The sequence below is a fragment of the Castor canadensis genome, chromosome 15 (genome assembly GCF_047511655.1).
Source record: "Castor canadensis chromosome 15, mCasCan1.hap1v2, whole genome shotgun sequence".
Classification (NCBI taxonomy): domain Eukaryota; kingdom Metazoa; phylum Chordata; class Mammalia; order Rodentia; family Castoridae; genus Castor; species Castor canadensis.
Genome location: NC_133400.1, coordinates 46,862,754 through 46,934,842, shown reverse-complemented (window position 1 = coordinate 46,934,842; position 72,089 = coordinate 46,862,754). Strand labels below are relative to the sequence as shown.

Genomic DNA, 72,089 nt, shown 5'->3' with positions numbered 1-72,089 from the left:
ATTAATCCAAACTCACAGGTTCCTATTTTCATGAAGCTCTCAACTCTGAGGACAAAACAGAAAGATGAAATACAAAGAATATGTGGAAGGCTTGGGAATCTGAATGTCAGACTGCAATGGGGGTGTTAGAAAATATGATCCAATTACCTTACAAATGGCTGCTAAGGTGCCAGTTGGCTGTTGCAGGAGACCTGAAAACTAACTTATCTCTTAGCTTAATTAAATTAACTTATAATTCTGTCAGTAAACAACATTAATACAAATATGAATGGGTAAAAACTCCTATATATCAACTTTGACAGATGAAATTGAACACAGCAGTGTCTTCCGTAAACTTTCAATAAAGCAATGGATTAAATTATTGGTTTTTAATCTTCTGAACGTTGTTTCACATAGGGATTACTTTTTAATATGTCAGTAAACCTGGAATTAAATAGAAAATCACTGACTTTTTATGAAAACTACACCCCTAAAATATTCACGTAAGTCCTTAATATAGTAAAGATCCACTGAACACTCAGAGAGATGGTAGAAGAAAATGAACACATAGCACACTGAGTCATTTTTGACTCACACTTCTTCCAAGCATTTCTGGACTGCAGAGGTTCTACTATAGATGATGTATCACCATCACGTGGTACAAGTGATGGGATATTCAATCCTGATCTAATCCAGCTTGAACACTGTTCACTCAGAAGTCACTTCTACCTATCCCAGAGTTCTCAGAAGAATCCTGTGGCATGAGATTCTACAGAGGCAATGAAGCAGCTATATAGGCTCAAAAGGAGTCCTGTAAAGATGTTTTTGAAATTCTTTTATCATCCTCATTGGAAATATCTATACCTTCTCAAAACAGGCAGTGAACTACAAGAAAATTACCTCTACTGAAAACTGCCTCACAAAGTCTATTAGGCAACAGAGGGGCAAATGATAATTCCAGGTTAAAATTAGAAGTTAAAAAATTCAAGTTTTAAAGTAGTATTATGACCTGTCCATGTGGCTCAAGGTCTTATTTGGGCATCTGTATCAAGGGAACCTATAAAGTAATATAAAATAATGCTGAGCAAAAGTATAAGAAACGCTTTGTAAAAGGTCAGGGAGAGGTGATAAGAAGGACCAGAATCAAAAAAATAAAAATAAAAATAATAAAATGAACTCAATCCAAAAATCCCCGTTCAGTAAATGCTACCTAAGTTATGGTACTTACAATAGTGATAAACCAAGAACTCTGTAGCAGAAAAGTTCCCAGGACTTTTATCCAAAGCTGAATTAATAAAGGGAAGGCATAAAAGCCACCAAGATTAAGCAACTCTGGAAATGGCTCACAGGTTTTTGCAGGTATCTGCTTTTCCGTGCTAACTCTCTGAATTCTTCCCATGACCTTTGTGCATCAACTGATTCAAACTATTTTACAGCAGGAACTCTCAACATACTTGTCTTCCAGGTATGTCTTCAGATATGACTAATAAGCAAATGGCTTATTTAATGCCTGCTAAGGAAGCATACACTAACTGCCTGACTCAGATCCACTCCTAGGCACACAAGGAGTTGAAAACCAAAATGGGAATCCTTAGATTTGCTCATATAAAGGAGGTAAGCCCCTGGATTGGTACTTATTTATATTTCTAGGTAGTGCCACTGAAAGTACTGTGTCTCCACCAAGTCACATTGCCAAATTTGAGGAAGCAGAGCTCTTTCAAGATCCAAAAATGCACTGACAGTGATGTTTTAAACAGAAAAATAACATGCAACTTTATTTCTGCCATCATGTTAGGCATAGTTTAGTGGATGACAGACATGAAAATAAGGCATTTTGATAGAGTAGAAAGAAGAATTATATGGGAACAGTAATAGGAAAAAAGGCAGTAACTTGGAAAAAATTAGGAATACTTTCACAGTGAAATTGATTTCAGATTTATTATCAAAAAGCATATGAATATACACAAAATCAAGGTAGAGGGAAAAGAACAGCACATTCTATAGAAATATATAATTCACAAGGTTTTAAGTAAATGTGTGGGGGTGTGTTTTGAGGTGTCAGGAAGGAAGAAGAGACAAAAAAGGAAACCTGCTAATTTATTTCTAAGGGAAAGTACAATGGCTAAAGCCTGGGTGCTGTGTGGCACCAAATGCTCAACTGTGGTTTCTGCACAGCAGCTGTGTGAATACCAGCTGAACCAGAGAATACACCATAACCCTCACCCTCCCCAACATCCAATTTAATCAGTTATTTCTGAGCATGAAGGAAGTCAGTGTTCCTTATTCAAACATCATACCACTTATTATTATACAGACATTTCAAAAGGAGACTCACAAAAACACATCCTAGCAACTGTCTTCTTAGAAAGTCAGAGTGCACATTATTTCCATCTTCCTCTTTGCACATGAGGCTAGTGCTGCCCATTCTTCTAAATATGTTGGGATAATAAAGTACAGTTTTCTTTTGAGAAAACATATTGGGTAAATCTAATATTCAGTACATAAGAATTATAAGGGAGGGACAAAAACAGAAAACAAAATACAAAGAAAGAAATGTACACTGTATAATTTATATAGAATAAGTTACAAACACTTTCATTTATTATTTCAAAACCATCCAAAGTTTAACATAAAAGGTTAGAAGTAAAATTAAACTATCTGTATTAGGCAGCTAACACAGATAATTGGAGATAAACTATAGTAATTCAGATTAATCTCCATCATCAAAGTGGAGCCACACTCCACAAAAACCCAAAGCTTATTTAAGCCTAACAAGCAGGGATATATTCTGAGGTGATACTCTGTCCTCTGGAGATGGTCAGCCTTACTCTGGATTGGCTGACAGAGGTGACTGTATAATTGTTTCTGTAATGTACAAGCTTAGGTATCTAATGCAAACTATGGGAGATCTGGGAGCCACTTTGGGTAGGCTAATTTTTCCACTGTACCTACTCAGTAGTTTTCTATGCCAAAATCATGACAGTGTTGCTAAGGACATAATTAACTAGCAAACCTTGGTCTCATTATCAGAAAAGTGCTTTATGAGCCATGATTTGTTCAAATTTTTCAACCATTAATATCTATTTATAATTTTATTGTGATTTTTTGAGAAAACATCTCTTAGAATTTGAATGAACTTCACTAATCCATAAAGACATTTTTACCAGATATTTGGTTCTTGAATTATAAGAAATGCTTACTTTGGCTGAAGAAAGAACATTTTAGCCAAAATTCATATCAACAATATAAACATCAGGTAAAAATAATAATTATTTATTGATGATTTCCTTCAAAGACACAATGGAACATACAGAATGGGTAAAACAAATGAAGTTTTTTCTAATGTGAGAAATAACTGCATGACACTGTCACTATTTGATTGCTTCTGATCTACAAAGAAAAATTCCCACTGATTTTTGTAGCTAATCAGTTTTCCTCCAAATATGACTTTCTGTGAAGTACAAGGTGAGAATCAGAAGATTCAAATGCATATAAATCTGCATAACCTACCAATATATGAATTTGATGATATTTCTCTTCCAAGAAGTTTAACTTTGGAATAACCTGAGTTGCATTCCTTTGGGTACCTGCACACCCATGTTTATTGCAGCACTATTCACAATAGCCAAGTTATGGAAACAACAACCAAGATGCCCCACTACTGACAAATTGATTTTAAAAATGTGGTATTTACACACAATGAGAATTTTACTCAACCACAAAGAAGAATGAAAATTTTCATTTGCAAATAAATGGATGGAACTGGAGAATATCATCTTAAGAGAAGTTAGCCAGGCTCATAAGGCCAAAAATCATATGTTCTTTCTCCCTCATATGCAAATTATAGACCTAAAACAAATGCAGTAATATTATTGGATATGGGTCACACACTAAGGGGAGAATGCATACAGGAGGACTAGGCAAAGGGAAGGAAAACTAAAACTTGAAGAAGTGTTTGATGTGCCCACTGTAGAGGAATGAATAAAGTAACTAACAGAGGCCACTATGGGAAGGTGACTGGGACATAGTGAAGAGATCTGGTAGAGATGAATCAATGTGGGTTGTAATACACACGTGCTTGGAAGCAATGCTAGGAATCTCTCTATATAGCTATCTTCATCTCAAACTAGCAACAATCATATGTCTTTCTTATTACCTCTTATGATTTCTCTTCAAGAAAACTAAGAATAGAAGGAATGTACGGCAACATTGTAAAGGCTATATATGACAAACCTATAGCCAACATCATACTTAATGGAGAAAAACTAAAAACATTTCCCCTAAAATCAGGAATGAGACAAGGGTGCCTACTATCCCCACTCCTATTCAACATAGTACTGGAATTTCTAACCAGAGCAGGTAGGCAAGAAGAAGAAATAAAAGGATTACAAATAAGTAAAGAAATTGTCAAAATATCCTTATTTGCAGACAATATGATCCTAAACTTTATAAGACCCAAAAAACTCTACCCCAAAACTCTTAGACACCATAAACAGCTATAGTAAGGTAGCAGCATACAAAATCAACTTACAAAAATCATTAGTTTTTCTATACACCAACACCGAACAAACTGAGAAGGAATATATGGAAACAAATCCATTTACAATAGCCTCTCAAAAAAAATCAGATACCTAGGAGTAAACTTAACAAAGGATGTGAGTGACTTCTACAAGGACAATTACAAACTCCTGAAGAAAGAGATCAAGGACGACTACAGAAGATGGAAAGATCTCCTGTGCTCATGGATTGGTAGAATCAACATAGTAAAAATGGCTATACTACCATTTTTAAACATATAGCAATCTATAAGTTTAGTGCAGTTCCCATCAAAATCCCCATTAGATTCATCACACAGATTGAAATATCTACCCTAAAGTTCATTTGGAAACACAAGAGTCAGCAAATAGCCAAGGCAATACTCAGCAAAAGAGCAATGCTGGAGGTATCACAATAACTGACTTCAAACTATATTACAAAGCAAAAGCAATAAAAACAAAAAATCAATAAAAACAAAAAAAACAATAAAAACAGCATAGTGCTGGCACAAAAACAGACATGATGACTAGTGGAACAGAATAGATGATCCAGATATGAATCCACACGGCTATACCCACCTCATTTTTGACAAAGATGCCAAAAATATACAATGGAGAAAAGACAGCTTCTTCAACAAATGTTGCTGGCAAAAGTGGTTATCCGTCTGCAAGAAACTGAAACTAGATCCATGTGTTTCACCCTGTACTATTATCAACTCAAAATGGATCAAGGACCATAATTTCAGACCCAAAACTCTGAAGTTACTACAGGAATGAGCAAGAAACACTCTAGAACTAATAGGTATAGGCAAGGACTTAGTAGAAACCCAGCAGCTCAGCAACTAAGAGAAATGATGGACACATGGGGCTTCATAAAATCAAAAGCTTTTGCACAACAAAAGAAATGGACTGTAAACTGAAGAGACCACCCACAAAGTGGGAGAAAATATTTGCCAGCTATACATCAGACAAAGGATGGATAACCAAAATATACAGGGAATTTAAGAAATTAAAACTCTCCTAAAATCAATGAACTAAATAAGAAATGGGCAAGTGAACTAAACAGAACTTTCTCAAAAGAAGAAATTCAAATGGCCAAAAACACACATGAAAAAATGCTCACCGTCTCTAACCATAAAGGAAATGCAAATCAAAACCACACTAAGTTTCCACCTTACCCTTGTTAGAATAACCATCATCAAAAACATCACAAACAACATGTGTTGGTGAGGATGTGGGGAAAAAGGAACCCTTGTACACCGCTGGTGGGAATGCAAGCTGGTGCAACCACTCTGGAAAAAAATTTGGAGGCTTCTTAAAAATCTAAAGAGAGACTTGCCATATGATCCAGCAATCCTGCTCCTACGGATATACCCAAAGGAATGCAACACAGGTTACTCCAGAGGCACCTACACACCAATGTTTATTGCAGCGCTATTCACAATAGCAAAATTATGGAAACAGGCAACATGCCCCACTACTGACAAAGGGATTAAGAAAATGTGGTATCTAAACACAATGGAGTTTTACTCAGCCATGAAGAAGAATAAAGTCTTATCATTAGCAAGCAAATGGGTGGAACTGGAGAACATCATCTTGAGCAAGGTAAGCCAGGCTCAGAAGACCAAAAATCATATGTTCTCCCTCATATGCCGACTTTAGATCTAGGACAAATGCAGCAATGTGGTTGGACTTGTATCACATGACAAGGAGAGAGCCCATACAGGAGATATGGGAATCGGTAGAAAACCCAAAACATGAAAGCGTTTGATGTCTCCACTCCAGAGGAACTAATACAGAAACCTTAAAGCAACAGAGGTCAACATAATATAAGGATCAGGAACCAGTGTAAAGATAAGTTAGAGATGAGTCAACTTGGGTTATAACACATTTGTACATGAAAGCAATGTAGGAATCTTTCTGTATAGCTATTGTAAATGCAACTAGGAAAAACACTTTGTCTTCCTTATTATGCTTATGTCTTCTCTTCAAAAAAATTAGAGATACGGGCAGAACAGGTTCTGTCTGGAAGCGAGAGGGGAAAAGGGGGAGAGAGTGAGGGAGGGGGGTAGGGGGGAGAAATGAACCAAACAGTGTATGCACATGTGAATAATAATAATAATAAAAATTGGAAAACAGGACAGAACAGATTCTGTCCGGAAGCAAGGGGTAGAAGTGGAGCAGGGCACTGGGCAGGGGAGACAGATGTCCAAAATGTATGTGAGTAAATGTATAAACAATAAAAAAAAGAAGTTTAACTTTGTGAGAAAGTTTATTGCTCCTTAGCAATGAAGATCTGGCAAACCATGATTCCTAGTATTACTGGTGCTTCTTATAGCCCTTAAAATATCAAACATTTTCATACTTTTGGTTTTTATCATATATCAATACCATGGCCTCAGGCACGCTAGGCAAGAACTCTACTGCTGAGCTCCATCTTCAAACCCACCAGTATCATTTCATAAGTTCACTCCCATCAGAGTAAATAAGTATAACCACTGTGCTGAGTTCTATGTAATAAAATGGTTTTCCATTATGACATTTGCTATAGCAATAGTGTTTCCCTGAGTTACAATAAGCTGTCAAAATCTGCAACTGTATAAAAAGATCTACATCTCCCTGACCAGGTAACAGCAGCTCCTGAAGTATGGGCCTGCTGACAGTGCATTGTGGAGAGTAGGAGCGTGGACCCTGGAGTTCACCAGCCTGGGTTTGAATCTCACTTCTCCCAATGACTGGCTATGAAAACTTGGTCAAGTTACCTAACACTCAGTTTTCTCATGTGTGAGACAGTAATAAAAGAAGTTCTTACTATTTTCACTACTAACAATAAATGGAGATTAAGTATTGCTTACCAGACTTGAGAAACAAGGAACATTTGCAAATACTACCTACCATTGCTATAAGAGCTCTATGCAATAAGGTGGGAAGTGAGAAAAGCTGAATCCTCCCAGGCTGTATCACATTTAATCATTTGAGAGAAGAAAGCAGAGTTCCGTGTCAATAGTCAGGATACTTTGGTACTAAACACTACCTTTTTATGAGAGAGTTTCAGGGGCTTATAAGATTACATTAAAATACACTGGAAGCGTTTCATAAAAGTTTAGATATAAACAGTTTGAAACTATGTAAAGAAGAACTCTGCCCACTAACCAATAAAAAATAAAATGTTAAGTGTGAAATCCAGTTACATTCTCCATAATAAAACACCCACACTTGGAAACAAGAAGGAGCAAGCCTTACTGTCATTATGAGGTCTTTGTTTTGTTTCCTTGAGACAGGGTATCCCACCTTGCAGCCCAGGCTATGCTGGCACTCATGTTCCTCCTCCTCAGCCTCCTGAGTGCTGGGATAACAGATGTGCAACACTACAACATGTACAATGGCAAAACTTTTAACTAAGACTGTAATAAGATTTTTCCCTTTAAAGTTTTGTTATATAAAAGAATTCCAATCTTAGCCTTGAAATCAGGACTATTACACACATACACACACACACACACCAATCTGATATTCCCCCCCTTGAACTGAGAGGATTGAACTCAGGCCTCATGTTAGCTAGACAATTACTCTACAACTCAAAGCATGCTCTCACAGTCCTTTTCAATTTTTAGTTTGTTTTTGACATGGAGTCTTCAACTAATTTTTCCCAGGCTCTTGAACTACTATCTTCTTGTCTCTGCTTCCTGAGTAGCTGAGATTATAGATGTGTGCCACCACACTTGACTAGTCTTACTATTTTTTTAAATGAAACTTAAAGTTGCAAATGACAGCTAAAGATCTCAAATTCTTTCTAGGACCAATAACAATGATATTGCACATTAAATTAACATGTTTCACCATGTACATGTTTGTACTTTGCATTTAGATTTCACATCTTTCAGTGCTCAACTCTAATGTTTACACCAAGTAGTTTGTTACGTAAGGATAATGTCACCTAGGACTGTAATGAGGATTAGACACCTATGAGATTGTTAGTGAGCTTATGTGATTGTTAGTGCCCGTGTCCTGCTACCTGTATAAGAAATGCAACCTCTGGAAAGTGAGTGAGTCAGAGCTGCTCTACTTAGACCTTAGGTCTGTCTGACTGCAAAGCACATAACAGTTGTTTCTTCTATATCTTATAATGAAAAGTCTTTCTAAGCATCAAGTTAATAAGCAAAAAGGAACACCACACACAGCCATATACATAAAGGCAGACTGTAAAAAAATAGGAACAGTGATAACAGGCACTCAGTGCAGCACCAAAAAGATAAAAGGTCACATGCAAAGACAGAAGTGAAAGAAAATATGAAAGACAACTTAGAGACCAGCTTTACAACCATAGCTTGGATTCTCGACATTATTTGTAGGACTCTTGTAAATCATATTTTCTTGCTAAAGAAAAAGAAATAGTTTCTAATGATTTCATCACAAAGAAAATTGGCATAGTGTTTAAACACTATAAATGAATTTTCACTATTTCTACACTTCTGAAATTCTTAGATTTTAAAAATAAACTCATGGAAAAAGTGAAGAATTTAACAATACTGAAAAATCACATTCTTGTATCAAAAAATAAATACAGGAGGGTCAAACATTTAATTGCTCCACCAGATTCCATATCAGAAGGCATTAAATACTACCATAATCTTGCAGTCACAGTTTGTATATTATTTTTATATGGCAGGGTGTATTGAGGTATAATTTGTGCAAATAAAACATACCATAAGAATTTCATGACTTTTCAAATCCATCAACATACTCACAACCCAGAATCCTAAGAAGAACCCTTGTAGTCCCTTTCTAGACAACCCCCTCCCCCACTCCAGCCCTAGCAAACACTGTTCTGATTCCTGTCCCTTTTCTAGAAGGCCATATAAATGCAAAGAGAGAAAGGCGATTGTATTTTAAATTCTATTTTACAATAGACAAAAGGGGAGTACACTACATTTAGGATGACACTTACTAGAGAACTAAACACAATGGCCACTGCCAACAGAGCAACATTCTTTTAGTGTTTTATTCCAATGGATATACTTGAAATGCAAAGCAAGTTCTTTGAATACTTATTATTTGGAGGAACAAAAAGTTTAAAGAGACATTTAATGATCAATAACCAGAACTACCATTAATAAACAAGAGTTGCAATTACTTTATGAGCTGCCTTACTTCTCAGACGTTTTGCAACTTACCATGCCCCACCGGCATTCATTTTCTCCTTTTCAAGTTTAGCAAATACCCTTCTGTCATGAATTATCATTAAAAGTTTCCAAACCAGCAATAATGCAAAGTAAATTAGCACAATTCCACCAACTACACCAGCACAATTGGAGTGAGGTCTGGACCAGTGGGACAACTAGAAAACAGGAAGATTAATAACAAGCAAAAACAATCTAACAGGTACAAGGTCCAATATCACAACCACAAAATCTTATAAAATAAACAGCATTTAGTACTCAAGATAAGTCAATGCACACTATTCCAAAGAAACTATGAAAAAGCAACTAGAACTAACAAGTGAGTTTATAAAGGTTGTAGGATACATGATCAATAAAAAGTCAGGTATTTCCCAACACATTCATACACTTATTTCTAGATTGCAAGTTTAAATAAAACACAATCAAGCAAAACCTTATGTATACTGTTAACAAAATACATACACGATTTGCCATGAAAAAGATTTTCCACCAAGCACTGGTGGCTCATGCCTGTAATCCTAGCTACTCAGGAGGTAGAGATCAGGAGGATTGCAGTTGGAAGCCAACCTGGGCAAATAGTTCAGGAGAACCTAGCTTGAAAAATCATTCACAAAAAAAAAAAGTAAGGCTGGTGGAGTGGCTCAAGGTGAAGGCCCTGAGTTCAGTCCCCAGTACTGAAAAAAAAATTACTAAACAATGCTAAAGGAAATCAAAAAAGATTTTAAGAAGTGGAGAAATATCCTATGTTCAGAATTAGAGGACAATACTCTCAGAATTTCAGTTCCCATCAGTTTGATCAATAAACTCAATCAAAATCCTGGCAGGACTTTTGCAGAGAAATAGATGATAACTGGCATAGAAATAGAACTACTTACAGAACAGAATGCAAAGCCTAGAAATAAACCCTCAGAGCTACAGCCCAGAGATTTTTTAAAATGTTGCTAAGAACAAACACTGGAGAAAGGACAATCTTTTCAGTAAACAGTGCTGGGAAATCAGGGTATATCAATGTGCAGAAGAATGGAATTAGATACCTCTCAACAAATATAAAAATTAACTCAAAGTGAATGAAAGCATAAATGAAAGAAAACATAGGCAGCATGCTTCAGGACACAGGAATAGGAAAAGAATTTTTAGGAAACACCACAAAAGCACAACAAAGGAAGCAATCTCCAAAGATAAGAAACAGTCTATAGGATAAGACAAAACATTTTCAAATCTTATGTTCACCAAGGACTAATATCTAGAATATATAAATAATTGAAAACACTCAACAGCAAAGAAAACAGTAAAAGCAACCAAATTAAAAATGGGCAGGAGACTTAAACAGGTATTTCTCAAAAGAAGACAAATGGTCGATGGATATATGAAAACATGTTTAACATCAATTAGCATCAGAGAAATGAAAATTAAAACGACTGAGATATCACCTCACCACAGTCAAAATGGCTATTATCCATGTTTAACATCAATTAGCATCAGAGAAATGAAAATTAAAACGACTGAGATATCACCTCACCACAGTCAAAATGGCTATTATCAAAAACACAAAAGATAACAAGTGCTACCAAGGGTGTGAAGAAAAGAGAACCTGTACATGCTTTTGGAGATAAAGTTAATAAGTATGGCTATTTTGGAAAACATGATTGTCAGAAAATTAAGAGCACAATCACCATATGATCCAGTAATTCCATCCTTGCCTAGAGAACAGACACTTGATACCTACATGGAGTTCAGTGCTGTACTGCAGATGTTTGAGTCATTTTTCCTATAATGCCTCCCAACTTCTGCTAAAGACATGCTGCTTTCCACAAATCTAAAATTATTTCATCAGTTAAATTTAAAGCATAAACTTTTAGATTGCTTCTGCTTTGTGAGAAATGCATTTTAACAAAATTCAGGGCAGGGAAACACTCAACAGATCACAAAATTTAAACACAACTGTCACTAATGCAGGACTGACAGAGCTTGTCTATATCAGCAGAGGTATGTAATGCAAGCAATAAAATTAAAAATTTTTCTTTTGAAAATATCTTTAGATTTTTATGGGGATTTTTTGCACTTGTTCAAAACCAAATGTAGTAAATTCATGGACAATATGGGCTTAATATACGTCCAAAAGAAGGAAATTGGTCTGTTAAAGAGACATCTACACCCTTCACAACAGCTGAGAAATGGAAGCAACCTAAGTATCCAGGGACTGATAAATGGGTAGACCATGTGATTCATATACACAGTACACTAGTCAGACAAAAAGAATGCAACAATATGGATGGAGCTAGTGCTCATTAAGTTAAGTGAAGTAAGCCAGGCACAGAAAGACAAGTACCACATGAGCTCATGCAAGCAGAATATAAAAAAGTTGCTACCACAGAAGTTGAAGTAGAATAGTGGTTACCAGAGGATGGGAGAGAGGAATAAAGAAGAGGTGAAGGGGAATGGTTGATCAACTAAGTTACAATGAGGTAAGGGGAAGCCTGTGTGCTATTGCACAGTAGGGCAACTATAGATAGCAATAATGAATTGTACCATTCAAATAGCTTTAAGAAGGCTTGGGGAATCAGCTCAGTGGTAAAGCACTTGGCTGGCATATTCAATGCCCTGGGTTCAGCTGGACATGGTTGTGTCTGCCTGTGATCTCAGCTACATGAGAGATGGAGACTAGAAGGATCATGGTTCAAGGCCAATCCAGGCAAACAGTTACCAACATTCATCTCAACCTACAAGCTTGACATGATGGCGAGTGCCTATGGTCTCAGCTACCTGGAGGCATAGACAGGAAGACAACACTCTGAGGTTGGTCTTGGGCAAAAACACTAGATGTTATCCACACATGAAAGCAAAAATGGACTGAGCTCAAGTGATAGAGCACCTGCTTGAGAAACCACAGGGCTCCAAGTTCCAACCCCAGTATCACAAAAAACACAGAACACAAACTGGGACCCTGGGTTCAATTCCCAGCACCTCAAAACCACATCAAACTTTTGGAATATAATATTGCCTTATAAACATATAACGCAATCAAACAGACCTGCAGATGAAAGATACTTACATGTGCAATATAAAGACAATGGGGTTTTTTAACTCTTACACTGTTTTCCTCTTTTATTTTTGCTTTTTTTAGGAGGGGAGTGGAACTGAGGCTTGAGCTCAGGGCTTTGCACTTTGTAAGCAGTCACTCAACACTTGAATCACACCTCCAGTTCATTTTGCTCTGGTTATTTTGGAAATGGGGTCTTGCTCTGGCCTCAAACCACTGTTCTCCTGATTGTAGTCTCCCAGGTAGCTAGAATTGTAGGAACTCTTTTTTACTTTCTTAATGAAAACTATTATATCAGTTTATTTTTCCCTTGGTAAATTTCTTTGGGTAAGAAAAAAGCTGATTAAATTCCACGTTAACACTGAATATTTCTTTTTAAAATCCTCCGTCATCAAGGGCTTACTTCCCAAGAAACTGTTCCCACAGCTGGAGAGTGCTTTAAAGTCTGACCCAAGCAACCCTGGGATTCTTGTGCTTCATCCGCTCAATGTTGGCTTCCCAGAGACAAAAGTTAAAAATAACTTGCATAGTCATGTACTTCACAATTGGATTTATACAGAAAATTCTCTTATGTCTTGAGATTATGATTTTGCCTGTACATTACTTGTGACCTCAACCCAGTGACAGACAAAAGCTGAGAATCACAGAAGTATGAAATGGTAGCAATTCACTTTTCAAAGGCTGAGTAAAAGGCTTAAAGTAATAAATCTATGGTCTGTTATTGTAAGCAATTCAAATAATGTGTTTAATTCTGAAGCTGTGAAGTACAGGGGGTGGCACAGAAACTCCTGAGGAAATCAATACTTCACTATGATAAATGGAGCATCTGGGAGGTTTCCATACAAAGTGAACTGTACAAATATTTGTCCCATAAAAGAACTGCCATGTGTCTATCCAGGGTACTGTAATGAACACTGGACTTCCTTGAAAAGTCTCTCAAAACATCACACAAGTTAGAGAATCACACTAAATAAAAGCCACTAGGAACAAAACGTTTCCTAATATTCTGAGGCTGCATGATTATAGACCATTAACAGCAGTGTGACATGTTTCTCCTTCTTTAGATCTGACAAGCCAAACAATCCTCTGAAACCTTCTGAAACACTGGAAGAGTGCCAAGGCAAGAATCAGGCAAAACAAGGCTCCAGGGTTAAAGAACAGCTGAGAGAATAAGGACAGTGCTGAAAACAGCTTAAGGACAGATGTCAACTCTCCCACAAAAACCAGAAAAGGCTGTCACGGGTTTGTGGTGTTTAATAAAGGCCAGGTTTCAGGGAAATGAAGAAGCAACAGGTGACCACAAATCAGAATGAAGACCTATAGGGAAAATGGAGCTTACAGTAATTAAGAATGAAGGAACTATGGGGATGGGGAGACACAAATGAGAGTAGTCATGAAGGCAGCAAGCAGCAGATGGTGAAGAAGTAAGAGAGTCCCTTGGCTGCCCCATCACTCCTGACAGTCTCTGGAAGATACCAGAACCCTGCTCATGTGTGTGTGTGGTGGGGTAGTGGAGTAAGGAAAGATGCCCAAACTCCTGCACCTCACAATCTCCTCAGGTAGCACTTCTCAGTGTATCCTTGGGTTTGCCTGGAGATTCTCCTCAGCCTGACAATCACAACCTTGACATGGCAGCTCCTGTTCTCAGATGGTTCCTGTGATGAAAAAATGGTCTAAGAAGTTGCCTATTCATGGCATTCCACATAAGATAACTTAGTAGGAGGACAGAACAGGGGAGATGCTACTCAGATTCTACCCTAATCCTATCAGTGTTTCATTTTCATAGCCAGAGTTCTAGAAAAAGTTGTTTAAACTGGTCTCCATTTGCTAGCCACCTCCTTTCTCCTCAACCTACTGCAGTTAATGGACAGTCACTACCTGCATGTGAACTGATCCTGAAAAAGAACTCTACCTGGGCCTTATCTTACTATCTGCATTCATTCATTCATTTGTCTATAATAGGCACTTGAGGAAAAATTCTTTAGTTTGCCACCAAAGATTTTACACAAACTGTATTTAACAAAATCCACCCTTCTTTCTTAACATGTCCCCTCCCTTGGACCCAACTGGTTTCCTCTCTATGTCTCTGGGGGTCTTCCTCAGGCAGATATGTCAGCTTTTGTGCCATATCAGGAAATATAACCATTTCTGCCTCAAGTAACTTTAAGTCTAGTACAAAGGTAAAAAACACAATTGCAATATGATGTAATGGATTCTATAATGAAGGCTGGACACAGTGCAATGAGGACACAGTAATCTGTCTGTGAAAATTCACAGGCTTCATGGAGATGGCAGGCTTTCAGCAAGAATGGAAGACACATAGGAGACAGGAAGATAAAAGAAGCTGTTCCAGGCCAAGGTCTCCCTGAGAGGAGTAACTGTGACTATGTTCTAATCTTATGTCTAATACAAAAGTCTGGGTGCTTCCTCCACCCTCAAGTTGGAATTCTTGGTCTAATAGTTTCTCTCCCTGCAGAAAAAAGTCTTTGATAAAAATGTATTTCTAGGTTTTGTAGTTATATCTTATTGGTGAGCTAAGTTACTTTATTTTTATAAATTTCTATCCTAAGTATAAATTATATTATTTTAAAATATTAAAAATAATCTTGACATACTTAAGTTTTTCTGAGACTTAAATAATGAGTTGGAAACAGCAGGAACAAGAGCAGGCAATCTGGAGAAGCCAAGTTACACAGAGCTTTATGAGCACTCTGTGCTGAAGGAATTAGAGACTATCCTATAAACTGTAGGAAAAGTCAAAAAACTGGGATAGGATAACAAGATGACTAAGTATATGTGGCAGGAAAATAGTGAGGTACAGAATGGGTTGCAAGATAGGAGCTTAGAAGATGGGGAAAAAATTTACTGAAGAAGTTTATGCTAGAGGAGACATACAGCCATGTATTTTGGTGCACCCCTGTAATTCCAGCACTTGGAGAGATAAGCCAGAAGAAGCATGAGTTTGAGGCCAACCTGGGTGGTTCTATCTCAAAAAAGAAAAAAGGAACATGCCAGAATTTATGCAGTGCACAAAATGAAAACAAGTAAGTGATGACAAAGGGAGGTACCTGGCCTCTGATATGTGCTTGTATGAGAAACGGTGAGAGAAGGAAAGGAATCTAGAATAACAACCATTATTTAAGTAAAGGATTGGGGCATAGGAAAGTAGTTCAATGGCAGTGTACTTGCATAGTGTACATAAGGCCTCAGGGTTCAATCTCCAGCACCAGAAAAAATCATAGGAAAGGGAATGCAGCTATGGGAGGAAATGATGCATTTTGCATTAGAAATGTGGAAGTGAAATGCCTTCATGAATTCTAAGGAAGTCACCCACTGGGAGATGAAGACACCTTGGTCTGGATATCACAAGATAAGTCAGGGTTAGAGATAGAGACACAACAGATGTCATTATTAGATGGTAAATGAAACTATGGAAATGGCAGATTGGAAGAGGTAAATACACAGAGAAAAAAAAAAGACAACTGACTATTCCAGGCCTCTCTGGAGCAAAGAGGAATGGCATACACAGACCATATAGAATGTATTCCATGTACACAGGGCAACAGCTCTCTCCTCTAAAGCAGAACTGGGAGTCAGGTAGTTCTTTCTAACAGAGGAAATCAGGACAGAAAAGTAGGTGGGGCTGGAGTGGGAGGTACAAAAACTAGGAAGATGCAATTGCATTATAGAGCAATGCTGAGGGCTCAGCAGATACCAGATGACCTAATTCACAAAGGCACATTTGTAACACTTATCTAGCTCACTTGTAGCTATGTTGAATGTAGAGCTATGCAATTTGAGCATTTGAGGCTATGTAACATGCTTTCTAACAATTAAATTCCTAACAGTTTGTATGTAAAATAAAACAGCAAAACTTTAATGTTTTGTACAACATATTAGCAAATACAGCTATTTACAAAAGCTACTATCACAGACCACCACAGAAAACAATCCAGTTATGATTGGCTTCCAAATCATAGCTATGTTTGGTAAAATTTCTATTTGAAAAAATGCTGACAACCAATTTTGTAACAATACAACTGTCTTAATTAGAAAGTTTTACAAACAACTTAGATTAGGGTAACTATATAAAATCAAAAGAAGAAATATAAACTGTGGACTATCATTCTAAGTATAAGTTAATTTCCTAACATTATTTTCCAAAATTATTACAGAATTTTCATATACTACTTATCTCATTACCATGTTTTAATACAAATTATGCTTTAGAAACAAAGAAACAAGATTAATAACCTGCTATGACTCTATTTTGAATTATTTGCTTAGCTTATTTGACAATGATTTTATATTCTCACCTGGTTCTATATATTATTGCTTATATTTTTCCATTTGTATTTTAATAGAATATTCTTGAGCTTTTATGTAAAAGCATGTATATTCCAATTCTTTACATATAAATTCCATTTGATGCATTCTTAAAGAAATATTGTCCATTAACTGATTTATCATCTGCCACTTGATTCTAAAGCAAGTTGAAAGGACAAATATTCAAAAATAATTACACCTGAAATAATAAATATGTATTTATTTTCTTTAGGTTTGAGTTGTTGATTCTAGAGAAATGATAACTATATGAAATAAGATGTTTCAGTTTGGAATATTTATCACCAATACCAACTGCATTCAGTCTGAATCATGAAAATTTTGAACCTTTCCTTTTTGTTTTTGTGTGGAGGTAAAGTTTGAACTCAGGCCCCCACATCCACTATACAAATGCTTTGCCAATAACTTCAACCCCACTCTGAGTTATCCTTTTCCTGGTGCCTTTGTGATTGTATAATTCACAGAATAACAGATAATTCAAAATTTTAAAACAGAACAATGTAACACAAGAATAATTCAAGAAGATGGTATCATTTCTATATCCAAATTTTATTTTTCCTTCAAATACTGTTATTTTCTGCCAATCTGTCCTTAAAATATCTAATGATTCTCTAATGAAAATCATCATTCTGAAACATCAATTAAGTTATAATGATGATGGAAAATGAAATATTTGAGTGAGAAACAGATGCCATCTATCCCTTAGAAATCTACAAAACAAATTGCTAGAAGTAGAGGAAATAAACACAATATGTAAATCCAAAACATAATTTGTAGTGAGATGAATTGAAGCATATTACAGATAAATTAACCTGTGACAATAGAATGATTTTGGTAATTCTTCCTCAGAATCATAACTTAGTCTTTGTGCTGGCTCATGCCTATAACTTTGTACACTTTTTAAGTGTTTATAAAATTTAGAATTATTAAAATTAGACACAAGAAGGTAACATTAGATCTGATACCATTAAAATTGAGGAGATTATTAGGGAATGCTTTGAAAATGTATTGTGAAAATGTTTCAAAATCTGGAATAAATGGGTACTTTCTTGAAATATGTGACCTATCAAAATTGAACAAGGAAGATACAAATAACACAAACAGATCAACAGCAAGCAATGAGATTGAAATGGTAATCATGTTCTACTTAACAAAGAAAAACCTATGACCAGAAAATTCACCACTGAGTTGTATCAGACCTTGTAAGGAAGAACTAACAGCAATGCTTAAACTATGCCATAAAATACCAAAGGAATGCAAACTCATTTGATGAAAACAGGGTTAACAAAACTGGATGAGGATACAACAATAGAAAAAGCCTACAGGCTAAGATCTTTAATGAACATAGTTCCAAATGCTCATAAGAAAATGCTTACAAATAGAATTCAACAGCACATTAAAAAAACATACAAATGCAAGTTAAGTTCATGCCAGGGAGTCAAAGATTTCTGAATACATACAAGCAAATAAATGTAAACCAGCATATGAATAGAACCAAGAGCAAGAATCACATGATCATCTCAATAGGTGCAAATAAAATCCTTGAAAATATCCAACATCACTTCATGATAACAAATGCACCTGTTCACCCATGTTTAATGCAACATTATTCACAATATCTATGCTATGGAAACAGCCAAGATGCCCTACTACTAATGAAAGGATTCAGAAAATGTGGTACTTACATATAATGGAATTCTATTCAGCCACAAGAAAGAATGAAATTTTGTGTTTTAGGTAAATGGATGAAACAGGAGAACATCTCAAGTGAAGTTAGCCAGATTCAGAAAGCCAAAAGCTGCATATTTTCTCTCATATGTGGAATTTATATCTAATACAAATGTAGCAGTATTATGAAAAACAAGAAATGCCAAGGGGAGTGTAAAAGAAGGAAGTTAAGGTGAATATGGTTGATGCACTCTCTATGCAAGAATGAATATAGAAATTTTAAACTGGTTGAAAACAGTAATAAGAAATGAACTATAGTAGAAAGAAGTAAAAGAGAGGAAATGAACCAAACTGGGTGGTAAAACATATATGCATGGAAGTGTCACAAGGAAAGCCCCTATGTAGCTAAATTAAACAAACAATATTGTCATTTTCTTTTCTTTTCTTTTGTGAATTTGGAGGACAGAAGGGAGGAACATGTCCTGCCTGGGGGGGGAGGTGACTGATGCCAGTAGGAGGGGAAGAAAGTGCAGAATTGGAGTAAGGGGATGATTATGGTGTAAATACTGTGTACACATGAGTGAAAGAGGAAAAAAGATACCTGTTGAAACTATTTCTCCAATGGCAGAATGGGGAGGTAAAGGAGAATTGTGGAGACAGTGAGTTCAAGTATGATGTACTTGATATAATATAAGAATCTTCATCAATGCTACAATATACTCCAATCAGCACAACAATTAAGAATTAACCATGAAGAAACTAGTAATACATCATTTGTATTTTAACATAAAGATAAAAGATATATATGACAGACTCATAGCAAACAGTATAATGAATGTGGAAAACTGAAACACTACCTATAAAATCAGGAATGCATCAAGGGTGTCTAGTATCTTCATTCTTTTTCAATTCAGTGTTTGCTTTCCTAGCCAGACCAATAAGTCAAGAAAAAAAGTAAAAGGATACAAACAGAAAAGAAGTCAAACCTTCTTGATGGCACATATAATGAAAACCCTACATATACCATTGGACAACCCTTGTATCTGATAAGCACTTTTAGCAAACTCAAAGACAAAAAAAAAATCAATATTCAAGAAAAGTTTTTTATATGTCAACAACAAAGTCACTAAAAAAGAAGTCTGGAAAGCAATCATATTCGCAAGGGTCTCAACAACTTCATTGGCATAAAATCAACCAAAGATATTAAAGATCTCTACACTAAAAATTATCAGCACTTAAGAAGACACTAGAAAATGGAAAGAGCTGCCATGTGCATGTTCAGTGGAATAAATGTTGACAAAATAGTCATAATGCCAAAAATGATATGCAAATCCTGTTAAAGCCCCATCACAATTCAATTAACATCTGCAGAGATTTAGGAAAAACAATGTTAAAATTCATATGGAAGCACAAAAGACTTTAACTAGCCAAAGAAGTTTATACTAAAAAGAGCAATGTTGGTGCTAGGCATCGTTGCCTATGTTTGTAATCCCAGCTACTAAGGAGACAAAGATAGAGAAGATAATGGTTCAAGCCAGCCTGCACAAGAAGTTAGTGAGAGTCAATCTCAATAAATAAATTAGGTATGATGGGTGAGATCAGTGATCTCAAATACATGGGAGGTATAAGCAGTAGGATTGTGGTCTAAGTCTAGCCCCAAGTAAGCCTGAGAGACCCTGCCTGAAAAATAATTAAACCTAAAAGAGAGCTGGATGAATGGTTCAAGTGGTAGAGTTTTTACCTAGCAAGACCAAGGCCCTGAGTTAAAACACCAGTACCACCAAACATAGAGCAATGCTAGAGGGAGCAAAATCTTGAATTCAAATTATATTACAGAGCCATAGTGACAAAACCAGACACAAGTCCAATGTAGAATAGAAGTTCTAGAAATAAGCCACAAAATATATTTCCATCTTATTTTTTATTCATATGTGCATACAATGTTTGGGTCATTTCTCCCCACATCTCCCTACCTCCTCCCTTACCCCCTCACCCTCTCACCCCCAACCCCTCACTACCAGGTGGAAACTTTTTGCCCTTATCTCTAATTTTGTTGAAGAGAGAATATAAGCAGTAATAGGAAGGACCAAGGGTTTTTGGTAGTTGAGATAAGGATAGCTATACAGGGAGTTGACTCGCATTGCTTTCCTGTGCATGTGTGTTACCTTCTAAATTAATTCTTCTCAAACTAACCTTTTCTGTAGTTCCTTGTTCCCTTCTCCTATTGGCCTCTGTCACTTTAAAATATCTGCATTAGTTTCTCTGCATTGAGGGCAACAAATGCTATCTAGTTTTTTGGGTGTCTTACCTACCCTCATACCTCCCAAGTGTGCTCTCTCTTTATTTGGGGATATACCCAAAAGAATGTGACTCAGGTTACTCCAGAGACACTTGCACACCCATGTTTATTGCAGCACTATTCACAATTGCTAAGTTATGGAAACAGCCAAGATGCCCCACTACGGACGAATGGATTAAGAAAATGTGGTATTTAAACACAATGGAATTTTATGCAGCCATGAAGAAGAATGAAATGTTATCATTCACAGGTAAATGGATGGAACTAGAGAACATGATTCTGAGTGAGGTTAGTCTAGCGCAAAAGACCAAAAATCATATGTTCTCCCTCATATGCAGACATTAGATCAAGGGCAAACATAACAAGGAGATTGGACTTTGATCATATATTTCCATCTTTTTCTTAACAAAGGTGCTGAAAACTTACACTGGCAAAAAGACAGCCTCATTAACAAGTGGTGCTGGGAAAACTAGATATCCCCATGTAGAAGACAGGAACTAGAACCCTGTCTCATCCTGTAGAAAAACCACCCAAAGTGGTTAAAAGAACTTAATATATGGAAACCACCAGAAGAAAACATAGAGGACTCTTTCAAGATATAGGCACAGACAAGGACTCCTTTCATAGGACTCCAACAGCACAGGAAATAAGAGAAATTGAAAAATGTGATTACATCAAATTAAAAAACTCCTGTACAGCAGAAAAAACAATCAACAGAGTAACAATATGGTCAGCAGAATGAAAAAAAATCTTTGACAGATGTTGAAGCAACAGGGGATTCACATCAAGAATATGTAAAGAACTCAAGAAATTATATGCCAAAAATAAAACATAAAATACATTTTATATTAATTCTCGTTGATTTCATGGAGAGTAATATTTTTCCCAACCTGGGGGAAGGCCTGCTTACCCTTACATGTTATGCAGCATACTTGGTCTCATTTTTATTTTATAATGTTAGACTTTCCTATAAGCAACAGGTGCTCCATTTGTTGCTTTTCTTTTCTTTTGAATAATTTCCTTGTCAAAGAAGACATGTCCTTCTGCATCTCTTGTCCTAAAGTCTCTTTCTGATGTACAGTCAATGCTGTAGTTCAGAGGCACAGTCAGCAAGAGCTGTCACTGCTCCACAAATATGTTAAACCCAGATAATCTGCACTGCAGGGACCCATAATAGGGAGCCTTCTGAGTGCATGAGGGGTTACGACTGAATTGACTGAAAGCAATCTGTCTCTTTACTCAGGAAGCAGAGATCAGGAAGCCAGCCCAGACAAACAGCTTGTGAGACCCTATCTTGAAAACACCCTTTACAAAAATGGGCTGTTGGAGTGGTTCAAGGTGTTAGCCCTGAGTTCAAACCCCAGTGCCACAAAAGAAATCTGTCTCTTATTAAATTTTTGGACAATAGAGTAGAGATCATAATGGCGTATGATTTTGTCATATTTCTTATTGATTCCTTTGGAAAGTCTACACAAAATTCCTCATTATATCCATATGTGCTTTAAATAGATTTTGGGTACCAATAAAAATTTCAAATTTTTATACTTTTATATACTTCTGTATGACACTTGTATACAAAGATGTCTCCTAGCACTTATCCACAAAAGATCCCTTATCAACATATTTTTATATTATGTGCATAAAAATCTGAGAATAAAATGGGACTGATCTATATGTTGAGATTGTATTTTTCCAATATTCTTTAGCCATGTGAAAGACCAGTTAGCACAAATGTTCTAGTTCCCCTGTTATGTGTGTCTGCATAATGGAACTGCAATTATATAGATGCTACATAAAAAACACGTTAGTACGTCGTTGCTCCAATTTAGGGTTCACAGTGCAATTTTGTCATATCTATTTCTATAAAGGCAAATATAAGTAAGAGGAATTGTTTCAGTTGACAAATACAACTATAGTTTTTATCTTACATCAATAAAATGACATCCTTAACCAGGTATCAATCTTTTCTGAGATTGGAGTGTTCTGTCTTTCAAATACTGATGGAAAGAGGCAATGGAAAAAGCAGTTTCCAAATCTGCCATGCTAAGAGCACTAGATTCCTTTATCAGGTCCCATTCAAGCAAGCAGCCATTCCTATTTACTCAATGACAGCTCCACTCGTTTTTGAACTCCAAAGAGAAAATCAATCATTTTTGCAAGAAATGTTTATGTCATGAACAAGTTCTGATGCTTGAGCAGGACTACAAACTACAAGTAATGAATTCTCAAAACCTCACTTAAAGGCTCAGATTACAAGAGAGATTCAGAATACTAGATCAAGTACCACTTAAATAGCTTTGGACATTGTTGGTTAAAGTATTAACAGAAGTTCGAACAGATAGCTGCATAGCATTGTCCAGAGTAGCATCATTCACAATAGCCAAGGGGTGAAAACAACCTTCATGTTTATCAATGGTGAATAGATGATCAAAAACATTCATTTTAGGCGAGAAAAACTTCTCTGATAAAATCTTATTACCCAAAACACTAATTTTATAAATTCAGGTAAGTTCATCTGTGAAGTCAATGGTATTTTCCTGAGCAGTAGCAAGTACTCTCAAAATGAGTACAACAAATATTTTGATCACTGAGACTTTCCATGCTGCCTAAAATATTCCTATTATGCCACTATGAGAGAAAGAAAAAGTTCAAGACATTAATTGGTCACTGACTTACCAAATTTATAGGTACCTAATTTTTCTGCAGTTATTCATTCTTATGCTTGCTTTTTCATTCTAACTTTTAAAATAGAACACTCATTTTTAAGTCCAAAATGTATTTTGTAAAACAACCGTTACCAAGATAAACCTTAAAATATATAACTTCAGAACAAATATCTGGAAGAGTAATTCAATAAACTCTTAAAAATTTGGAAAATAGATTATTTAGATTATTTATCATTTCTCAACTGTGCTTTGTGAACAATGTGCCAAATTTAGGGATAATGTGTAAAAATTACGTGCTTCTAATTAGAGTGCTGGGGATTGAACCCAAGGCCTTGAGCAGGCATAATTTTCACACTACACTGCTTATTTACTTTATAAATCGTAAGGTTACTTTTATGCTGCTTTAAATAATACCTTTGGGAGTGACCTTCCATCTTCACAAAACTCCATACAGCTGTACTCTGTGGATTGGTACTGCTGTTCTTGCAACCGAAACAAAGAGAAAGAAACCTTTATTAATAATCTAGTACAAATCTGCCAATCACTGGTTTTTATGCTAAACTTTCAGTAGAATACAGTGATATTCCCTTGTTTGTATTTTTTTATGGGGACTCTTGTGTTCTTCCCTCAGCATTAACAGTTGTTGCAACAGGGATCTCACCACCATGGGTCCTAAAATAACAGTACCTGGCCAATTATGAAAGCATAGATTGACCTCTGCTCAAGGAGGAAGCACTTTATTTTTGTTTTTATATCATATTTTATAAGATACATGAATGGATAAAACGGGGAAAACTGGAAATTCCCTCAGGTTTAGAATAGATTTCTATTCCAAATACCACATGAACAATGACGGCTTGAAAAACTCCTTCATATGAAGGATTACCTTTCATCATTACTATACCAGTGATGATAAAGTTTAGCATGATTTGTTAAACTGCAACTTGATGTTTCACAAAATTGAATGGCAACATCAACAAGGTTGCCCCAGTGCCTGGATATGAATCTCATGTCCACCTATTCATAGCTGTATTATCTTTATCAAGCTCATTTTCTGTACCTGAGGTTCTTCACCTGTAAAATGGAGATAATAAGATCTAACACAGTGAACTACTGGGAAGATTACATTGGGGAGTATCTTTAAAGTACTTATAAATATATGTGGCTTATAGGAAGCTCTGCATCAAATTTGCTATTAGCATTTGTATTTTGATTCCATTTTGTGTTCTAGTAAAATATGATATTTGAGGCAGGTGGCAGGTCAATGGAAGTTGTCTTCTATACCATGTGCAAGAAATCAGTTTTCACACCATTGAAAGTAGAAGTCAATAGGGAAGAGGAGACACAGTGTACATCCCCAATATTTCATGAAACTTTTATGCTTGCACTAGTAACCAATACTTTTTCCACTTATAATAATTTACAGCTCACTTTCTTTCAGTATTATTCAGGAGACAACGAACATGTAGTGTAGTGAAAAAAAGTGTCTCCAGAATAACCTAGTAAGTAACTGCCATGACTATCAGAGGGACACTAATGCTACTTACCTGAAATTATTGACTCTATTGTGAAATTAAGGTTCCCTAATCAATTCATGCCTAGCAAATGTTAATGTTGTGATGTTTTATGCAGAACACTGGTAAGATGAAGGTTATGTGAAATGTCACATTAAAAAATCTGTAGCCAGATTTTCCACTGGTAAAAGAGTACAAATCTATAAATCTTAGTTCAGATTACATACATAATGAGCTCTCACTTTTTCCAAAGTGAGAAAAATTGTGAACATTTTATAGAATAATTCTCTCCTATTAGGTTAAGTGGATTGAATTTATATTTAATTACTTAACAAATATTTTGACTAACAGTTTTAATATGTCAATATCTCACAGAAGAAATTATTGGTGTTATCCTAATACAAAAGTTTTCAATTTATTTTAGGACAGGTAATATGCAAATCAAATATTGTTCACCCCTAAGTAAACTTACACATAGGTGAGACTATTTCCCATACAAGAGATAAAAAACAGTAGAGCAATGTAAAATTAAGGGAGAAGATGTTCTGCATAGACAAGCACTGACAAGAGTAAAGCCAATGAAAATCACACAAGTCAGAGAATTCTTCATGAAAAATAAATTGTAAGCCAGTTCTGATAAATGAGGTCAACTGAGTAAAAGGTAAAAAGACAGAAAGGACAGCACAATAAAGATAGAGAGATGGAAGACGAATCAACATCGGTCATAACATGTGTACACAAAAGCAATGCTAGGAATATTTCTGTATAGTTATCCTCAACTCAACTAGCAAAACCACTTTGACTTCCTTATTAGGCTTGTCTTTTTCTTCAACAAAACTAGTGATAAAGGCAGAAGAGGACCTGCCTGGAACTGAGGGGGGAATGAGGGAGAGGGTGTGGGAGAGAGGCAGTGGGAAGAAATGACCCAAACAATGTATGCACATGTGAATAAAAGAATTTTAAAAAATGATGGAGAGATGGAGAAATCAGAGCAATTAACCCAAAGAATAAATTCTCACAGCAAGGAAATAAAATCATGTACACAAAATATGGTAAGCCCTCACTTCCATAGATTTATTACACAAGGTATAGACAAAGGACCATCCAAAACAATAAATAAAAACCAAAATAAACTCCAAAAAATCCCTTCAAATTCCAGAGTTATGTAACTCAGTAGATGCACAGAAGCTCTGTCAGCCCTTTTTTAATGTCAGGAAAGTGTAAATCATTGTGTGATCTGCTCAGTGTGTCCCTGCCCTTTACCATTTCAAAACATGCCCCCAAAACAAAGTAAAAGTAAATTGCTTAATTTAGATGATAAATTGAAATTCATAAGTTTGTTGAGAGGCAACATGTCTTTAGTAAAAGCTGGGCAGTGTTATGGGAAAAAGGAATCCATATCACAGTGCTGAACCCTATGCATCCTAAGCATTTGTGGTTGTTCTGCAATGGAGGTCTCCTTGGAATTGTGCACCCACAGATAGCAAGGGTCTATTCTATGTTGTAAATGAAGGTTCACAGAATTCAATGAAATGATGAATGGGTATATGATACAGTCACACAATAGAATATTACTCAATAAAAAGAAACAAAGTACTGACACTTGCTACAACACAGATATACTCCGAGAACATTATGGTAAACAAAAACATAAAGTCATAAAAAACTAAATATAGGAAGACTTAGTTTATATGAACTTTCCAGATCAGGGAAATTACATATAGAAAGGTATGGTCTGGGAAAGATGGATGTCAATCTTCCAGTTAAGAGATTTGGGTTTTCTCTTCAAGAAGATGAAAGTTTTTTAAACTGACAGTGTAGTAGATACACAACTCTGTGAATATACCAAAAACCCACCAAATTCTTCTCTTTAAATGTGTGGATTCTGTATTATATCAATTATAAACACATACAGTAGCATTTTAGAAACACAATGGCAAAGCATAGATAAGTTTCTCATTTTTCTCTTTTGGGTATAAAAACTATACACAATATGAGCAGTTCTACGGTTTTGTTCAATGTCTAAAATGACAAATATTTATAACTTTCAAATATTTATAAAATAAACTAAATCAATTGCATTGTAAAGAAAACTATAATCACCTTTCAGTTCATGTTATCTTAAATCTATGCAATAAGTGTATAAGGTTGAGGGATGGGTTGTGCCTTAGTTGTACAGCACCTGCCTAAATATTATGGCTTATCAATGTTTTCAAAATGTCTTTGTATTGAAATGTGGGATTACTCTTCACAAAAGGAAGGACTGGCATTAAAATATGGTTATATCACTTTTGGGAATATACCCAAAAGAATTTGACTCAGGTTACTCCAGAGGCACCTGCACACCCATGTTTATTGCAGCACTATTCATAATAGCCAAGTTATGGAAATAGCCAAGATTCCCTACTACTGATGAATGGATTAAGAAAATGTGGTATTTATACACAATGGAATTTTATGAAGCCATGAAGAAGAATGAAATGTTATCATTCACAGGTAATTGGATGGAACTGGAGAACATGATTCTGAGTAAGGTTAGCCTGGCCCAAAAGACCAAAAATCGTATGTTCTCCCTCATATACAGACATTAGGTCAAGGGCAAACAGAACAAGGGGATTGGACTTTGATCACATGATAAAGCAAGAGCACACAAGGGAGGTATGAGGATAGGTAAGACACCCAAAAAACTAGATAGCATTTGTTACCCTCAACGCAGAGAAACTAATGCAGATACTTTAAAGCAACTGAGGCCAATAGGAGAAGGGGACCAGGAACTAGAGAAAAGATTAGTTTGAGAAGAATTAACTTAGAAGGTAACACACATGTACAAGAAAGCAATGCGAGTCAACTCCCTGTATAGCTATCCTTATCTCAACTAGCAAAAACCCTTGGTCCTTCCTATTACTGCTTATACTCTCTCTTCAACAAAATTAAAGATAAGGGCAAAATAATTTCTGCCTGGTAGTGAGGGGTTGGGGGGTAAGGAAGGGGGTGGGGAGGAGGGTAAGAGAGGGGGCAGAGAAAAGGCAGGAGAAATGGCCCAAACATTGTATGCACATATGCATAAAATAAAAAAAATATGGTCATACTTTTCATCCTTGCCTAGTAGTGGAGGTTGTAGCTTACAACACAAACCTTCATATAAACATAATGAGGGGGTGACATCACTTCCCCAAACTGGGGTGAAGGTGGTGAATTTAAATCTGATATATTTGATGCATTGTAAGAACTTTTTAAATGCTGAAATGTACCACCAACCAGCACAACAATAAAACATGTTTGTGAAATAAAGATAGAGGTGTGATTTTTAACAATAATTATGTTATCTGTTTTATAGTATTTGCATGGAGCTTGCTAAGAGAGGCTTCACATTGTGGAAATCTCAGTTCTGATTGGAGTGACCTCCTAACATAGCTTTTGTCAGTTTGCTCCATCTGCTTCATTAAATTGCTTTTCATTTTCTCTTAACTTTATCTTAAGTTTTTCAATAACATGCTAAGCCTTTCTTAGTTTCTTGGCTTCTTGTTTTAAGTTACATTCCTACCTTAAATGACCGAAACCAAAACCTACAAAAATAAATGAAAGAAAAAATTAAAATAATAGATTTTAATTTTTAATGGAGACAATGAAGTATAAAATCCCCAATATTGAAGGTCCCTGTCATGACAGTTTCCAGACTATTACACATGGAAAAGGAAATGAGTCAAAGTCTGCTCAGTTCAGTGAGATGGGAGATGAAAGATCTAGCAAAACCATGGGAGGCACAAGGCAACAGTACAGAGAATAAAGCAGTGCAGATAAAGAACTCTGGAAGAAAGGAGAGGACTTGTTTGGAATATTTAGTAGTGTAACAGTCAACACATGTTTCTCAGAAAAGTTTCTGAAACTGAGAAAAAATATTATGTAACAAGATTAGAGGAAACTGAATAGTGCTCACACAGTGCCATCATCCCTGGAAAAATTCATAACACAGAATAAACAGAATGTTCTTATCTCAGCAGTGGAACAGGAGTCCAAGGCTGAGCACTGTCCTAAATCACCAATCAAATCATATGAACAAATTGAATAAGGACCAATTTGCTTAAAATTAACTTAAAAGTATTCCACAATACAATTCCATTGAGAAATGCAGGCACGAATGATATTTCTTAAAAACCAAATTGTACTGGCAGAAATCAACACAATGAAGAAGAACAAAATGACTCTGGAAAATGCCAGTATATTTGAGTACTAATTAACATTTATCTAAATAACCATAGGTCTAACACTGGCTTCAAATTACTATCCTTCCAATTGTAGTTTCTCAAGCAGCTAGAAATATAGGCATTCTTTTTGCTTTCTTCATGAATGCTATCATATCACAGTTTATTTTTTCCTTGAAGAATTTCTTGCATAAGAAAAAAGTTGATTATTTCTTTTTAAAGATCTCCATCATCAAGGGTTTGCATCCCAAGAAGCTATTAATTCTTGCAGCAGAGAGGGTGCCTTAAGGTCTGATCAGAGCACCCCTGGGATCTTGTGCTTCTTCTCTTCAATGCTGGCCTTGCAGAGACAAAAGCTAAGAATAACTTGCACAGTCATCTACTTCACAAAAGGACTTAAACCAGAAAATTATCTAATGTCTTGAGCTTATGGTGAGCTCATCCCAGTAACTGACAACAGTTGAGCATTACAGAAGTATGAAATATTAGCAATTCACTTTCAAAGCATGCCTGAAAGGTTTAATGGGATAAATCTATACTCTGTTATTCCAAGCAGTTCAAACAAGGTGCTTAATTTTGAAGTTCTGAAGTAGAGGTGGTGGCACATGAAACTCCTGGGCAATCAAGGGATCTCTGTGATTAATGGAGCATCTGGGAAATTTCCACAAAAAGTAAACTATACAAATACTTGTCCTATGTAAGGATTAATACTTGTCTGTCCTGGCTACTGTAGTGAACACTGTGCTGTCTTGAGAAATATTTCAAAACGTCATGCAATTCAGAAAAAGCCACTAGGAACAAAATGTTTCCCAATATTCTGAGGCTCCATGGTTGTAGACCATTAAGAGTAATGTGACATCCTTCTTCTTCTACAGATCTTGGCAAGCCAAACAATCCTCTGAAACCTGCTGAAACTCTGGAAGAGTGCCAATCACAGAAGCAGACAAGCAAGACTCTAGCATTAAAGAATAGCTGAAAGAATAAAGACAGTTCTGGATACAGCTTAAAGACAGCTGCCAACTCTCCTGAAAGAAACAGAAATGGCTGTCACTGGCTAGTGGCGCTTATAAACGATCAGGTTTCAAGAAGATGAAGAAGCAACAGAAGGTGACCGCAAATCAGAATAAAGACATGTAAGGACAATGAAGCTGACATAATTAAGAAAAAAGGAACTATGGGAATGAGGAGATGCAGATGCAAGTGATCATGAAGGAAGCAAGCAGCAGATGGTGAAGTTATGATAACAGAGACTCTCAGCACCTCTGGTCACTCCTGAAACTCTCTGGAAGATTTCAGAGCCCTGCCTATGCATGTGTGGGTGGGAAATATGGGGGGGCAGTAAAGAAAGATGCCCAAAGTCCTGAATCTCACAACCTCCTCAGGCAGCAGGAGTGCCTGTAGGCCTCAGGATTGCCTGTAGGCACTCTCAGCCTAACAATCACAACCTTTGAATGGCAGAACCTATTCTCAGATGGTTCCTATTGTTAGGTCGAAGTAGATGGAAAGGCCAAATCATAGTCAAATGACAAAGCAAGCAGGCTTTATTGGGAGCATGCACTCGGGTGAGGTTCACCGTCCCCAAAGAACAGGGCCGGAGAAGTCACACCCGAGAAATGACAGCACAGTTTTTATAATCTGGGTGAAGTCAAGAGCTTAGGGTATTGTGGAACGCTGGGATAAGTTGAGGCCTAGTGAAGGAGGGGCTCAGGGTAATATGGACCTATAGGATAGGTCAAAACCTATTGCCCGCCAGCAGGGGTTGCCCTAGCAGTGATAGGGGGAGGAGGAAAGGGGAGGGTGATTGCCCGCTGGCTGTTGTTGCCAGTTGCGGTGGGAGTTGTCAGCCTCGGCAGAGTTGCCACGGCAACCAGAGGGGGAAGAAGAAGAGGGAAGGTGGAGTGGAAAATCCCTGATCACCATGCGGTGGCTGCCCACTGGCCAAACATCCCAGACTCTTTGGTATAAGGGTGCAGAATCAGTTCTGGCTACTTCCTGCTGAAAGGGGGCTAAGTTAGGGGCTAGGGATGTCTTGGGTCATTTGACCGGTGCAGCCAGACCCTATGGGGAGGGCCTGGTAGTCATGAACCTGGAGCATTATTTGGTTGAAGGTTACCCGAGTTAACTGGCATAGGCGGTCCTGGAAAAATCGAAAGAGAAAGGGTGCCAAAAGTAGAAGGAGACAAATAATTACTAGGGGACCAATCAGTGGGGTGAGAATGTTAAACAGGGGTGAATTCCACCAGCCAGGGGTGTCATTTGAGGCGGTATTGTAGTGGTGCATCTCGTCGCTGAGCTTGTGAAGAGACTGGACACAAGTTTCCACCAGGCCTGACTCATTAATATAGTAGCAGCATTCTTCCCAAAGAAAGAAGCAAGTTCCCCCTTTATCTGCCGTGAGAAGGTCCAAGGCATAGCAGTTCTGTAGGGTTACCTGAGCTATGGAAGTTATCTGTCTTTGAAGAGAGGCAAGGGATGTTGCTGAGTCCTCAACACCTGCCAGGACCTGTTGAGAGTGTCTTTGGGTCTGGATCATTGAGTGAGTCAGGGTACCGGAGCTGAAACCAGTGACCGCTACTGAGGCTGCCAAAGATATGCCCACAAGGACAGGCAGGAAGACAGCCCTCCTAGTCTTATGTTGAGGTGAGGGCTGGGAAGTCAGGGCCCGCTGGGTGAGGTTTTTTGAAAGCGTGCCATTACACCAAAAGAAGCCTCCTGGAGGGGCCCAGAGGAAGTCCGCTATGGTAGAGTTAGTGGAGTTACACATTCAGCCAGAATCAGAGTAGCAGAAGGGCAACTGTGGGGATAGAGGATCTCTATATAAGAGGGCTCCAACAATGGGGGCAGGTAGAGATGTGGAGGCTGACCCATTTGATGGGAATGGCCCAGGTAAGGGAACAGCTATGAGTGGGGGCCTGGACAACATGGCACAAAAGAAACATTTAGTTACATTGGTCAGACCTGACCTATTTAACAAGTTGGCAACTTCCTGCACCAGGGACAGCCAGGAAATAGGGTCTCTCTGGGTTTTGTTTTGAAGACTGTTTTCTGCCTCCCTAATGGCTTTTGCCTGGTCCTTTAGTATATTGAGAATCTAGGGGACCACTTGTTCATATAGCCTCCAGATTTTCAAGTTTGTTGGATGTGTGTAGTACCCAGGTTGATATCCCTTGGCTGTCACCCCGGTTGCCCATCTATTATCCCAGGGGTCAGGAATGTAAAGGCATACCTGGGAGCCACCATAGGAAGCTTCCAGTGAGTTGACTGAGTGAGATCCAGTATTGAATTTAATGTAATGAATTCTGCAGGACCAATATGGACATCCTCCATATTCCTCAACCCATTTGGCCCTCTCCTGGCAGTATGGTTCAGTTTGATGAAATGTAAAACAGAAATAACCAAGATTTATAGTTCTTGTTCCATGTGTGCTGCTAAAGGAGTGCTGTAACTGGAGGGCGAGCAGTCTGCTACAACCCCTGGGGTGGCAGTCCCCAGCGTTGGTGAGGCAGGTGACCACCTTATTGTCCTTCATATATGTTTCTTGGATCCTGAATCTCCAGCGATAAGAGGAAGATGGTTCAGATAGGGTTGGAGGAAGAGCCAAGAGCAGCATTAAGAGTGTTCCCAGCCCGGGAGATCCGAAGGGAAATAGGCCTTACCTTTGTAATTTGCCAAGTTTTGGTAGAAATGGTGGGTGGGAGCTTCTTAAGGCGGGTGAGATAGTACCAAGCAGGGTGTCCCAGGAGCTTCGTCGCCAAGGGAGTGGTGAGGATGACAGTGTATGGTCCCATCCATCTGGGTTGGAAGGGCTTCAGATGTAGCTGCTTAAGGAGGACGCGGTAGCCTGGAGACAGGGGGCCATGGTCTGGCAGAACAGCATCTGACTGGGGTAGGTAGCAATCTGTGTGGGCTCAGAGCAAGGAGCTGAGGAGAGTGAGGTAAGGTAGATATCCTGTTAAAGGAGGTGTGTTTGATGGGAAAGTGTGGGAAAGGAGCTTAAGCCTGTCGGCTGCCTAGTGGCCACTCGGAGGCAAGTGAGGGCCAGGGGCAGCAGGTCAACCCAGGAGAGCCAGAGCTCCAGGGACAACTTGGTGAACTGCTGCTTGATCGGGCCATGGGCCTGTTCAACCTTACCCGAGGATTGGGGGTGGTATGGGGTGTGGAGCCTCCAAGTGATGGCCAGGTGCTCACAAACCAGTTGAGTGACCTTGGAGATGAAGGCAGGGCCATTGTCTGACTGAAGACTTTATGGAAGACCAAAATGGGGCATGATGTGATGGACAAGAGTGTCGGCCCCAATTGCAGCCCCTTCTGTGGCTGTGGGAATGGCTTCGATCCACCCTGTGAAAGTATCCACAAAAGTGAGAAGATATCGGAATTTTTTGTGTTTGGGCATATGAGTGAAGTCAATCTGCCAATCTTCACCAGTCTGGCTGCTGTGGAGTTGGTGGAGGGACTGGCGGAGATGGAGTCCGCCCCAGGAGTTTGCTTGGGAGCCGACAGAGCAAGACTTCTGGACCCAATGGATGGTGAATCGGAGGCCCCTAGGGTGGAACAAGGGTTCCAGGAAAGAGAAAAGGGCTTTGGGAATTATGTGTAGTGAATTGTGGATGGCAGTGATGACCTCTGTTACCTGGCCCAAGGGGAGGATCAGATGGTTATCTTTGAAGACCCACCCATTGGGGGATGTAATTCCCCCTTCTTTGAGTGGCTTGTTCTTCTGGCTCATAGTTTGGGGTAAAGCTAGGAGAGAGGAAAAGAATAGGTGGGAGAATTGACTGCTCTGCAGTCTTTCGGACCATCAGGTCCGCAAAGGAGTTTCCTCATGCCACCAGGTCATTGGAGGTCTGGTGCCCCCTGCAGTGGATGATGGTGACCTCCCTTGGAAGTTCTAGAGCTCATAACAGTTTAGCAATGAGGGGTCCATTGACCACTGGAGTACCCCGTGTGGTCAAGAAGCCCCTCTCCTTCCAGATGGCTGCATGAGAGTGTGTTATAAGGGAAGCATATTTAGAGTCAGTATATATATTAGCTGTTTTATCTTGGGCAATGGTGAGCACCTGAGTTAGTGCCATGAGTCTGGCTTTTTGAGAAGTTGTTCCCATAGGGAGGCAAGTTGCTGTCAATACCCGAGGAGAATCAATGGTGACTACAGTGTAGGTGGCTCAGCAGCCTCCCTGGTCATCCAGGATGGAGCTCCTGTCAACATAGTGACATCAGGAGAAAGTAAGGAAGAGTCAGTAAGACGCTGCCTGGGAGTCATGAGACTCTCTACTGATTTAGGACAGGAATGAGTTGGGTTGGAGGCTATTGGCAGAGTGGTGGGAAGCAGCGTAGCAGGAGTTGAGCAGGGAGCAGGTGGTGAGAGTTATATCAGGATTATTGATGAATAGGAGATGGAACGTCTGTAGAAAGATCCAATAAGAGAAAGAGAGGAATGAGTGAAAAGGTCAGCAAGTCAATGTGGGGAGTAGACAGTTATCAGTTGCAGCTGGCATAGCTTAAGAGCTTCCCTGGTGATGGTGGCCACCACCGGGAGAGCTCAGAGGCATGGCTACCATCCCCTGACAGTGGGATCTACCTGCCTAGAGAGGTAAGCAATTGGTCGATGAATAGGGCCTGATAGTAGAGTAAGGACCCCTTTGGCTATTCTAGAAGTTTCATCTGTAAATAGGTGGTATGGTTTGGAAGGGTTTAGGAGGGCCTGAGGAGGGTGTCCTTGAGAGAAGAAAAGCAGCAATGGATCATGGAAGGAGAGTGGACCAGTGGGAGTCTCCTTGGCTGCCTGGTACAGTGGGTGGGCCAATGAGGCAAAATTAGGAATCCAGTGTCTAAAAAAAACAATGAAACCCAAGAAGGACAAAATTTCTTGGGCATCATTAGGAGGAGGGAGGTCCCTTAAAATTTGAACCCGGTCTATGGTAAGTGCTTTTGAGGTGGAGGTGAGAAAGAAACCCAGGAAAGTAACAGCTTGTAAGCAGAGTTGCTCCTTGACTGGGGAGACCTGGTATCCCTTAGAGGCTAGAAAGTTAAGGAGGTTGGTTGTTCCCATTTCAGAATCCTGCTGAGAGGGGGAGCACAGAAGGAGGTCATCAACATATTGTAGAAGTGTACTGAGTTTTGTGTTGCACATGACCAGATCATGGGCTAGAGCCTGAGCAAAGAGGTGGGGGCTATCATGGAAGCCTTGGGGAAGAACTGTCCAAGTTAGTTGTTGGGTGAAGTGAGTATCTGGGTCTTTCCAGGTAAAGGCAAAGAGGAAATAGGAGTCCAAATGGAGGGGGATAGTAAAAAAGGAGTCCTTGAAGTCAAGGACAGAAATATGAGAAGTATCAGGAGGGATGTTGTAGAGGATGGTATAAGGATTTGGGACCCAAGGGTGGATGGGGATAATAGCCTCACTTATAATGTGCAGATCTTGGACTAATCTATAGGATCTGGAGGGCTTTCTTATTGGAAGGATGGGCATGTTACATGGGGAGTTTATAGGTATAAGGAGACCTTGACCTAAGAGTTTGATAATTATTGGTTTTATGTCTTTGCAATGAATTTCTGAAATAGGGAATTGGGGTCTGCAGGGGTATTGGTTAGGGTCCTTAAGGGAAACGCAGATGTGTGGGTGGTGTGTAGCCACAATCGGGATTGAGGTGTCCCAGACAATGAGGCTGACCAGAATGGGAAGTTTGGGTGGAGCACATCCAGGAGGAGAAGGAGGGGCAAGATGGCCAGCAGAGGCCAGAAGGAGTGAGTGGGAGGCTAGAGATTCTAGCGGGTGGGGAAGGATGGTTATGGAGGCACCAAGTTTTGTTAGAATATCTTGACCTAGAAGTGGGGCAGGGCAAGATGGGATGATAAGGAAAGAATATGCAAATATTATACCTCCAGCAGAGCAAGGAAAGGGCAGAGTTTTATATGGGCAGAAGGGAGAGCCGTCAATTCCCATAACAGAGACTGATGAGGGAACTGTTAAACCCAAGTGGGCAGGCAGCACAGAATAAGTAGCATCCATGTCCAAGAGGAAGGAGATGGACTTACCCGCTACCTGGAGCATGACCCTGGGCTCGGCGAGGGTGATTGGGGTCCCCAAGTCAAGGTATTGTCAATCTTCTGCCAGTCCAAGAAAGTCAGGGATCTGGATAGCTGGTGGGGCTGACCCTCCATGAGGAGCTGTAGGGGGGTAAGCCCTGTCCAGGACAATCCGATCCCCAGTGACCCACCTGTTTGCATTTTGGGCAGGGCTTAGTTGGAGGTCTCGGGTTAGGGCACTGGCGAGCCCAGTGGCCTTCCTTGCCACATCTGAAGCAGGCTCCCGGAGGAGATGATGGGAGGTTTCGGGTTCCTCCTTTGACTCGGGGCTGTAAACCAGCTGGCCGCAGGGCTGCTACCAAGGCTTGGGTTTGGAGGGCCACCTTTTGTTGGAGGTGTTTTTGGTGGGTTGACTCTGCTGCTTCTTCTCGGGCATTAAAAACTTTAATATGTCATTTTCATCAAGTCCTGTATAGGGGTTTGAGAACCGTCTTCGGCCTTTTTTAGTTTTTCTAATATCTGGTGTGGACTGAGATATAAAATGTCCAGCCAGGATTGCTGCCTCAGCGGGGGAGGTGGGGTCTAATCAGGTATACTGGGCGAGGGCCTCCTGGAGGCAGTTAAGAAAAAGGGCCGGATTTTTGTCAGCCCCTTGGGTTATTTTGCGGAGTTTGTCAAAATTTACAATTTTGTTGGACACCGTATTCATGCCCTGTAGGAGGCATTGAATCATTAGGTCTCTCTGGCAGTGTCCTGGAGCTTCGGGTTGGTAGTCCCAGTTAGGGTCGTGGTCGGATTTGTGTCTTCCCCAACTGGGACTGTGGGGTCAGCCAAGTGAGTGTGATCAGCATAGTGTCAGGCTGCCGCTTTGATGCATTCTCATTCCTCAGGGGTGAGGGTGGAGGCCATAATGATGAATAGGTCATGCCAAGTTAAATCATAGGCCTGAGATAGGTAGCGGAACTCTTTGGCATAAGCAGAGGGGTTGGCGGAGAAGGATCCCAGGTGCTTTTCTATCTATGATAGGTCCTGGAGGGAGAAAGGAACATGGACTCCGACCGGTCCTTCCACTCCAGCCACCTCTCTGAGAGGACAAAGGAGAGAGGGTGGGGAAGGGCGGTGTGAGTGGGTGTGGGAGGCTATTGTGGACATTGGAGGGCAGGGAGTGGGTGGAGCAGAGGGAGAGGGAGGCAAGGCCAAAGGAGGGGGCTGCTTGGGCAGGGAAGGCTCTGTGGGTGGGAGAGGGGGAGGGGAAACCGGGTAGGGTGATGGGGGTGATTGTGGTCGTTGGGGAGGAGGGGCAAGGAATTTGGTGGACTCAGAGGAGAAGGGTTAGGGTATGGGGGAGGGGATCCAGAGGAATTGGGTGTTTGAGCGAGAAGGATCTGGGAAGGAGAACATTGGAGGCACAGAGAGGGACGAGAGTGCAGTTTCCAGAAGGCCTGCACATATGGGACCTCAGGCCATTTATAGGTTCGACAGCAAAAACTGTCAAGATCAGTGAGGATATTAAAATCAAAAGTGCCCTGTGGAAGCCATTTTGAGTTGTTGTCTAAGGTTTATTGTGGCCATGCTGTGGTGCAGTAGAAAATGAGCCACTTGCTTCAGAGGTCTGGAGAGTCCCAAATTTTGGAAGTTTGAGAGGAGACAGGACAAAGGAGTTCTTGAGTCCAGCTTGGATTGGGAGGACCCCATCCCTGAATTGTTGGAGGGTCTCAACCTTTAGGGAAGCATCCCTCACTAAAAGAGGAGACCTGGTTCAGAGGAGGCAGCCTGGGTAGAGGAGACATCTCTCCCGGTGCCCAGGTGTGAGAAGCGGAGGGGCTGATCCTGGCACAGCCATGACTAGGACAGGGGCCCAAGGAGGAACTAAACAGGGGGAGGAGACTCACCCAAGCTGAAGCCTGAGCGTAGATCTGGAGAGGAGGAAGGGCCTCAAGCCAGGGCCTGGCCCAGGGCCCCGACTGCCTGGAGTCGGGTAAGGCACACTTCCTCCCGGTTTCGGCACCAAATGTTAGGTCAACATGGATGGGAAGGCCAAATCAGAGTCAAATGACAAGGCAAGTAGGCTTTATTGAGAGCGCGCTCTTGGGTGAGGTTCACATTCCCCAAAGAACAGCGCTGAAAAAGTCACGCCCAAGAAATGGCAGCCTAGTTTTTATAATCTGGGTGAAGTCAAGAGCTTAGGGTGTTACGGAACGATGGGATAGGTTGAGGCCTAGTGAAGGAGGGGCTCAGGGTAATGTGGACCTATAGGATAGGTTGAAACCTATTGCCCACCGGGTGGGGGTTGTTGTGGTAACCATAGGGGGAGGAGGAAAGGGGAGGGTGATTGCCCCCCAGCAGGAGCTGCTGGCTGTGGGGGAGTTGCCATGGCAACTAGAGGGGGAAGAAGAAGAGGGAGGGTGGAATGGAAAATCCCTGATCGCCATGCAGTGGCTGCCCACCGGCCAATCACCTATGCTGAGAAAAGGGGCTAAGAAGTTGCCTATTCATGGCATTCCACTAAGATAACTCATTAGGAAGGAACAACAGGGGAAATGCCAGTTAGACACTATCCTAATCCTATCTGTGTCTCATTTTCATAGCCAGACACCTAGAACAAGTTTTCTACACTGGTCTCCATTTGCTAACCACCTCCCCTCTCCCCAGCCTACTATAGTTGATGGACACTCCCTAATTGCATGTAAACTGATCCTGTGAAAGAACTCTTTCTGAGTCTTATTTTACTATCTGCTTTCATCCATTCATTTAGCTATTTATTATAGGCACTTGAGGAAATTTATAGTTTACCACCAGAAGTACTTAATAAAATCCACCCTTCTTTCTTTTTTTAAAATTTTATTTATTTATTTATTCATTTATTCACATGTGCTTATATTGTTTAGGCCATTTCTCTCCCGTATCCCCCACATGATCCCTCTCTCCCTCACCATTGCTCACTTCCAGGCAGAACCTGTTCTGCCCTTATCTCTAATTTTGTTGAAGAGAAAACATAAGCAATAATAAGAAAGACAATGCATTTTTCCTAGTTGAGACAAGGATAGCTATACAGAGAGATTTATAACACTTCTCTTCCTTGAACCTAAGTGCCTTCCTCTCTATGTCTCTGGGGGTCCTTCTTCAGGCAGATCCATCAGCTTTTGTGCCATATCAGGAGATACAAACATTGCTGCTTGAAGGAAATTTGAGTTCTGTACAAAGACAAAAATACAATTGCAATATGAAGTAATGTTTTCTGTAATGAAGGCTAGACACAGTATAAGGAAGACATAGCTTTCTAATCTTATGTCTAATACATACGTCTGGGTACCTTCTCCACACTAGAGTTGGAATTCTTGGTCTCATGCTTTCTCTCCCTACAGAAAAAAGTTTTTGAAAACATGTTCTTGTAGGTTTTGTAGTTGTATCTAATTGGTGAGCTAAGTACTTTATTTTTATAAATTTCAGTCCTAAGTATAAATTATCTTATTTCAAAATATTAAAAAGAATCTTGAAATACTTAAGTTTTCCTGGGAGTAAAATAATGATGTGCAAACAGCAGGAACAAGAGCAGGCAATCTGGAGAAGCCAAGTTACACAGAGCTTTATGCATATTTTGTGCTGATGAAATTTAGATACTATCTTATAAAGTGTAAAACCTGAAAAAACTGGGGTAAGATAAGAAGACTAAGTATACCTGGCAGCAAATTAGTGAGGTACAGGATGGGTGACAAGATAGATGCTAAAAAGATGGGGAGAGTATTTACTACAAAAGTTCAAGTAAGAGGAGACATACAGCCATGTATGGCAGTGCACTCTGTAATTCCAGCACTTAGGAAGCTAAAGCAAAACTATCAGAAGTTTCATGTCAACCTGGGCTACATAGGGTGGTTCTATCTCAAAAAAGAAAAAAGGAACATGTCAGAATTTATGCAATGCACAAAACGACAAACAAGTAAGTGATAAACAGAGGGAGCTACCTGGCCTCTGATATTTACTTGTTTGAGAAAGGGTAACAGAAGGAAAGAAAACTAGAATAGCCACCATATTTAAATAAAAGAGTGAGGGGTAGAGATGTAGCTCAGTGGCAGAGCACTTGCCTAGTGTATATAGGCCCCAGGTTCAATCCCAAGCATGACAAAAAATCATAGGAAAGGGAATGGAGTGATGGGAGAAAATCATTCAATTTGTATTATCTAGAGATGTGGAAGTGAACTGCTTATGTGAAATCTAGGGAAGTCATGCACTGGTCAATGAAGACCCCTTGGTGTGGATCTCAGAAGATAGGTCAAGGATAGAGATAGACACATGAAAGTTATCATTATTAGGTGGTAAATTAGACTATGAAAATGGCAGATTTGAAGAGGTAAATACACAGAGAAAGAAGGAAGACGATTAACAATGCCAAGACTCCCTGGCATACACACACCATGTGTATTCCATGCACACATGGTAACAGCTCTCTTCTCTACAACAGAATGGGGACTCAGGAAGCTTCAAGATTTGCTTTGCAGTTTCTTCTGACATAGGAAGCCAGGACAGAAAAGAGGTGGGGCTGGGGTAGAGGTACAAAAACTAAGAAGATGCAATTGCATTATAAGCAATACTGATGGCCCAGCAGATACCAGACAACCTAATTCATAAAGGCACATTTGTAACACTTATCTATCTTACTTGTAGCTATCTTTAGTTCAGGGCTATGTAATTTGAGGATTTAAGGCTATGTACTGTGCAATTAAATTTCTAACATTTTGTATCTAAAATAATAAAACAGCAAAACTTTAAGTTTTGTACAACATATTAGCAAATATAGTTATTTACAAAAGCTATCACAGACCACCACAAAAAACAATCTGACTAGGAGATAACTTCTAAACCACAGTTACATTTGTTAATATTTCTATTGAGAAAATGCTGAAAAACAGTTTTGTAACAATACAACTGTCTTAATTAGAACACTTTGCAAACAACTTAGGTTAGGTAAACAACCATTTACTAATGGAAAGAAGAAATATGAACTCTTGTGGACTACCATTCTAAGTCTAAACACATTTCCAAACATTATTTTCCCAAACTATATTGTATAGTTTTCATATAATACTAATCTCCTTAAGCTGTTTTAGTATAAATTATGCCTTAGAAACAAAAAGATTAATAATTAGGTATAATTCTGTTTTGTCTTACTTCCTTAGCTTATTTTGCAGTGATATTACACTCTTGCCCAGTGCTACATACTATTACCTATATTTTTCCATTTGTATATTAATAGAATATTCTTAAGCATTTATTTTAGGGCATCTATATTCCAGTTCTTCAGCTGTGAATTCCATCTGATGCATTCTTTGAGAAACAGTGCCCATTAACTTATTTATAACTACTTCATCTGCCACTTGATCCTAAAGCAAGTTGAAAGGACAGATTTTTAAAAATAATTATAGCTAAAATAATAAATATGCATTTGTTTTCTTTAGGTTTCAGTCATTAACTCAAGAGAAATATTAAATGTATGATATAAGATGTTACTGCATTCAATCTAAATCATAAAAATATTGACTCTTTCCTTTTTGTCCCATGTGGAGCTGAAGTTTGAACCCAGACCCTCATATGTGGTCCACAAATGCTCTGTCAATGACCTATAACACTCACTCTGAATCATCCTTATGCTGGTGCCCATGTGATTGTATAATTCACACAATAACAAAATTAATTAGAGATGTTAAAATAGAACAATATAACACAAGAGCAATTCAAGAATATGGTTTTCTGTATTCCAATTTTTCTTTTCCTTCACATAGTCTTACTTTCTACCAACTATTCCTAAAATATCAAATGATTCTCTAATGAACATCATTACTCTGAAACATCAATTAAGTTATAATGATGATGGAAAATGAAATATTTAAATGAAAAATAAAGGCCACCTATCCTTTATAAATCCACAAAACATATTGCTAAAAGTAGATGAAACAAATACAATATGAAAATCCAAAACAAAATTTGCAGGGAGATGAATTGAAGCATATTACAGATAAATTAACCTGCAACAATGGAATGATTTTGGTAATTCTTCCTCAACATCATAACTTGGTCTTTATGCTATCTCATGTTTATAAAAACTTTCGACTTGTCAATGACCTACAATATTCTCTTGTAAATATCTAATGGTGGTTTGTACTTCTTCAATTTTGTTTTGAAAATTCTTAAGGATTTACATGTGTCTTGCTCCCTTTTTATTGAGAGTAACTCATGTTCCACACTTGGACTGCTTCCTTTCATGTGAAGGTAATTCAGAGTCAGTTTTCTCTGTTTCTTCAATATCATTGATCTGTATGAATATAATGGAAGGAAACCTAAAACTTGAATGTGTTTGATGTGCTCACTGTAGAGGAGTGGATATAGTAATACTAAACTAGCTGAATAGGCTGCTATAGATGAACCAATGTGGGTTGTAATACACATGTGCATGGAAGCAACTCTAGGAATCTCTATATATGCATCTATGTTTATCTCCATCTAGCCAAAAAACCCCTATATCTTTCTTATTATCTCTTATTTTTCTCAACAATATTGAAGAACAAATGTGTGGGGTAGGGAGAGGTGCCCCAAAAAACATATACACATGTGAGTAAATGTAAAAACAACAACAAAAAAAGAAGAGGGAAAAAATGAAACCAAAGAGAGCAGCTTTCTAAAAATAATAATAATACAGTTTGGTAAGAAAGGATATAGGTCAAGAATATTCTAGCACAAAGCCATGTGTAAACTGTGACATAAAATTAGTTGCAAAACATTATAATCTACAGCAAGTTTGTAAGATGTAGTCCATTGAATTACTCTGAAACTCAACAAAATTAAAGCCAACAGAAATAACACAATTGTTCTCTTCACATTCATCATTCTTGACACAAAGCATCTGCATTTGACCTTAGGCTTTCATTTTGCTAGGATTGTTTCATGTCATTCCTTCATAAAATGGCTCAAAGCTACCTCTTAGTAGAAAGTCTCTTATCCCTTCCTCTAATTTTCAAAATCCATAATATGTAAGGACGTTTCAAGGACATGGCATTGAGGTATTTAGGACTGCATCAATCATTGCTTCCCAGAATAAGACTATGAAATTAAAATGCAAATTAATGAATTTTTGTGAAAACATTTCATTAGCATATATTAGATGTAAGGGGTGAAGGGTTTATTGCAACACTAAAGCAGTCTCCAATAAATAACCTAACCTTATGATGTATTTCAGGTTCTCAAAAAATCAAGGATAAGCCAATCCCAAATTCAGTAGAAGGACAGAAATATTAAGGATCAGAACTGAAATTAATGAAATGGAAAATAAAAGAACAATACAAACAATAAGTAAAACAAAGAGTTGGCTTTTTAAGGTAATAAATAAAATTGACAAAAACTTAGAACACCCAAATTAATAAAATTAGACACAAAAAGATAACATTATAAGAGATACCATTAAAATTCAGGAAATCATTAGGGAATGCTTTGAAAATGTATTGGTCAAATAAATTTCAAGATCTAGCATAAATGGGTAACTTTCTTGACACATATAACCTATCAAAATTGAACCAATAAGATACAAATAACACAAACAGATCAACAGCAAACAATGAGATTAAAATGGTAATTAAAATCTTCTTAACAAAGGAAAGCCCATGACCAGACAAATTCACCACTGACTTTTATCAGATCTTGTAAGAAAAACTAACAGCTATGCTTAAACTATGCAACAAAATACAAACAGAAGCAACAAATAAAAATTCATTCAATAAAACAAGGTTAAGAAAACTGGATAAGGATACAACAAAAGAAAAAAACTACAGGCTAAGATCCTTAATGAACATAGTTCCAAAAACTGGTAAGAAAATGCTTACAAACAGAATTCAACAGCACATTAAAAAAGTCCAGAGCCAATGGGCAACAATGATTATGATGACTACTCCAAGGAGCTGAGCCAGTTCCACCACTCTAAGGACAGCCAAGGTCGAAGGTTAAGTTGGGGCCATGGCCAGGGCTTCCAGAGGCTGAGGCAAAGGGATGGGCAGCTGCCGGGGCTGAGATGGCAGCCAAGGAGGAGGGATGAACAAAGGTGGAACGAATGACGACGACTTCTATGATGATGACAAGGGCGATGGTGGTGGGAGCTACCCGAGGAGCAACCAGACAAGCCCCACCAGCAGCAGTCTGACAGGAAAGGCAAAGTCATCTGCAAGTACTTCATGGAAGGGCGGTGCATGTGGGGTGACTACTGTAATTTCAGCCATGACATGTAACTGCCAAAAAAACGTGAGCTGTGCAATTTAACATCACTGGTTTCTGAGCCAGGGAGAACTGCCCATACATGCACGGTGACTTTCCATGTAAGTTATACCACACAACTGGGAACTGCATCAATGGTGATGACTGCATGTTTTCCCATGACCCTCTAACAGAAGAGACCATAGAGCTTCTGGAAAAGATGTTAGCTCACGAAGCAGAGGCAGGCACCGAGGATGAACAGGAAGTGGAGGAGCTGAAGAAGCAGGACATCAACCCTTTGCCCAAGCCACACCGCAGCGTGGGCCTCCTGCCCACACCCTGGCGGCTTCCTGGCTCCCCAGCCCCCACCTCTCCCAAAGTCTGGCCCATGCATGGGGGTCCCCCACCTACCCTGCCACCTCCTCCTCCGCCCCCTGGGCCCCCCCAGATTCCCATGCAGATGCAGGAGCCACTGTCGCCGCAGCTGCAGCAGGACATGTACAGCAAGATCCCCTCCTGGTTTGAGATTGTGGTGCGGCACACTGGACAGCAGGCTGAGACGCTGACTGTGAGGGTACCAGGACCTGGTGAACTCATGGGTCCCGGGCCCAACATGGGAACCCCAGGGCCCATGGAAGACCCCATGCATCCCTATATGCATCCGGACATGCACCCCAACATGCCAATAGGCCCTGGCATGAACCCTGGCCCAAAAGATGCCCCATGGCCCTGGAGACTCCCCGCACTCTGGAATGATGTCCCACATCCCGCCAGCCCAGAACTTCTATGAAAACTTCTACCACAGCAGGAAGGCATGGAAATGGAGCCAGGACTCCTTGAGTACACAGAGGACTACTGGCACTACAAAGAGCTGCCAGGGCAGCCTGGGAGCCCTTCTTCCTGAGCACCCTCTGAAGTCTTACAGCTTCTCTGAGGGAGGACCCCAGGCCGTATGAAGCCAGGCGCAGGTGTCCCTGAGATCCTGCCCTCAACCCAGAGGGCTCTGTACCTGAGAATCCAGCAGAAGCAGCAAGAAGAGAAGGAAAGAGCCAGGGCTGAGAGCAGGAAGCAGGATCAGGATAATGAGGAAGGGGACACTGGAGAATGGTATTCAAGTGACGAGGATGAAGGTGGGAGCAGTGTCACCTCCATCCTTAAGACCCTGAAGCAGCAGACATCCAGCAGATCCCAGGCCTCAGTTGGAGAACTGAGCAGCAGTGGGCTGGGAGACCCTCGCCTCCAGAAAGGACACCCTACAGGAGGCAGGCTGGCTGACCCTCTCTTCAGCCGGGATCCCAGACTCTTTCACCATGCTTAGGCTGCTGGTGGCTCAGGCCCTGGGGACACAGGGCCCTCTGACCCTCAGCTGACTCGCTCCACCTCCTGCCCACCTCCAAGCCTGAAGGCAGCCTGCATTCCAGCCTCGCTGGCCCTGGGAACTCCAAGGGGTCTGCACCGCCTGCTGCAAGAAGGAGGAAGGGGGGCGGGCCCTGCTGGAGAAGGCCCTTAGCATCTCCTTAGACCCCTTTTTCCTGGGCACCCACTGCAGGACCCACGGTCACAGCTGCAGCAGTGTAGTCACATCAAGAAGGAAGTGACCCTGAGCAAGCCAAGTTTTGCCCTCACAGTGCTCTGGAACCCCGAGGACCTGATCCCCCTGCCCATCCCCAAGCAGGACGTGGTGTCCCTCATGCCTGCCACCCTGCAGTCCCTTCCTGCCTTGGACCCCAGGCTGCACCACTCTACCCCCGCAGGCCCCCCAATGCTCTGCAGCACCGGGGCACCTCCATGGACCCCAGCGCCTCTGGCTCTAACTTGCCTGACTTTGAGCTGCTGTCTCTCATTCTCAAGACTGTCAACATCAATACCCCTGGCCCGAATGACAAGCCCAGTGACCCTAGGGTATGCAAAGCTCCCACTGACCCTCAACTGCAGAAACCAGCAGACTCTGTGGCCCCTTCCTGCACTACCAAACTCACATGATGGCTCATATCTGTGATCCCAAATAGATGAGAAGTGTAGGTAGGAGGATTGGAGTCTAAGGCTATCCCCAAGTAAACCTGTGGGCCCCGTCTGAAAAATGATTAAAGCTAAAAGAGCAGGATGCACTGCTCAAGTGGCAGATTTTCTACATAGCAAGACCAAGGCTCTGAGTTCAAACAGCAGTGCCTCCAAAAACATAGCACAGGTGAGTCAAATCACACTATAGTAACAAAATCAGAATGGTACTGGCCCCAAATCAGACACAAAGAACAACATAGTAGAATAGAAGTTCTAGAAATAAGCCAAATCAGATATTTCCATCTTGTTCTTGACAAAGGTGCTAAACACTTACACTGGCAAAAAGACAGTCTCATTTCCACGTGGTGCTGGGAAAACTAGATATCCATATTCTCACTGCTAAGTAAACAGAGGGACTCCTACATATTCTTCTTTGACATTGCCTTTAAAATCGTGATTTTGAGGAATATGCATTTTACCATTATAAGTATTCACAGTTTAAATCTGTCATATTATTTCCCAGAATTTCACACTCCACAGGACTAAGAAGTTTTCTATCTTAAAAAAAAAAAAGAAAAACAAACGAGAAGGCAACTCAACAATTTCAGAAGTCCCATTCATATCTATAGTATATGTGTTCAAACACTTCTTCATAATGTCTCCAACTGCAGATTTCCCCAAATCCATGTTCTCATTCTCTAGATGTGAATTTGCTTCTATTATTGCTGATTTCTTTTCTTGTGAGCTTATGGCCTTGTTTTCCATTTTTTAAAATACCTGCTAAGTATCCCATTTGACCTCTTTAAAATTCTTTTATTTTCTCACATGAATGAACTGCATACCAGAGACTGACTGGGCCACCAAGACCTATATTAGGGAGAAAACAGACCAGAAATTTTAAAAATGAGCAGTTTTTATATGAAGTCCTATATATTTTCAGATTCACTTATTTTGTACAGAAAAATGTCGAGTGACTGCCTACAATGTAGACACATTGTACAAAACTCTGCCAATAAAACAGATGAGACACTGCTCTAGTTGATCTCACAGTATAATGGAGAAGAAAGACAAAAAATGACCATTATAAATTCAGTTACATGCTTTAAATAGTGTTCTGTGACCACCTAAGGGAATTTAACCTGCAATGAGCCCAGAATGATTGTTCTGAGGAAGAGACAGCCACACTGAGAAATGAACAGTGATAGAAATTAACAAGTTAAAGGGTGAAGAGCATTCTATCTGATCTACCAAATTCTGAGAGTCTTTTGCGTGTGATTCTATCCCATGTTTGAAAAACAGTTACATTCCTACCTTAAGCAACTAAACCCAAAACCTGTAAAAATACATGAAAAAAATAATTAGGATAATGGATTTTAAATTATGGAGACATTGAAGTATAAAACCCTCAGTATTGCAGCTCCCTGTCATTACAGTTTGAGACTATGACACAAGGAAAACAAGTGAGTCAAAGTCTGGTAGGCTCAAGGAAATGAGGGATGAAGGATCTAGCGAAACCATGGGAGGTCAATGTCACAAGACAACAGTACAGAGAAAATAGCAGTACAGATAAAGAATGCTGGAAGAAAGCAGAGGACTCATTTTGAATGTTTAGCAGTGTAAAACAACATGTTTGTCAGAAAAGTTTCTGAGGCTGAGAAAAAACATTATGTAACAACAAGATTAGAGGAAACTCTGAATAGTGCTCACACAGTGCCATCATCCCTGACAAACTCATAACACAGAATAAACAGAATATTCTTATCTCAGCAGTGGGGCAGGAGTTCCAGGCTAATCACTGTCCTAAATCACCTATCAAATCATATGGACAAGTTGATAAAGGACCAAGCTGCTTAAAATTAATTTAAAATATTCCACAATATAATTCCATTGAGAAATGGAGGCATGAATGATATTCCTTAAAACCAAATTGTACTCATGGAGACACAAACTGGTAAAAATCAAACAATACAATGAAGAAGACACAGGTTTGAGATGAGCATAAACTTGTATGAAGGTTTTGAAAATTTTTAAAGATTTGAAAAAATCCAAACATTCATAGAAGACCCACATAACATAGAAATATTTTTAAATAATTAACAAAAGTGTCTGTCATGGATCTGTGCAACCTATGTAGAAAATGGTCTACTTTATCATTTATTAACATAGAATATACACAAATCTATTCTGAAAAGTTAAAATGGATCAGAATGTATGTACACACACACAAACACACAGTGTTCATGGCATCATTTGAAGACAAGAAAAACTTAAGCAAATGTGAAGATTTCAAATTGTATCACTGCAGTACTCGAATAATATGATAATCTCCTATTTCTATTGTGGTGAGTTCAAGCTTTTATAATCACCCACTCAAGGCTTATAATGCAAAACCATATCCATGTGAGCAGTTTATCTCACCAGTACTGCTCAATGTGATTAAATTGAGTTTTCACAGTTCTCATGTATTTTCACTATCTGTTACACATTTAGCATGTACAAACCTGTGTTAATAGGCTATTTATGCTATAATTAAGTTTATTAATTATACACTAGGTAATAAATTTTAGGAATGCAACCCTTACACATGCAAATTTTGGGCTGCCAAGTGTTTGGAATAGCTAACCCCTCACTGTTACTGAAGAGTCAACAGTATATAAATAATCATGTGATAAGAAAATGAACTGAAACTTTAAGCAAAAGTAAGTTTGTCAGGTAGGTTTAAAAAGTATGACCCACTCTATGTGGCAATAAGAAATACACTTTAAATATAAGGACAGAAGTTGGCTAAAAAGCTGAAAAAATATACCTTACTAACACTTGATGAAACAATGTTAGATAGGAATATCTATGTAAATATCAATGTAGGCATCAGAGAATATCTATGATGAGTAAAACAGTCTCTATTGATAATAGGATAATTGATTAAGAGTGATTAATTGATTATGCATCCAATTATTACTTCAAAATGCAAGAACAAAAACTGATAGAATTACAAAAGAAGTAGACCAATTTCCAAGTGTCATATCAGATTCCACTACCACTTACTCAATAAATGATAGAAAAATACATAGATCATCTGCAACAATATCAGACTTAAACAAAACCATACTTCTTTAAAAATTCTTAGTTGCATATTTAAAGGCTATACAAAATCTTAATAAAAAGATTAAGTCAAAATAATTTAATCTATGCAAAATATTTCCCCTGATCAAAAAGAGACTTGGAAATCAATAACAAAATAACTCTGGAAGACACTTGTATATTTGAATACTAAGTAACTTTTATCTAAATAACACTAAGTCACAAAAGGCAATGAAAACAGAAATAAGAAAGCATTTTAAACTGAGTGAACATAACAAGATATCAGAATTTGTGGAATATTCCTATTACAACATTGAAATGAAAGTTTAGCACTGAATATTCCTGTGGGAAGAATTGTAATTCTACAGCCATGATTTCTACCTAATGACTGAGAAGAGGCCAAACTAAGCAAAAAAAAAAAAAAAAAGCAGAAGAAGAGAATAAACATTTAGTGTGTGCCTTCAAAATTCATTTGCTCAAATCTGATCACAGAGTGATGGCATTAGGAAGTAAAGATAATAAAGTAATGGAGGCACAGCATTTATGAATGGAATTAGTGCTCTTAAAAAAGAGATACTAGAAATTTCACTTTTCACGAATGTTTTTTCTTTATTGTTGTGCTTTGGTGGGTATATTGTGGCATTTATAAAGGTTCTTAAAATGTATAAATTATATCATACTTGAATTCATCCTTTCCCACTGCTCCCGTTTATCTTCCCATCCCCTGAGTCATGGCACAGTTTCAGCAGGTATAATTTTGCATTTACAAGCATATATAGACATTTTCTGTACCATATTCACTCTGTTACCTCCTTTCCCCACCATCTCCCCTCTCCCATGGTGTCAACCCTCTCACCTGGGCAGAACCTGGACTGTTCTCTAATTTTACAGATGAGAAAAAAGAAAACATGACATTTTTTGCTAGTTTGAGATAAAGATAGCCACACAGGGATTTTCCTAGTGATTTTTCCATGCTTGTATGTGTTGTACCCCACAATTGGTTTGTCTCCTATAATTATCTACATTCTACTTTAGTCCCTTTCTTAAGGTGTTTTCAGCCAATTTAACATTTGTATATTCATTCATGTATTGAGAATATATCACCCATATTCAAGTTCTTAGTTTCCTTCTTTTACCCCACCCTTCCTGTGCATGACCTCCCCTTTGTGTGACAAGTGTTTTATAATATTGCTGCATTTGTATTGTCTACATTGCACATATGAGAGAAAACGTGGTTTTGACCTTCTGTGTCAGACTAATTGCATGTAAGATAATGTTCTCCAATTCCAATGATTTACCTGCAAGTGACAAAATTTCTTTCTTCTTTGTGACTGAGTAAAATTCCATATTTGTATACAAATACCACATTTTATTAATCCATTTGTCAGTAGTGGGGCATCATAGTTGTTTCCTTAGCTTAGCTGTTATGAGTAATACTCAATGAACGTGAGTGCGCAGTTGCCTTTGTTGTAACCTGACTCACATTCCTTCAGGTTTATCCCCAGAAGTGGTGTTGCTGGGTCATGTGGCAGATCTATTTCTAGTTGTTTAAGGAGCCTCCATTCTGTTTCCCATAGTGGTTGTACTAGTTTACATTCCCACCAGCAGTGTATGAAATGTTCCTTTTGCCCCACATACTCACTGACATTTGTTGTTTCTGTTCTTGATGGTAGCCATTATAAAGGAGGAGAGGAAGAATTTTAATATGGTTTTGATTTGCATTTCCTTTATGACCAGAGATGGTGAGCATTTTTTCATGTGTTTTTTTCACCATTTGGACTTCTTCCTTTGAAAGGCTCTGTTCAGTTCATTTGCGCATTCCTTCACTGAGTCATTGATTCTTTGACAGTTTAGTTTTTTGTGATTTTGTATATTATGGTTATCAGTCCCTTCTCTGATATATAGCTGGCAAATATTTTCACCCATTCTGTTGGTGGCCTTTTCAACTTAGGGACCATTTCTTTTGTTGTGCAGAATCTTTTAATTTCATATAATCCCATCTGTCAGTCATTTCTCTTAGTTGCTGAGCCACCTGAGTTCTACTGAGGAAGTCCTGGCCTATGCTTATTGCTTTCAGTGTATTCCCTGCTCTTTCCTATACTAGCTTCAAGGTTTCAACTCTTATGTTAAGGTCCTTAATCCACTTTGATACTGTAAAGGGTGACAAACATGGATCTGGTTTCAGTATTCTGAAGGTACATATCCAGTTTTCTGCAGATAGTTATTCAGTTTTCCCAGCAACATTTGTTGAACAGGCTGTGTTTTCTCCATTCTATGTTTTCAGTGCCTTTGTCATAAATTAGGTGAGCTTAACTGCAAGGATTCATATATGTTCCTCTATTCTGTTCCATTGGCCTGCATATCTGCTTTTGTGCTAGTCTGTTGTTTTTATTGCTATGGTTCTGTAGTATAGATTGAATTCAGATATTGTGATAACTCCTACATTGCTCATTTTGCTCAATGTTATCTTAGCTATTTGTGGTTTTTTTGTGTTTCCAAATGAACTTTAGGGTTGATTATTCATTCTCTGTGATTTGTGCCATTGGAATTTTGATTGCAATTGCACTGAACATGTAGATTGCTATTCATAGTACAGCCTCTTTACTATATTGATTCTACCAATCCATGAGCATGGGAGAGATTTCCATCTTCTGTAGGCTTCTTCAATTTCTTTCTTCGGTGCTTTATAGTTTTCCTTGTAGAGGTCACTTATATCCTTTGTTACATATATTCCTTGGTATTTTATTTTTTCTCACTATTGTAAAACAAAATTTTTCCTATATTCTTTCTCAATTGGTTCATTGTTGGTGTATAGAAATGCTACTGATTTTTGTACATTGATTTTGTATCCTGCAAATTTGCTGAAGCTGTTTATGGTGTCTGCACGTTTTTTGGTGGAATTTCGCAGTTTTTTGTTATAAGATCATGCCATCTGCAAAAAGAGATAGTTTAACTTCTTCCTTACCTATTTGTGTTCCTTTAATTTCTTCTTCCTATTGTATTGCTCTAGCTGGGATTTCCAAAACTATGTTGTGTAGGAGTGGAGTGGGCACCCTTATCTAATCCTGACTTTAGGGGAAATGGTTTCAGTTTTTCTCCATTAAGTATGAAGTTGACTATAGGTTTGTCATATGTAGCCTCTGTTATGTTGAAATACATTCCTTCTATTTCTAGTTTCATCAGAGCTTTATCATGAAAGTGTGCTGAATTTTATCAAAGGCTTTTTATGCATGTACTTAGATGATCAAGAGGTCTTTGTCGTTGCTTCTGTTACTATGGAGCATTGCATTTAATGATTTGTGTATGTTGAACTATCCCTGCATCCCTGGGATGAGGCTGAGTTGGTCATGTTGTATGATCTTTTTTATATGCTCTTGAATTTGGTTTGCAATTATTTTATTGAGGATTTTCACATTTATGTTCATAAAATATATTGGCCTATAATTGTCTTTTTTGTTGTGTCCCTGTCTAGTTTTGGAATGGCTTTATAGAAGGAGTTTGGAAATGTTCCTTCCCTTTTTATTTCATGGAAATGGCTAAATAGTGCTGGTATTAGTACTTCTTTAAAGGTCTCCTTTTCTGGGAGAATCTTTATTGCTGCTTCAATTTCATGGCATGCTATAGAACTATTTAGGTGATTAGTATCCTCATGGTTCAATTTTGGATGGTCACATGTATCTAGACATCTGCCTGTTTCTTCTAGATTTTCCAACTTACTTGAATATAGGTTTTCAAAGAGGTTCTTGATGATTCCCTGGATTTCCTTGGTGTTCATTGTTATCTCTCTTTTTGGTGTTTGATTTTATTAATTTTGGTCTTTTTCTGTCCTCCTTTTAGTCAGATGTGCCAGGGGTTTGTCAATCTTGTTTATTTTCTCAAAGGAACAGCTTTTTCTTCCATTCTTTGTATGGATTTTTTGGACTTTACTTCATTGATTTGGGGCCATATTTTTATTATTTCTCTCCTGCTGGTTTTGGGTTTAGCTTGTTCTAGTTTCTCTAGGAGTTTGCGATGCAGCATTAGGTCATTTATTTGAGGTCTTTCTATATTTTTAATATAAGCACTTGAGGCTTTAAATTTTCCTCATAGGAATGTCTTTGTTGTGTCCCATAGGTTTGGTTGGGTTGTGTTTTCATGTTCATTAAATTGCAGGAACTTTTTTATTTCTTCTCTTATTTCTTTCATAACCCACTGATCATTGAGCAATGTGTTGTTCATTCTCCAGCTGTTTGAGTATTCTGCTCCTTCTTTTATTGTTGAGTTCTAATTTCATTGCATTGTGGTCAGACAGTTAATGAGGTTATTTCAATTTTCTTATATTTGTTGAAACACATTTTGTGCCCTAAAGTATGATCTATTTTGGATAATGTCCCATGGGTTACTGAGAAGAATGTATATTGTGTTACTGCAGGATGGAATACTCTGTAGATGTCTGTCAGGTCCAGGAGATCTATGGTATCATTCAATTTCAGAATATCTTTGTTGATTTTTTTTTGTCTAGGTGACCTAGTTTTGGTGATAGAAAAGTATTAAAGTCTCCCACTATGACTGTGCTGGGGTCTCATTGTGATTTAATGTCTATTAGTGTATGTTTAATGAACTTGCTTACACTGGCATTGGGCACATGTACGGTGGTAATTGTTATTTCCTCCTAGTGTGCTTCTCCTATTATTAGTATGAAGTGAGTTTCCTTGTCTTTTCTGACTAATTTAGGTTTGAAATCCACTTTACCTGATATATGTACTGCTATTCCTTCCTGTTTTGGGGGGGCATTAAATTTGTAAGTCTTCCACACTTTTGCCCTAAGACAGATTTTGTTTCTGTCAATAAGGTGGGTTTCTTATAAACAAAAGATTTTTGGGTCTAACTTTTGAATCCAGTTTACCAAATGGTGTTTTTTGATGGGGGAGTTGACTCCATTAACATTCAGTGTTAACATTGAGAGGTATGTGGTGATTCCTGCCATTTGGATGTTTTTGTTGTTTAAGGATTTCCCATGTGTACAGTCAATTCTATACCACTCTATGAGTACTTGTCCATTTTTCTCATGAGGTTTAATACTTCCCCTCCTGTCATGGTTATGTTTGTTTTCTTCTTCTATGTATATGATTCCCTTCTGAACCAGCTATAGTTGTCATATTGTAGTCATATATTGTTTTACTTTCTGGATATTATGGAAGGCTTTTATTCCACTGTAGATTTTGAATGTTACCTTTGCTGGGTACAGTATCTAAGGACTGAAATTGATTTCTTTCAGTGCTTGAAATATTTTATTTCATGCCCTTCTTGTTTTTAAGGTTTCTGTTGAGAAATCTGCTCTTATGTTGATGGGTGTACCTTTATATATTAAATGATTTTTCTCTCTTACACCCTTCAAAATTGTTTCCTTGCTTTCTGTGCTATTTGTTTTAATTTAAATGAAATACTAGACATTTTTTCACTACGTTTTCCATGTGAGGTCATAGCAAAAAGGTGGCCATATATGAACCCAGAAGCAGGTCCTCACCAGATACCAAATCTACTTGTGGTTTGATTTTGGCCTTCCTGGCCTTCAGAACATTGGGAAATAAATTTTTTGTTAATATTTAGTGTTTTGTTACATTAGCCTAAAAATGACTGCAACATCAGCAATGGTAAATTCAATTATATAAATAATAGAAAAATATACAGCAAACTAATGAAATCAAGCATTTTTAGTAGATCAGTGAAATGCAAACATTTAACTAGCCATTATGCAAAACAATCACCTTATAGATGAAGAGTATAAATTAGTTGTGCCAGAGCTATTGATGAGTGTGAGAGTGCTGGGATGGTCAAAGTCTCATGTTTAACAGATTAACAAACTAAAATTATTCTTGGTTGAAAAATTACTTCAATATTAATCTAATAGATACAAGTGTGGATTTATAATATTCCTACAACAACAAAATGATCACTGTCTGAGGTGACAGATATGCCAGTTACCCTAATTTGATTATTACACATTAGGCATATGAACAGAAATATCACACTGTTCATCTCCATATGTACAATTACTATGTGTCAATTAAAAGAAAATGTGTAAAACCCCAAAAACATTATTTACAAAGTTATCAAATATATGAACCATAAAAATACCTCATAAAATATGTGAATATTTATGCAATGCTTAGTTTTGTTGGTATAGGGGTAAGAACTCAGGGATTCACTCTTGCAGAGCAGGTTCTCTACTATTTGACTGTCTCCAGCATACAAAGACTTATGAACTAAAACTATAAAATATTATGGAGAAAAATAAATGCAACCTATATAAATGAAGATAGATACTGTTCAGGAGTCAAAACGTTGACTATTTAGAGGTTAATTCTCCTTAATGTATTATCTAATTGCTTGAAAAAAAGATGAGAAGTCTAGTTTTTAATTTAAAATCATTTTCTAAAATTGATATGGAAGCCTGGGTTGTAGCTCAGTCTTAGAGTACTTACCCAGCATGCACAGGCCTTGGATTTAATGTCCAGGACTGCTAAAAATAATTATATGGAAAAGCAAAAGATCTGTAATAGCCAAAATAACAGTGAAAAAAAACAAGAAAAGGTGTGACAAGAGGGTGTATTTTGTATGTTACAAATCAATAGTAAACAAAACCGTGTGATGATGGTGTTAAGAAAGATACACAAATAAGTGGAATAGGAAGGAGTATAGCTGACCAAGACCAGTCAGAGAAAAAGTAAAAGACACTATCTAAAATATAACTAAGGCAGAAAAGGTTGGAGATATGCTTCAAGTGGTACATCATCTACCTCGGAAATATGAGGCTATGAGTTCAAATACTCAAGCACTGACCCCCAAAAAATCTCAACTTGATTGGATGTCAAGCAATTTTAAAACTTTCAATGTATGTTGACAAAAAAGGCTTTAAAAATACTTTTAGTTGCAGCATATGTATGTTTTGGGCAAAATAAAATGAAACCACATGCTACATAATTAATACTTCTGGTCAGTTGGGGAAAAGTCACCACATAAAGTCTTTAAGTTCAATATTTTTTTTCATTTGTTATTCCTAGGATTTCATATTCCTCACTTCCTATTGGTTGAATATGAAGGATGGTGGTAAGGAGGGTAGGCCTGATATAATCATACCCCTTGCCCACGTGAGCCTGGGAGGTGAGTAATCATCAGCTGGTGAATCTGCTGCTTTAGTCTCTTGTCCTCTACACCAGGACCTGTACAATTTGCTGCCTCCACACCCTTTTGTCCTTCAACAACATCAACCCCACTGTCTCTACATTTCCTACTGGCTGCAGAGATTTCCTGGAACTTCTTATTGGCAGCAATATATCTTCCTTGACATCATTCCTCTTGATGAATCCATAGTCTTTTCTTGCATTGAATAGTATTACTGTTAACCAAAACTTCCTTACTATGACCTTCCTGTTCCATCTGGCAGTCACAGCCCAGTGGAGCCACATAGACCTCCAATACAGGCAGGATGGCCAGGCTTCTCCTGAGCAGCACAGAGTGGTGGATGGCTGTATCTTAGCCTCTCTGCTCAGGACAGTAGTAGTGCTGTTTTCCACTGCTACAACTCTGGCTCCACGCAGGGTAATATGGTGAAAAGGCCTGCATTGTAATGCAGGTGCCCAGGGCTCTGTGGTGCACTCTGCTCCCACTAACTATCTATATTTTTGCTACTGCTTTTATTACAATACCTTGTGCTTTTCTTTAGTTGTACTTTTTGACACCAAAAACAAAAACAAAAAAATAATTTCAGGGAAATTTTGAATACTTAAAATATGAATATTGACTTTCATAAAAAATATCTACAGTTTTGATTGACTTCTATTCATAAGGTTTACAGGTTATTTAAAGTAAAATCACATTTCTCAAAAAGAATTAAATGATAAATAATGGTAAACTTACATAAAACAATTGTACTAATATAACAATTAATTTAGATACAAACTTTCTGTCAATTAAGAGAAAAAGAAAAGCATGATGTTAGTGTTATTATTGATAGAAAGAAATATGCCAGGGTTTTTGTTATTGTCACTTAAACAAGAAAACCCACAAACATTTTATAGACACTAAATTTTATTCAGAAAATATTTTGTAAATCTTCAGGTGAGGGAAACCCGTCTGAATATGATATAGGAGTTAGCACTCCCAGGATCTTCTATGCAAGTACTCTATACTATTCTAAACTGTACATGTGTTAAACTCATTTGAATTCTTACAACATCTGTGTGAGGTACATATCACATACTGGATAAAGGAAAGATCTAGGCAAAGAAAAATAGACAATAAATTTGCCCAAGCCCATTCAGCCAGCAGTGGCAGACTCACAATTTAAACCATGGATTCTCTCTTCACACACATGCTTAAAAACATGCTGTGAAAGAAAATTTATCTTCATGGTGTTTAAGTGATACACAAGCAAACGTAGCTACTAAAAGAAAAAGAAAAAGATTACCATTTCATTTCTAGATATAATTTTAAATAATAACTTTTGAATGTTGTATATATTTCCAAAAACAAATAGATATTATAGCTAGGCCTTTTTAAAATACCCCATTCCAATAAATTAAGATGTAGACAGAAAGAGAGGGTCAGGATAAAATTAGAAGAGGGAGATGGTTAAACTTAAAGCAAGGAGAAGAGATAGCTGGGTTTTAAGCAAGAATTCAGCAAGATCAGATTTGAATTTTTAAGTATTCATAATTCTTGCTTCAGGGTTAGATCAGTATTTCACCAAGTAGAGATGATAGTAACATATCTGATTCTGGTGAAGACACCAGTGAAACAGAGTGAACAAAATGCCTGGGAGTGCCATTCACACTGAGCAAAGTGCACTGGTCATGTAGAAGTCACTTCTACATATCCCAGAGTTTTAGAAGAATATTGGACATGATATTCTACAGAGGCAATGAAACAGCTTTATAGGCTCAAAAGGAGTCCTGTAAAGATGTTTTGGAAATTGTTTTATCATCCTAGGTTGGAAATATCTAAGCCTTCTCGAAACAGGCAGTGAACTACAAGAAAATTACCTCCACTGAAAACTGCCTCTCAAACTCTATTAGGAAATAGAGGGGAAAATGCAAATTCCAGGTTAAAAAAAATTTCAAATTTCAAGTTTTAAAATATTATGAATGGTCCACATGGCTCAAGGTCTTATTTGGCCATCTATATCAAAAGCATTTATAAGGTAATAGAAATTAATGCTTACAAAAGAATAGGAATCACTGTGTGAAAGGTCAAAAATGTACTAGTTGTTCTCATTATTTTTTAAAATTTTATAATATAGTTTTGAAAAATTTTATCACTGTCAATTTTCCATTTCAACCTCAAGGACAGATATGAAAAAAATTACTTATGTGTTGAAAATAGACTTCACTTTTAAGATATTTACTTTAAAATCTTGTTTTAAGAGTAGGGCTCTGGGGCAGAATTATTTAATTCAATTGAGTATGCCTAAGCCATAAGCAAATGAATTAAACTGAGCAGGGATGTGGATAGCAGGAAAGAGGATTAAAAATAAGCAAGATAATAATTTTTCTCATGGATCCCATAAATAGTAAAAATGAATAATTCTCACCTCAAAAATGCTTTACTCAAAACCAAGAAACACATTTAAGTAGAATAAATACAGAGAATTACTACTACCAGTGTCATGAGGAGTGCTGTACTGCACAGGAGGCCAGTAAGGTGGAAACTTCAAAGAGTCCTCAAACTCTTCCTGACTATTGTTGTTTGATCAAAGAAGAAATTCTTTTTAATAAGCTTTACACAAGTATTTTTATTGATACATAGTATTCAAAAGATAAACCAAAGACAAATGAAAATAAAATATTCCCTAGTTTTTAAGAACGATAATCCTTTCTCTTATCTAAAATAATTTCTATCTTCTAGTAACAGCTCTAAGATGATGTTCATAAACAGGTAATTCTCTTTAATGTGGGGTTAAAACTTACCTCACAGCATGGGGAACAAGGAATTAAGTCTATATTTTATCAAGCCACTCCCTGCCTACCCCAATGAACTGGTTTATCTTAAGTGGAATACCAACCAACCAAAAAGGTTTACCTTAGCATTAACTCATAAAAAATTCTTGTACAAAAACAGACAAGAAACATCAATACAGAAACAAAATACTCAAGTATTTAGCCATTTTTATTTAACAAATAACTTCAGTAAACAGCATTGTAAATAGTGAAGTACTAAAATTAAAATGCACTTAAAACAGGAATGTGAATAGTATGAAACAGACAAGCAATGCTAACAGTGACTGGGAAGCACACAAAGGTCTGTTAAGGCACCAATTGAGCTCTTTCAAGATCCAAAGATGCACTGACAGTGATGTTTTAAAAGAAAAATATCATACAACCGCATTTCTGCCATCAAATGAAGGCATAGTTTGGTGGATAACAGACATGAAAATAAGGCATTCTGACAGAGTACAAAGTAGAATTATATGCAAACAGTAATTGGAAAAAAGACAGTAACTTGGAGAAAATTAGGAATACTTTCACAGTGAAATTGATTTCAGATTTATTAGCAAAAAGTATATGAATATACACAAAGTTAAGGTACAGGGAAAAGAACAGAACATTCTATAGAAATATATAATTCACAAGGTTTTAAGTAAGGTGTGGGGGGTGTGTTTTGAGGTGTCAGAAAAGAAGAGACAAAAAGAAGGCATTGCTAATTTATCTCTAAGGGAAAGAACAGTGGCTAAAGCCTGGATGCTGTGTGGCACCAAATGCTCAAGTGTGGTTTCTGCCCAGCAGCTGTGTGAGTACCAGCTGGATGAGAGAATAAACCATAACCCTCACCCTCCCCAACATCCAATTTAATGAGTTATTTCTGATCACGAAGGAAGTCAGCGTTCCTTATTCAAACATCATACCATCTGGATGAAAAAATCATCAGAATCCCAAATTCTAAATTGTAAGCCGAACTAGAGTTACTTTATTATTACACAGACATTTTAAAAGGAGACTCAAAAAAACACATCCTAGCAACTATCTTCTTAGAAAGTCAGAGTGCACATTATTTCCATCCTCTTCTCTGCCCATGAAGTCAGTACTGCCCACTCTTTTAAATAGGTTGGGATAATAAAGTACAGTTTTCTTTTGAGAAAACATATTGGGTAAATCTAATATTCAGTACATAAGAATTATAAGGGAGGGACAAAAACAGAAAGCAAAATATAAAGAAAGGAATTTCTACTATTATTAATGAGCCCATAGTGTAATTAATATAGAAGTTACCATTGCAGTAGTTTATTTTGCCACACATGCAAATATTTTGTTATTTCAAAACCATCCAAATTTTAACATGCAAGGTTAAAAGTAAAATTAAACTATATGTATTGGGCATCAGTTTAATTGGTGATAAGCTAGAGTAATTCAAATTAGTCTCTATCATCAGAGTGCAACCATAATCCACAAAAACCCAAAGCTTATTTAAACCTAGCAAGTAGGGTTATATTCTGAGGTGAGACTCTGTCCTCTGGAGATGGTCAGCCTCACTGTAGAATAGCTGGTAGTGGTGACTGTACAATCATTTATTAATGTAAAACCTTAGGTATCCAAAGCAAACTATGTGAGGTCTGGGATCCACATTTAAATTTGCAATGTGTTGGGGAGGATAGGCTAATTTATCCTCCCATAAACCCACATGGTTGTTTCATATGCCAAAATAATTGCAAGTGCCTACTAAGGACTTAATTAACTAGCAAACTTGGTCCCATTATCAGAAAAGTGCTTCAAGAGACATGATTTGTTCCAATTTATCATCCATTAATATCTATTAATAATTTCTATTGTAATTTTTTGAGAAAACATCTCTTGGTATTTGTATGAACTTCACTACTCCACACAGAAATTTTTACCAAATATTTGGTTCTTGAATTATAAGAAATACTTACTTTGGCTGAAAAAGGAACACTTTAACCAACCAAAATTTGTATCAACAACATAACAATCAGGTATAAATAACAATAATTATTTATTGATGATTTCCTTCAAAGACCCAATGGAACATACAGAAAAGGTAAAACAAGTAGAGTTTTTGTCATGGGAGAAATAACTGCATGACCTGTCACTATTTGATTGCTTCTGAACTACAAATAAAAAAGAAAAATTCCCACTGATTTTTTTAGTTCAAAAGCAGTCAAAATCTGCAGCCATATAAAAAGTGATCTACCTCTTCCTGGCTAGGTAACAGCAGCTCCTGAAGTATGGGCCTGCTGACAGTGCATTGGAGAATAGGAGCATGGATCTTGGAGTCCACCACCCTGGGTTTGAATCTCACTTCTCCCAAAACCTGGGTGTGTAAACTTGTCAAGTTACCTAACACTCAGTTTTCTCATGTGTGAGACAGTAATAAAAGAAGTTTCTACTATTTTATCAACTAACATTAAATAAATGGAGATCAAATATTGTGTACCAGGTCTGAGAAACAAGGAACACTTACAAGTATTAGCTACCATTACTATAAGAGCTCTAATCAATAAGATGGGAAGTGAGAAAAGCTGAATTCTCCCAGGCTGTATCGCATTCAATCATTTGAGAGAAGAAAGCAGAGTTCTGTGTCAATAGTCAGGATACTTTGGTTATAAACACTACCTTTTTATGAGAGAGTTTCAGGGGCTTGTAAAATTACATTAAAATATACCAGAAGCATTTCATAAAAATTGAGAAATAAACAGTTTGGAACTATATATAGAACTCTGTCCACTAACCAATAAAAGAAAAAAATGGTAAATGTGAAATACAGTAACATTCCTCATAATAAAACACACAAACTTAGTAAAAAGAAGGAGCAAGCCTTAATGCCACTAGGAGTTTTTGTTTTGTTTCCTTGAGACAGGTTATCTAACCATGCAGCCCAGGCTATCCTGGAACTCATATTCCTCCTGCCTCAGCCTCCTGAATGCTGGATTAACAGATGTGCAACACTACAACAATATACAACCGCAAAACTTTTAACTATGACTGTAACAAGATTTTTCCTTTATAGTCCTTGTTCTGTAAAAGAATTCCAATCTTAGCCTTGAAATCAGAAATATTACACACACACAAACACACACACACACACACACTGATCTTCTGATATTTCCATCTCCCTTGATGTGAGGGGATTAATCTTAAGCCTCATGCTAGCTTGGCAAGCAGTCTACAACTCAAAAACAGTTCACAGTCCTTTTGCATTTTTAGCTTGTTTTTGAGATGGGGTCTTGCACTAATTTTTCCCAGTCTGGATTTCAAGTGCCATCTCTAGGTCTCTGCCTCCTGAGTAACTGGGATTATTGATGTGTACCAGCACACTTGTCTAGTCTTACTAGTTTTTAATGGAACTTCAAGTTACAACGGAAAACTAAAGTTTCTCAAATTATTTCCAGGACCAATAACAATGATATTGGACATGTAAATTAATATGTTACACCATGCTACATGTTTGTACTTTGCATTTAGATTTCATATCTTTTAGTGCTCAACCCTAATGTTTACACTAACTAATTCCTTACATAACAATAATGTCAACTAGGACTGTTGTGAGGATTTCAGATAAGCGACAGTCTATGAACCAGGAAATGTACCCTCCGTAGATATCAACTTCTCAGGCTTCAAAACTCTGAGAAATACGTTTCTGTTGTTTATAAGACACTCAGTTTATGGGATTTGGTTATAGCAACCTGAACAAATGAAGTAAAACAACCTTATGGATGTTTATAGAGACTTGTTGAGATATAAACATAAAAAATAAGCATTTGGGGACTAAGTGACCTAGAGTTGAGCTATTACTGCTGGTGCTGGAACTATTTCCTGCACATAACTCTGTTTATTTCAATCATGTTTGTCTACTGATGTTGTACCCCGTAGGTAACAATTGGGTTCATTTGAGCTGTTAGTGGACTCAGAAAGGAGGGCCCTGACCTGAAACAGAGTATAAACTGAGCTGAATATATTTTTCCTGCCAAAATTAGCTAAAGACAGGAGAAGTTATTTAGAAAATAACTGTGAAATAATGAAGACAAGCAGGTTAAAAATATTCTTTTCTTAGAAGAAGGAAATGGAATACATTGAATGGATAGCCTAATTGCTGTATTTAAGAACATTTTAAATTAATAAAATAAAAAGAATGTATTTAAGTCAATTAGGAGTTGACAAGTTGCAAAAGTGTAAAAAACAAAAGCAAAGATATTGTAGTTTGTAACACATTGGAATACTCTGTATTTTGTTGGATGATTTGCATATTACATTGCTGAATTGATTGCATAAGGTATTCTTGCCAGTCTATTGAGTAAACCTTAAGTATCTGCACAGATAAGATGATTGATTTCAGAAATCAACTATTAAATCTTAGAATCTATGTTTGATTGTATTAAGATAAGTAAGTATTTAGGTTTCACTTTGCTGAAAGATTATTCTAAAACCAGTGCATCTTTTCTATAGTCTAACTTAATTTTGATTCTAAATATCCAAGTAAAGTTTGAGATTTGAAATGAAAAAAAAATAAAAATAAAATAAAATTCTGTGTTACAATAGATAAAAGTGCAGAACACTATGTTTAGGATGAAACTTATTAGAGAACTAAAAGCAATGGTCACCGCTAACAGTATATTCATTCTTTAATGTTTTATTTCAATGGATATACTTGTTATTTGTTCTGTTTTGCACTAAATACAAATTCTTTGAGTAATTAATATTAGGGGAAATAAAATGTTTAAAGAGAAATGTAGTGATCAATAAGCAGCATTAACATTAATAAACAAGAGCTGCAATTACTTTATGAGTCGCCTTCTTAGATGTTTTGCAACTTACCATGTCCTGCTTGGCATTCATTTTCTCCTTTTCAAATTTAGCAAATACCCCTCTGCTATGAGTTATCATTAAAAGCTTTCAACTCAGCAGTAATGCAAGGCCAATAAGCACAATTCCAGCAACCTCACCAGCCACAGTTGGAATGATGTCTGGACCAGTGGGACAACTAGAAAATGGGAAGATTAATAATAAGCACAACAGGATATAACAGGCACAAGGGAAGATTAATAATAAGCACAACAGGATATAACAGGCACAAGGTCCAATCTTATAGAATAGATAGATTTAACACTCAAGATAAGTCAATGCACACTATTCCAAAGAAACTGTTAAAAAGCTACCAGATCTAACAAGTGAGTGTACACAGTTTGCAGGATACATGATAAATAAAAATCAGGTATTTCCCACAACATTCATATATTTATTTCTATACTGCAAGTTTAAAAATAAATACAATCCAGCAAAATCATCAAAATCTTATATATACTGCTAACAAAATATGTACCAGGTTTTCTATTAAAAATTACTAAACAATGCTAAAGAAAATTAAAAAAAAATTTTATTGTTTTATTATTCATATGTGCATACAATGCTTGGGTCATTTCTCCCCCCTGTCCCCACCCCCTCCCTTACCACCCACTCCACCCTCTCCCTCTCCCTCCTACCCCCTCGATACCCGGCAGAAACTATTTTGCCCTTATCTCTAATTTTGTTGAAGAGAGAGTATAAGCAATAATAGGAAGGAACAAGGGTTTTTGCTAGTTGAGATAAGGATAGCTATACAGGAAGTTGACTCACATTAATTTCCTGTGCATGTGTGTTACCTTCTAGGTTAATTCTTTTAGATCTAACCTTTTCTCTAGTTCCTGGTCCCCTTCTCCTATTGGCCTCAGTTGCTTTTAAGGTATCTGCTTTAGTTTCTCTGCATTAAGGGCAACAAATGCTAGCTAATTTTTTAGGTGTCTTACCTATCCTCATCCCTCCCTTGTGTGCTCTTGCTTTTATCATGTGCTCAAAGTCCAATCCCCTTGCTGTGTTTGCCCTTGATCTAATGTCCACATATGAGGGAGAACATACATATGAGGGAGATTTTTGGTCTTTTGGGCCAGGCTAACCTCATTCAGAATGATGTTCTCCAATTCCATCCATTTACCAGTGAATGATAACAATTCGTTCTTCTTCATGGCTGAATAAAATTCCACTGTGTATAGATACCACATTTTCTTCATCCACTCGTCAGTAGTGGGGCATCTTGGCTGTTTCCATAACTTGGCAATTGTGAATAGTGCTGCAATAAACATGGATGTGCAGGTGCCTCTGGAGTAACCTGTGTCACAATCTTTTGGGTATATCCCCAAGAGTGGTATTGCTGGATCAAATGGTAGATCAATGTTTAGCTTTTTAAGTAGCCTCCAAATTTTTTTCCAGAGTGGTTGTACTAGTTTACATTCCCACCAACAGTGTAAGAGGGTTCCTTTTTCCCTGTATCCTCACCAACACCTGTTGGTGGTGGTGTTGCTAATGATAGCTATTCTAACAGGGGTGAGGTGGAATCTTAGCGTGGTTTTAATTTGCATTTCCTTTATTGCTAGAGATGGTGAGCATTTTTTTCATGTGTTTTTTGGCCATTTGAACTTCTTCTTTTGAGAAAGTTCTGTTTAGTTCACTTGCCCATTTCTTTATTGGTTCATTAGTTTTAGGAGAATTTAGTTTTTTAAGTTCCCTGTATATTCTGGTTATCAGTCCTTTGTCTGATGTGTAGCTGGCAAATATTTTCTCCCACTGTGTGGGTGTTCTCTTCAGTTTAGAGGCCATTTCTTTTGATGAACAGAGCTTTTTAGTTTTATGAAGTCCCATTTATCTATGTTATCTCCTAGTTGCTGTGCTGCTGGGGTTCCATTGAGAAAGTTCTTACCTATACCTACTAACTCCAGGGTATTTCCTACTCTTTCCTGTATCAACTTTAGAGTTTGTGGTCTGATATTAAGATCCTTGACCCATTTTGAGTTAATATTGGTATAAAAATTGGAGAAATAGTCCATGTTCAGATTTGAGGAGAATACACTCAAAATGTCAATTCCCATCAGTTTGATCAGTAAACTCAATCAAGATCCTGGCAGGACTTTTGCAGAGAAATAGATGATTACTGGCAATGAAACAGACAGACTAATAGAACAGAATGCAGAGCCTAGAATTAAATCCCCACAGCTACAGCCAAGATAACTTTAAGAAAGGTGCTAAGAACACACACTGGAGAAAGGACAGTCTTTTCAATAAACAGTGCTAGGAAAATTGGCTATATCAACATGCAGAAGAATGGAATTACGTACCTCTACCAGATATAAAAATTAACTCAAAATGAATCAAAGCATAAATGAAAGAAAACATAGGGGGCATGCATCAGGACACGGGAATAGAAAATACTTTTTAGGAAACAACACAAAAGCACAGGAAAAGTAAAAGCAAATTTAGACAAACAGAAGCATTTTAAAAAGCTTCTGCACAACAGATGAAACAATCTCCAGTGTTAAGAGACAGTCTATAATGGGACAAAACATTTTCAAATATTATGTTCTCCAGGGACTACTATACATTATATAGAATATTTAAATAACCGAAAACACTCAACAGCAAAGAATGAGATAAAAACAACCAATTTAAAAATGGGCAAAAGACCAAATAGATCTTTCTCAAGAGAAGGCATACAAATGGTCAATATGAAAAAAGGCTTAACATCAATTGCCATCAGAGAAATGAAAATCAAAATCACAATGAGATATCACCTCACCATAGTCAAAATGGCTACTATCAAATACACAAAAGATAACAAGTGCTAGCAAGGATGTGAAGAAGAAAGAAACTAACATGCTTTTGGAGATAAAGTAAATTAGTATGGCTATTTTGGAAAACATGATTGTCAGAAAATTAAGAACACAACTACCATATGACCCAGTAATCCCATCCTTGTGTAGACAGCAGACACTTGATAGCTGCATAGAGTTCAGTGCTGTACTGCAGATGCTTGAGTCCTTTTCCCCTACTGTCTCCCAACTTCTGCTAAAGACATGCATTCCACACATTTAAAATTATTTTATCTCCTAAATTTAAAGCATAAACTTTTAGATTGTGTTTTTTGGGTACCATCTTCTTTGTGGGAAATGTATTTTCACACATTTCAGGGCAGGAAAACACTTATCAGATCACGAAATTTAAACACAACTGACACTAATGCAGTACTGAAAGCTTCTCTGTATAAACAGAGCTGTGTAATGCAAGCAAGAGAATTTAAAATTTTTCTTTTGAAATTATGTTTTAATTTGTATGGTACTTTTGACTGCACTTGTTGAAAAGCAAATGTAATAAATTCATGGATAATATGGGCTTAATGTACACCCAAAGGGAAGGAAATTGGTCTGTTAAAGAGACATCTGCACTCTTCAAAATAGCTGAGAAATGGAAGCAACCTAAGTATCCAGGAACTGACAAATGGGTAGACAATGTGATACAAATACACAGTACACTAGTCAGACAAAAATAATGAAATCTTGTCATTTGCAACAGTATGGTTGGAGCTAGTGTTTATTAAATTAAGTGAAATAAGCCAGGCACAGAAAGACAAGTACGTCATGAGCTTATGCAAGCAGAATATATATTGTTATCACAGAAGTTGAAGTAGAATAATGGTTATTAGAGTGTGTGGGGGGGGATCAATAAAGTAGAAGAGGTGAAGGGCAAAGGTTAATCAACTAAGTTTCAGTGCGTTAGGGGGAAGCCAGTGTGCTATTGCACAGTTGGGCAACTATAGATAACAATGATGAATTGTACTATGTAAATAGCTTTAAGAAGGCTAGGGGATGTATCTCAGTGGTAAAACATTTGGTTAGCATATTCAAGTCCCTGGGTTCAGTTGGATATGTTTGTGTCTGCCTGTGATCTCAGCTGCATGAGAAGTGGAGACTGGGAGGATCATGGTTCAAGGACAATATGGGCAAAAAGTTAGCAACACCTATCTCAACCTACAAAATTGACCTGGTGGCATGTGCCTATGGTCCAGCTACCTGTAGGCAGAGATAGAAAGAGCACACTCTGAGGCTAGTCTTGGGTAAAAACATGAGATGCTATCCAAACACAAAAGCAAAAAAGATCTGGGCTCAAATGATAGAGCACCTGCCTAGAGAAAGCACAAGGCTCCATATTCAAACTCTAGTATCACCAAAAACACAGAAGAAAAACTGGGCTCCTGGTCTCAATTCCCAGCAACTCAAAGCTAAATAAAACCTTTGGAAAAGTATACTAAAACTTTTCTCTGCAAAGAAATGATTAATGTGTGAGTAGCTATGTTTTGCATAATTTAAACATTATAAAACTAATACATGTATCAAAAGATCATATTTCTCCATTAATATGCACAATTTTTTATTTATCATTAAACATTAAGTGAAAAAAAGACTACTCAAGCAGTTATGAAGGTTGAATGACATAGAGCAGTAGCAGATCAAAGAGTGACAAAATGGCACTTTATTTTCAAACAATGTAGAAAAGGACAGTCTTCAACAACTAGTGCAAGAACTATTATATTAGTCAGTTGTATGCAAAAAAAAAAAACCTGAACCTCACTCCACATTAATAGATAAACTCAGGTAGGTTACAGGCCTAAATGTAGAACCATAAAGTGTAAAACACAGGAAAACAACCTTTACAACCAGGATTGGACAAGGGAGTTCCTAAATAAAAGAGTACAATCAAGATCCATAAAAGAAAATCTTGGTAAAAGATACTTAAACAAAACTAAAATTTCCAGGGCTGGTGGTATTGCTAAGTGGTAGAGTACTTGGCTAGCATGCCCACGAATCCAGGTTTGAAAAAAATTTCTAGAAAAAAAATTAAAAATTTTGAGGTTCAAAAGACACTAAGAAAATGAAGGGATATGGAGGCATGGCAAGGGCAACAATATTTCCATACACTTATCTAACAATGCAAAACAGTATGGAGACTTTTTTAGCAGTTTGCTATAAACATATGCTTACCATATTCTCCAAAATATGTTCACACAATATGTACATGAATGTAGAAATTCCAAATAATTTAAAAACCTATTAGTAAACCAAGATTACAAAGTATTTCATCCCTGAGAAGTTGAACAAATTCAATACTTAACAGGGAAATTTCCTTTCCCCATGTCCAAGGCAAACCAAGTTCAAAGTTAAACATCACTAATTGATCACCACCTCCTAATTAATTGTCAGGCAAGGTTATAAGTGCCTTGAACAGGTTACTGCATTTTAATCTTAAAATACTCCAATTAGCCAGGTACCTGTGGCTCACACCTGCAATCCAACTACTTGGGAGACTCAGATCAGGAGGATCATGGTTTGAGGCTAACCGAGGCAAAAAGTTTACAAGTCCTTATCTTCATAAATAGCTGTAAACAATTGTATCATGCCAAGCTACATGGGAGAGTAAGATCAGGAGGATTGCAGTTATAGGATAGCCCAGGCAAAAAACAATGGTGAGACCCCATCTCAACAGAAAAATAGCACGTGTATTGGCATGCAACTGTCATCCCTGCACTAGCAGGAAGCTTAGGAGGTTTGTGGTTCAGATACATTTAAAATGCATTACCTAAGATCAGTTTTATTTAAAGAGTATTCTGTGTGCTAAAGCCATGATACATTGAGCCAAAAGCAATGAAAAAAGAAGTTGAATGAACAGAGGCATAGTATAGTTTTGAATGGGAAGTGTACTTCAAGAAATTCTAGTTTTCAGTATTGTGGCCGCACAACTGTCACTAACGTCAGCACCAAGGTGGCTGGTGGAGCCTCAACCAAAGGAAAAGGTGTCGCTATGAAGCTCTCTGCTCCATGAGTTCAAAAATTACACTTGGGTGAAGAGCCCAAGAGGAAACTGACTACCGAGGCTTCCCGCAAAAGTGAGCCCTCTACTGGAGGGTCAAGGAGCCTCCTCTTACGGGTTGGTACTGTCCAGCTCCTAGAATTAGACTTTATCATAAATACACTAAGCTACTAATTCACAAAATTTCCCAGAGTCTGATGTGAGAAATTGCAGGACTTCAAAACAGATCTGCACTTCCAGAGCACAGCTATTGCTACTTTGCAGGAGGCCTGTGATAATTTCTGCTCCACCTTTTAAAAGACACCAACCTTTGTGCTATCCATGAAGCCTAAAGATAGTCAGGTAGCAAGCAGCAAACATGGAGAACAGGCTTAAGAATCTACTCTGACAGGAAGCATTTCATTCTCAAAAAAAGAGAAACTTCTTCCTACTATTGGTAGTTCTGAACCTTAGAACCTTTTCTCCAATGAGATGAAAAAGAACAGAAGTATGTGACTGGAAGTGGACAAAAGGGAGACAGAAATCAGGAATTGGCAGCTCTTTTACTTTTATTTATGTGTGAATTTTTAATATGAAAGGAAAGGCATAAAGCATTAACAAGAGCCAAATATTTCAGTGAATCAATTTTAGTAGTCCATCTTTATAATAATTATAAAGAAATTTTGCTAGGAAATTCCAGAATTTTTAACAAGTAAATCTCTTGAGGACAAAAAAAAAACACTAGTTTCATTCATATGAATGAATTCATACTATAGTATCTGTGTTCAAACACTTCTTCATAATACCTCCAATTGCAGATTTCCTCAAAACCCAGCATTGCCAAAACAAAAAAGGAGAAAAGGAATGGAAAATATAAGAAAATACCTTATATATATGAAGTGTTACTTCGTATGTATCTTGTATACTGCAATGCACAATTATGTACAATAATTGTAAGCAATAAAATTACTTGTCAACAAGACAAAAAGGAGTTAAAAGTGGGCCTGGTGAAGTCGCACAATGAAAGAACACTTACCGGCATGTGTGAGACCCAAGGTTGGATGGCCATCACTGAAAAAATAAATACACAGCAACAGCAACAAAAAGGAAAAGATCAACCCCACGTACTGAGGGAAATCCTCCAAAAATAGCTGAGGATGAAATGGCATTCAGAATCTATAATGAACACTTGAAACAAAACAGACAGCAAACAACTAATTTGTAAAAGGACAAACAACAGGATTTGTCAAGACCATTCACCAAAGAAGATATGGGAATGGAAAGTGAGCACAAGAAAAGAAGCACACCATGATCAGTCATTAAAACCTGTGTGTCCAGTAGACACCCATTAGAAGTGCCAAAATTTTAAAAAATGAATAATAGCATGTGTTTTAGAAAATAGGAAGGAACTGGACCACTCATGTGCTACTGGTAGAAACTGAAAATGGCAGAAATCATTATTGGTGTTACTGGGGTTGGATGACCCTGGTGTTACTATGGCTTCACGCTTGCTAGGCAGGTGCTCTACTACTTGAGCCACAACTCCAGCCCTTTCTGTTTGATCATTTTGAACACAGGGTTTCTGTTTTTGCCCAAGGAACCCAGTATTGCTGTCCTCCTGTTTTATGTTTTCCACCATCTCGGGGATGACAGTGTATGGCACGACACCCACATTTTTCTGTTCATATG

The 72,089-nt window shown here is 37.9% G+C and overlaps 1 protein-coding gene and 1 pseudogene across 1 annotated transcript; one reads left to right on the top strand and one right to left on the bottom strand.

Annotated features, from left to right (window-relative positions):
• Positions 1 to 32,518: 32,518 nt before the first annotated feature.
• On the bottom strand, positions 32,519 to 33,037 carry LOC109678300 (putative endogenous retrovirus group FC1 Env polyprotein). The gene has a single exon (XM_020153910.1). The coding sequence runs from the start codon at positions 33,035 to 33,037 to the stop codon at positions 32,519 to 32,521; it is 519 nt and encodes a 172-aa protein (XP_020009499.1).
• A 3,394-nt stretch (positions 33,038 to 36,431) lies between these two features.
• LOC141417227 (zinc finger CCCH domain-containing protein 4 pseudogene) lies at positions 36,432 to 46,665 on the top strand (annotated as a pseudogene).
• The last annotated feature ends 25,424 nt before the right edge of the window (positions 46,666 to 72,089 follow it).

Bases quoted from the DNA above. Each gene is read 5' to 3' on its own strand.
- LOC109678300 (XM_020153910.1), bottom strand. From the start codon at position 33,037: ATGCTGCTCTTGGCTCTTCCTCCAACCCTATCTGAACCATCTTCCTCT.